This window comes from Scylla paramamosain, chromosome 9, assembly GCF_035594125.1.
Source record: "Scylla paramamosain isolate STU-SP2022 chromosome 9, ASM3559412v1, whole genome shotgun sequence".
Classification (NCBI taxonomy): domain Eukaryota; kingdom Metazoa; phylum Arthropoda; class Malacostraca; order Decapoda; family Portunidae; genus Scylla; species Scylla paramamosain.
Window position 1 is genome coordinate 17,604,053 of NC_087159.1, and position 72,089 is coordinate 17,676,141.

The window sequence follows — 72,089 nt, forward strand, 5'->3', positions numbered from 1 at the left end:
CACATTAAAAGTATCTCTCCTGAATATAATGAGCTTCTAAAGATATTACTGGCGATTCACTAATAACATGATTTGCATTTTCTTAATACTGTGGCCCTGGTGATTTAAACTTTTTTTACATTTATTCATGTCTTGTTCCACTGTCTCTTTGGTTGTGAAAATATCTTTGAGCTTGTCATCATTTCTAAATATCTGTTCACTCTCCGGCATTTTCTGCATGTGTTCCTGAATAAGAACCCTAAGAAAAAATAATGGTTTTAGATTTTATTCCTTCCTTCCAAAGAGCTACCTAGCTTTCCATCTCGGGTCCGCTATAGACCTACTGATTTATTGAGTATCTATTCTTCGCTCCGTACACCAAAAGATAAGTAAATAAATAAATAAATAAATAAATAAATAAGTAATACAAAATAAAACAAAATTTAAGTCTGTCTGCCTGCTTAGCTATCTGGTGGTCTAACTTTCCTTACTGATTTCGGTCATCCTCTCAAAGAAGTTGTGGAAATTTCCGCTGTATCTCACACAATATCATTGTTATTGGTTTATGTTGTGACTTGTATATAAATTGTAAAATCATATTAAAGGATAATTTAGGTAAATCTAGTACAAACTAAGTATTACTTATTAAAATAAAGTGAAAAGTATAAGTGAACGGAATGTGTATTTTTAAAATGACGTGGCGAGCCCCAGCGAGGGTTGTTGCTTGGCCTCAGTCAAGGAAGCTTAAGAGAAAAGGAACTATTACCCCAATGGAGGAGGGGGGGCAATCACTAGTTACTTCTAGGAAACGAACGGGAGAGGGCAGCACCGTCAACACTCAGCTCGAAGCACACACACACACACACACACACACACACACACACACACACACACACACAAAAAAAAAAAAAAAAAAAAAAAAAAAAAAAAACAGGCCACCACAACGCTGCCCACGCTTGTACTGCCATGCCGTGTGACCGCCACAGAAAATTAAATGCTGTGTGTGCAGTAAAAAAAAAAAAAAAAAAAAAAAATCCTGCCATAGACTTAGCTACACTTGGTCCTGAAAGATATCAGAAGGTATGTACAAGTCTTTTTCCAAGATATTTTTATTACTGACCGAAAACACACTGTGTTTAGAAACAGGCTATTGTTAAGCTGATGCAGCCAGATGGCTTTTATTTATTATATAAGAAAATGAGGCCATGTGCGGTAATGCATATATACCATTACAGGGAATATGTGATAAACAATATATTACACATTTATATTATTTTGCTGTTTTAATGTTGAGTGAGTGACATGGTCTATTGTAAGTGCAACCTTGCTGCAACTGATTGCATTGTGTCCAGCCAGTTAGGCGAGTCCATCAGCCATTCAGTCAAAAGCTTAAGCCTAATAATGTTCGTAAGTAATTGACACACTGTGTCACGGAGCTCAGTACACGTGTGTGACTGCTTGTATATATGAAACAGATCTCGATCTACTGCCTGATTTCTCTCAACATACGGACTCTCAAACTAGCCGCAGCACAGCAACGGATACATGAAAACCTTAAGAACATACTGATTGAAGTTTGGGGTAGTGGAGAGTGGTGGACTTTGTCAATATTAGCCAGTGAAAATTCTGACCACTCGGAAACCCGCTCTCTCGACTCGTCAACCAGATTCTGCGCATGCGTACTAGAGGCGTAACGTCACAGTTGCCAAGGAAACGGAGACGCCATGCATAGAGTCAGAGATGGCAAGAGTACGAGAATGCTGACACAGTCATGAATTTTGGCAGCAAGTCAGATTACTAAAATGACGAACCCCCAAATAAAACCTGATCTTAACACACTTTTGAATGCCAAAAGACAAGAAGACCCTCCAAACTCAACCCTCCTTGAAAAAAAAAAATAATAAAATAAAGCACGAGAAGAGATACGGGAAATGAAGCAAATCAAGAAAAAAAGTGGAGCTGTTATCTAGATGGTTGAACGGTGCTTATGCAATAATATATGGACAACAACTCTTCTTGGAATTGATGGATAGCAAAAAGCGACGACAGAACGTCGTAGTCCTGGATGTCAAGGAAGAAGCGGATGAGATGGGGGCGTCGGATGATAAGAAAGTGAAGACAAGCCTGGACACTGCTGGATACACCGATGATCTTGACATGACTGAATAGGAGATGAAACGATTTGGTAAGGAGAACGAGATGAAGAAACGGCCACTACTGCTGAAAGTCAGCAACCAGAGACAGCGTGACAAGATCTTGAGAGCAGCGAAGAACTTGAAAAAAGCTGGAGGGACAATGGCTAGAATTTACTTGAAGAAGGATACGGCCATACGAAAGGAACAAGCTTGACTAAGGATGAGAGAGAAGGAAGAGAAAGAGAAACCATGCAACGCTTCTTCGAACATCAGTTACAACTGGAAGAACAGAGTCGTGCTGCGGGATGGGGTCATCATCGATCGAAGTTTTTCCAGTGAGACGACAAAATAAAGAAGTGAAAATCTGTTCGTGGAACATTGTTGGTTTAAAAGATAAGTTACACGATAATTTAATTCTGCATTTTGTTATAAGTTATGATACTGTATATCTTTTAGAGGCGAAACAGTACTTCAGTTTGACAATACCAGGGTTTGATGTTTATACTAATGTATCTCGAGTAGGTCAACACCGAGGAGTGGTAATGTTGGTCAAATGTAAACTGACGGACATCATAAACGTGGATACAGACAGCGAGGGACAAACGTACCAGCCCCAGCCACCAGCCTCAGTCTATAAACCAAGTGAATCTGCCAGTTATAAGAAACTTGATACGGAAGAATTCATGAGAAGATTAAACAGAGTAGAGCCCCCTATCTTGAGGCAGAACAGTGACATCGATAAGGCTTTATCTATCGGATGTGACATTATTATGGAGACGGCTACGAGTTGTATGAAGGAAACAGAAAACGAGTCAGGTGACTGGAACGAGGCATATCCATCATGATCAAGGATACTGCAGTCACAGGATAATAAATTGTGGAAATCGATTAATTGAAAGGGATCTTTGGAGATAGAAAAAAGAAAGATCGAGTGACAATAACTTTAAAGAACATGTAGAAAAGCTATTAAACCCAGAGTGGGGAGGTGGCACTAGAAAATAAGTGTGCCCTACATCCCTGTGCGAGACGATCCATTTTCTATGGAAGAGATGAAGGAGTCGGTCAATGGGATAAACCAAGAAGCTTTACTATACAGGAGACGGCCTCCCACTCCTCTCTCAAGAAAAGTGAAGCCAGTGGGCAGAGCTTATTGAATCTGTGGGCGAAGCTTACGATTAGCAGATACACCCCAAAACATTGCGATCTCGTGTCGAGCTATAGGAATTTACCATTTTCTTTTTGCATACGACGAAAAATAAGAAAGTATTGATGGTTTGAGCTACGAAAAGTACATTATAGTTTCCTAAATATGTTTTGTAAACCTATTATCAATGGTATTTATGCCAAACAACCACAATATCGAAAAAAAAGTACATCTGGCGTTTCCAGGAGAAATGATAGTACATTGTTTTTTTGTTGTATATTGCATGACAAGGCACAAACAGAAAAGCAAAAATGCAATAATTAGATGCCTTTTAAGTGTACAGTGACATGGTATCACACATAATTATAAATAAGTGCTGTAAAGCCAAATATCACATGACAAAGAAATTTTATGTCAATAAAATCTTACCAATATGCAAACAAATTAATTATTCTATTTGAAATTAACATCTTTCACATGATATATATATATATATATATATATATATATATATATATATATATATATATATATATATATATATATATATATATATATTACTGGTTTATTGATTGACTGATTGATATGTAAGTAAGAAAAAGTAGTAACAGTTCCATTAGTAATTACAACTTACAGTATATATTATTCATATAAATTACAAATGTGAATTATTGCATAATATCACATATGAGAGAGAGAGAAAGAGAGAGAGAGAGAGAGAGAGAGAGAGAGAGAGAGAGAGAGAGAGAGAGAGAGAGAGAGAGAGAGAGAGAGAGAGAGAGAATTAAATTTCATATATTTTTATATAAGGTCAATAAGCAATATGCAAATATGTATTGTAAGAGATCAATCTGCGTTAAGGGATAGCATCCCAAGAAAAATCAGCTTTCAGGCCATGCTTCACTGATACACAGTTTATTTGAAGCTTCTCCTTCACCTATATGCACATGTATATATGTATGTACATGTATATGTATGTATGTGTGGACATAATCTTGTCAATCCATATGTCCGCCCCAAAGACAGCTTCCCACCTCTCACCCAAGTTGAAAAACACTGTATGATCTGATTTGTATGTATGATTTGCCGTTTAAATCCTGGTGGCACGGCACAACACTACTATTGCAGTCTGATGTGGTCACAGATATGGTAAGCAGCCTGGAAGCAACAGCAAAAAACAGGAAATGAGTAGTAGTACACCGGCGTTTCCCTATACTTTCACTGCCCAGCTGATAATGTTTTGAGTGTAAGGGGCTTCATATTCGTGACATCATGCCGACTCCTCCCAGTATACCTCCATGGGATAAACAAAAAACAAATGTTGAAGTGGTATATGCCTGGGTATTGTACAAATTCTTCTGGAGTTATGGGTGTCATTTTTTCTGTTTCTTTTTAATGTTGTTTTCATCAATATAAATTATTCAGTCACGTGGTGCTATATGAAACTAGTCCTGATTTTCAAATCTGGAAATGGAATGATATGCGGCAACTATCGAGGGATCTCTATAATGGACACGCTATATATATATATATATATATATATATATATATATATATATATATATATATATATATATATATATATATATATATATATATATATATATATATATATATATATAACGAACTACTCCGATGATGTAACATCAATAAGTGCCAGGCTAGCGCTCAAAAGAAAAAGAGCTGCATAGAACAACTATTATCGTTACTACTACTGTGTGACTGCAATATTTAGAAATGTTAAATTATATGTGCTATTTACTGATTTTAGTAAGGCGTACAACAGGGTCCCGAGAAATAAGATGATAGAAGTATTAAGGGATCTTGGATGTGGGAAACGAATGTTATTAACTATCCAAGCAATGTATATGTATACAAAACAACTTTTGAAAACTGTTGTCGCTACCACTACGTCAAGGAGCTCCAACTAGCTGCTTACTGTTCATTATTTTTTGTTACGTAAGTTGTCTGATGGCCAATATTACTGTAAGCAATGTATGTGCATTATTATGTATTTATTTTGTAAATAAGGCATGTAGTATTATAGTGAGTGTGTATATGCTTGTATGTGTGTGTGCTTTAGTGGGTTTTCCTGTGTATATTTTGAGTGAACCCCGTGAGTGTGAAATTGGCGGGAGAGTGGCGTGGATCGTGGCGTCATGCAGGACCGGGGACAGGAGTATTAAGTTGCCGCCAGGATATCACCAAGAGAAAACGCGTGCACTTCCCCTCACATCACCCGCACCTCGCTGTGTCTACCCCAAATTGTTGTGTGGTGTTTGTACACCTGACTGAGTGACTGTGTTCCCAAACTGAACTAGCAGAGTATGCTCGTGGCCTTATATATAATCAGGATTAGTGCTGTGTGTCTAAGCTGAATAAAAGTGTGACTTCCGTCTTCCAGCCCTTTTGCTTCCTTACTGCTAACCGAGTGCAAGCTGTAGAACCCACAGGGCTGAAGGGGTAAGTTGTAAACAGAGCTAATAGACCATGCATCCTGACAGACAGTGACTGGCAATAAGTTAGCAGCTAAGGTCTGACCCTACCGGCATATGCGGAACATTATATAGACTGTTTTGTTAACACGTTAAGAAATTTATTTGCAGCAGATGGATTCTTGGGAGAACTGCATGCCTTGCTACTAATGGATGACGCCGTTATCTTGGCCACCAGTAGAGACACATGCTTAAGAAAACTTCGTGTTTTATGTCAATACTGCGATGAATATGGAATGATAATTAATGAGAAAAAAAAATGTTATTAACGGAGACACGGGATAGAGAAGACCTATTGGTAGGTAACAGAGTAGAATATACCGACCAATACGTGTATCTAGGATCCTGGTTTACAGACTCAGTTAAGGTGAAGGATGTGTTTCCTAAGCATGAAGTACAGAGTGAAGCTATTGTCAACAAGTTTGCTATATTCTGTGCAGCCAACTTTTATGTGATAACCAGACGTCAGATCCTTTTGGTAAGATCACAGACTATATACAAAGGAAAGCACCAACAGCAACGAAGTTAAATACTTATGTTACAGAGCTAAACCCTTGAATGTTCATGATATTTATATGACAACAAAATATATCGCAGATTATTATCGAGAATCTCCCACACGAATCAGACTTACGTGTTATGACTTTAGAGTGAAGATAGGTAGATGGAACCGTACACCGGGTCCCCTCAGGACTTGCTCTTGTGACAATATCTCCACACAGACAGGCAACCATGTATTGATTTCATGTGCGATTTCAGAAGATTGCCAATAGAGATACCCAATGTTAAAATTCAGTAGCATGAGTGCACTCTTAAGTGAAAATATATACTTGGTTGAACTGTGCAAATATGCACATGAAGTACTAGAGAATATTATATGGACAAAATATTTGGTAATTAAGTTACAACCTTTATTATGTATGTGTTTTATACTGTTTTGTATAATGTAAGCAATTTAAATGTTTATTTTGTCAATAAACTTAACAAACTAACTATTAGGTAGGCCAGAGTCTGGTCCAAAGTAGAGTTTCTTCATGTGTTTTGGATGTAGATGTTTAATACACCCCTTTGACACCCTCTCTCCCTCCTTGACCAAAGTGTACAGAATTTATTGAAGTGGAAGTAGGTAAGTACATGGCACATTCAAATTCCGGTCAGAAATTAGTGAAGATATTCTCAACATTAAATGTAACTTAATGTTATGTCCACCTAGTTTTTAAAGATTAACTGACTGCTCCACTGACATTCAAAAATACATTTGAAACGTTAGTAGTATAAATTTTTATCATTGGTTATTATTAATTATATGTTTTCGGTGTTATTCTCCTATTCTGTTTTCATTTGTTGCTCCCTTATGTTTCTGTGATGATGCATGTAAATTCATTTCCTTCTATAATATGAAGTAAAGAATAAGTTCAGTGTTTTAATCAAATGAACATAAACCTAATGTTCAGTAAGGCCTTATTAGGATAACCTGTAAACCATATCTTGATAATGTTTCATCTAGAGATAAGAACACATTCATATTACAACCAATGTTAATTTTTTTTCTAGTTTCTTAAACAGTGACATATATTTTTCTTCCAATTTCTAAACTAGAATATGAAATTAACTGAAAACTATTTCAGGCAAATGCACTGGCTCAAAGCACTAAATATTGCTTAAGTGAAACACACCATGCCCATCTTCAGGGATCGTTTTGAAGACAAATATAAGGAACATTCAGGATGTATTGTGAAGAATGCAGTTCCAATTCCTGCAGGTAAAGGAACTAAAGGTATATACAGTGGAACCTCGACTTACAAGTGCCCCTGCTTACGAAAAATCCGAGATGTAAGCCGTCATTCAGTCTTTTTTTTTTTTTTTTTTTTTTTGACTTGCGAGCCAAAATCTGTGTTGCGAGCTAGCTCCAGGTACGCTGCCGGTAATGGTGCATCGAACGCCACCCAGCATCCCGCATCCGACGCGTTGAGTTCACATTTTTTTTTTTTTTCACCGCGGAAGCATTTCTCGTGCTGTGCTAGCGTTTTGTGTTTTTTGTGCAGTTATTTAGCCAAATTTCTTTTATCTGACCATGGGTCCTAAGCAAGCAAGTGCAGAGGACAGTGCTGAGAAGCGGATACCATACCTAAGTAATTTCTGAAACATTCTGAAGAGGAGGATGAAAGAAACATCCTTGGACAGCTATTTTGTAAAATGCCCTGCATATGGAAAAGAAGAAAGCGTGGCGAAAAAGGCAAAAATCAGTGAAGAAAATTAAGTTAAGCGAAAGTGGAGTGAAGAAAATTATAGCAATTAAGTTCAGCACTAAAATGTAGCATTAAGAGTAACATGTAAGTTAAGTTAAGCGATTAAGTGATAGACTTTACGGCGAATGAAAGTGACTGAAAAGTACGAAACGAAACGAACTCCTCCCGTCTCCTCCGTCTACCTTCTCCACCTTCCACCTCCACCAACATCTTCCGCTAGCCCAAGTCGTCTGATCTCCAAGGTAAATACACTTTATAAAACCAGTTTATTTCTTTACATTCTCTTTTTGTTATGTTTTATTATGTTTGTATATAATATCTGTTATTTATAAATACATTTTTTCTTATCTAAAAACACGTAACAAAAAAAATGTTTTCCGGAGTCCTTCCTACATAATAAAAAAAAAATAAATAAATAAATAAAAATGAAATAAAAAAAATGGCATTTCAATGAATTTCATTGGAGAAAATTTATTTGACATGAGCAAATCGAGGTACGAGCTCTGTCATGGAACGAATTAAACTCTTAAGTCGAAGTTCCACTGTATTCTCTGCACAGCATAAAGTGTACAGCGCTGCTGCACTTGCATTCAAAATAACTTTGGAATGTGTTATGACTTGCAGTGTTTTATTTCATCATTTTTGGAATGTTCTAGAAGGATTGAAAACATTCTGTAACACATTCTAGAAAAACTAAAAATATTTTAGAGTACTGCTTGACAATATGAAAGTAGGGGCTTACAGACTATCAATCAGCTCTGCTTTTGCTGCCGGAGAAGACATCACAAGAGGTGAAATGGTACGAAGAGGCTACAATCATTCTCCAGATGCATTCTGCTACATATGTGGTAAATTCATCAAGACAAGAGCAAAAAAGTTCTCTGTGACATCATCTGAAAAAATGTGTGAAGCTTATAAACTATATTTTGCTGTGCCAGTTGGAGACCAAGACAAGACTTGGGAACCTCATTTTGCTTGTGAGCATTATAAGAGAACACAAGAAGGTAAAAAAATAGCTGTCAGTTTTTCAAGAGTAAAATCCAATTAAGAATTGAGAATAAAAATAAAATAAGTTTAACAGAAACTCATACTGCTGTTCTTTTACAGGATGGTATAGAGATGAAAACAGAGCCATGAAATTTGCTATTCCCAGAATATGGCGTGAACCTACTGATCACTCAACTGACTGCTTTTTCTGCATAATGGATCCTTCCAACTGCCAATCTGGGAAAAATGCACCTGCTGTTTACTATCCAGACACTCCATCTTCCATTGCAGCAGTACCACACAGTGGTGATCTTCCTGTATCAGCTCCTCCAGAAAGAAGTCAACGATCAGAATAAAGCAGCAAGTCAGAAGATGAGCTAAACAGAGAGGAAGACTGACATCACAGATACAGTTGTAGTTGGGAGGAATCCTTACTACCCAAACCAAAGAGACCTCAGTGACCTCATCAGAGATCTTGGTTTGAGCAAGTCAAATGGTGAGCTTTTGATTTAAAGACTGAAGGAATGGGATTTACTTGATGACAGTGTGCAAGTGACCAGCCAAAGAAAACGTCACAAACACTTCTCCAGCTTCTTTGTAAAGGACAAGCTATGCTACTGCAACGATGTATCAGGCTTGTTTGATGCTATTGGAATTGCTGCCAGTGCAAATGAATGGAGACCCTTTATTGACAGCTCCTCCAAAAGCCTGAAAGCTGTACTTCTGCACAACGGAAACAAGTATCCATCTCTGTTTCTTGCTCATTCTGTGCATCTTAAGGACTACAGCAATGTAATGCTTCTACTGGAAACTTTGAACTAGAAAAAGTATGGCTGGGAAGTTATTGGAGACTTCAAGATGGTGGCTTTCTTAATGGGACTGCAAGGAGGTTTTACCAAAAACCCTGTCTTCTTTGCCTTTGGGGCAACAGAGACAGAGCAGCATATTACCAGAGAAAGCACTGGCCTCCAAGGACTGACATTACAGTGGGAGCACATAATATCAAACATGACCCATTGGTGAATCGTTAGAAGGTTTTGTTTCCTTTACTACACATCAAACTGGGTCTCATGAAACAGTTTGTTATAGATCTTGACAAGGAGTCTGCTGCCTTCAAACATCTTCTAGACTTCTTTCCTAAGCGTTCAGAGACAAAGGTGAAAGCTTGTATCTTCAATGGACCGCGAGAAAGGAAAATTACGGAGTGCTCAGAATTTCTACAGAAGCTCACAGAAAAGGAGAAAAAAACTTGGGATTGTTTCATTGCTGTAGTACAGGGTTTCCTTGGCAACAAGGCTGATAACTATATAGAACTGGTTGAAGCTTTAGTGAAAAGCAATGGTGAGATGGGCTGCAGAATGTCCTTGAAGGTCGATATCCTAGATGCTCACCTCGAGAACTTCAAGGAGAATATGGGAGAATATTCACAGTTAACAAGGGGAGCACTTCCACCAAGAGATAATGAACTTTGAACAGAGATATCAGGGATCCTACAATAAAAAAAAACAAAAACATGATGGGAGACTACATTTTTTTTGGCTAATACGTGAAAGTGATGTGTTGTATTCACGCAAATCAAGAAAAAAATCTAAATTTTTGATCCTAGAAATTAGTTTCAGAAGTTTTGAAATAAATTTTTGTGCCATTTGAATGTGTTTGTGTTTTATGTCCAAAAATGGTGAAAATGGTGAAATTTAGCTATTTTGGGGCAAAAAACATTCTAAAAGCCACAAAAGCAATGTTTGACAGAAATAATGGATATTTTCTATTGTTTTGGAATGTAAATAGTTGGAAAATAACACTTGCTTGTCAAAGACAAAAATCGTGTTACATAGTGTTATTAAACTAAACCCCAACCTGAATGGAAATTTAATTAACACCCTTTGAGTTCAGTTGAACTGCGTGTGCATGGCGAAACAAACAAAACAACAGGTAGGGCAGCAAGTGACTATTCAAATAACCAGCAAATAAGAACAACCCAGAATTAAATCCATAAATGTCTATCAAAATCTTAAGAAAATCCTTGGCAACAACGCAAGGCTGGTTAAAGAAGGTAATGAGCAAATAGGCAGTGACCAATTAACCCTTGGTAAATTACAGAGGGTAGCAGAATTTTTTAAAAGGAAAAATGGAATAGCTATCAGACTACTTTCAATCAATTAGAAGCCGTTAACTGATGAAGATTCTAAAGGCTATGAACAAGTTATTTCGGACTATGAACAAGAAATAATTTATAGTGAACAGTTAACTAAATTAGAAGATCAAGTAGAACTCCTGAGAAGTAACTTACTCAATAACACCCCTCCTGCTTCCACAATCAGAGATCAACCAAATATACCCTTGCCAGTTATAACCTTATCAGAGTTTTTAGAAAACATAACAGAGTGACCGTCATTTGGGGATAAGTATAAAAGATTAATCCATCAAAGAAAAGATATTGCTAAGGTAAATAAATTCTCCTATCAGTTAAGGGAACTAAAGGGTATTGCCTATTTTATCATCTCTGAATTAGGTGTTATTGAAGAAAATTACGACATTGCTATCAAGCTGCTCAGAGAGACATGATGAGGAACAAATAACTACCAAACTGGTCTATAAACTCTCAGATTTAACCTCCTCTAAACATAATTACAAGGATTTACAACTTTTCAGGATCAGTATCAATAGCATAATAGAATGCCTAAAATCAAATCATAACATTTAGGAAGCAGTCTAGCTCATAAACATCATTATATAAAGGAAAAAAAACAAAAAAACACTGAACATGCTATATTTAAAATACCGAAAGAACCACTTCGTTTGTGTTGTTGATTAATTTATTGCACATGGAACACCAGTCTACAGAAATACACCATACAAGAATACTCTTGACAGTATAAATTGATAATTCAATTAATCACATCATGAAGGCAAGCAGGTTATGGTGAGGCAACGTTACAGAAGATAAGTATCAAAGGCAGTGACAGCAAACATAAATGAATTAACAATAGAGTGAACCTGGGCTTTTATAAATTGAAAGTAGATAATACAAGATAGAACTTGTGATATTTGAACTTCAAAAGGCAAGGTGGACGAGCATAAATACATAAGGGGACGGTTAGCGGGCAAAAAATTATGAAGAACTAACAGCTGCCAAACTGTGGGTGGCGGGTCATGACGAGGTCCAGGTGGTCGTCCTGCAGCAGGTATTGGCATACGCCGAGAAGCTGTCCACGTGGGAGCAGGCCTCCTACAGCAGGCCAATGCAGACAGTAGTGATGCAGGTTATTGGAGTTAGAAGAGTGGCACAAGGGACAGGACGTATAATGAGGGTCGTCTACCAAGCCCGCAACCTGCCACAGAGGTCGGTAGCCGAGTCTCAGTCGCGTCGACACCACATTGTTTTCGGACCCACAGGCCCCGACGGCTGTACTTAAAGCGATCATAACGAAATGCATCATAGTACGAGTACGTAGTACTATGATGCATTTCGTAGTACGTACCATTGCTTCATGGAGCTGTACACCCGCCACACTCCAACCAGTGTTGTTGCTTTCATCGACCTGAAAAGCGCTTTCGATATTGCCAACAAGGATGTGATTCTTGACCAGCTCGTAGACTTCGGTGTTAAGGGCAATCTCCTTGGGTGGGTGCGGGAGTACCTCCGTAACAGGATCTTGTTCAAGGGTGCGCGCAGTTCCGTTGAAGGGTTTGAGCTTGGCACCCCACAAGGTGGTGTGCTTAGTCCTTTCCTCTTTAACGTCTTGATGCACCGCCTGCTTTCTTTACTCCCTGAAGTACCTGGCCTCACCATCACATGTTATGCTGATGACATCTGTATCCACACACACACACACACACACACACACACACACACACATACACACACACACACACACACACCGGAAGTCTTGCAACAATTCCTCCACTCGTTGTCTCGTCTTCCTCATGTGGCCCCCTTATATCACCCGAAAAGAGTCGTATTTTCAGTCTTTGCAACCGAGAACCCTTCCAGTCTTCACAGTGGGGAACAATACCATTCCTGTGTACAAACAGTATGTTTACCTGGGTGCACCAGTGAGAATTCCTCCAGCCTCGCCTGCTCGTCAGCGAGTTCATCCCATAGTACACGACTTGCTTACTCGGCTGCACCAGCGCCTGACATCTCTTACGTGGCTTCTAAATAACACGACTGGCATCTTCATATTTGTGGCCAGGGCAATATACACGGCCTTCCTTCGATCAATCGTTGATTACCTCTCCCCTGCACTTGTCCAACTGCCTAAAACTACACTGGAACCTCTTGAAAAGTTCCAGAACACAATAATGAGATTCATCTTAGGCTGTCCGATGTTCACCAGGATAGTTAACATGCTGAGTGAGCTCGACCTGCTCAGAACCGCATTTCCCAGTACTTTGTGACAATTAGCAAAGGTTAGAAAGGAGAGTAAACAAACTAGTGGAGTTAGGAAGGTACACTCTATGCCTAAGTGAGTCACAATTGAAAGACTGCAAAATTAAACGGCATATATGCCCTATATGTAAGAGAAAAGTGCATCATGTAACTTTAAGTGAGATGATAGGGTACGATACTAAATTAACCCCCTCACATAATGAAACCAATAATAATCATCCTATTTCTCCTGGAGCAGTTCCTCCAGCAAAAGTGAAAATTAATACTTAATGACTGGTGAAGGCCAACGTTCTGTTTGACACAGGAATCACAGAAAAGTTTCATAAGTAAGGAAACCGTAGCAGCTTTAAATCTCCAAATAACAGGGCAAGGTCAATTAAAGATCTCGGATTTCCAAACTAATAATAATACCTAAAATTATGACATAGTGAGTAAGATCCATCATACAATTAGGTAAATTTAAAACAAAGATACCAGCGTTGGTGATTCCAGACATGAACACCAATCTAATCATCATAGGTTATGAAGAAACCGCTGTCTTCCTAAGAACGAAGGCTGTAAAATTAGTGGATCAAAACCTAACATCAGACAAGCTGGGTCGATTCAATTGATAATAGGTTCAGATTCCTATGGGAAGTTTGTAGGGAAAACCTTAAGAAAACATGGCGTTCAGATGCTGAGAATAGCTGGCGGAATCTCATGGTAGGACCACTGTTACCTGCTAAGTGTGTACTACCAAAGACTCTGTATAGTAGGAGGACGGTCCACTCAACTGGGTGAACGCAGCGCCGCCAAACGCCAGAGGGTAAAAAACACTCTGTTGCCACACTGAAGAACTTGTGGAGAGAAGTGATTTATCGACTCTAGCAAATTTTTGTTCGCATGTATGTTGCCAAGATGGGTATTTGATCATGCTCAGCAATGTACTGTTCAAACAATTGCAAGTGGAATACTTTTTTTTGTTTGTTTTCCTTTTCGGCTTTCCTAAGGAAACAATTTTTTTTTTTTTTTATAGACTCGGTTCCTACTTATTTTGTGTGATAAACTCATGATATACCTGAGGTCTGTGTCATTATTATTGTACTAGGCTTTCCAGGTATTAAGTGATATCAGCCTAATGGTTACACGGCATTATGACTGAGCTACTCATGACCATTCCTTGAATCCAGCTCATAAGTTTTCATGTACTAAAGTGTGATGTGAAAGTGGCTACAATGTGGAATTACCTGCCACAATCTGTTAGTTCGCCTATCATGCCAACATTCATATCCACTCTGCACTAATATCTCAGCAGTATATTTTAGTATAGGTAAGAGATTTAAGTCAAGGTACGACCATCCAAATCGCTTTTGGTGGTCAATCAGGTGAGCCTGTGAATGTTGACTCCCTTATGCCTTTTGTTCAAAGCCCCAATGCCATTACTTGTAACCCATCCTTGGTAATGATTAAGCAAGAAAGCAATTATTGGGTTTTCTCTGTGATTTATATAACACTGAGTACCGTGTCAAGAATGAATTAGGTTGCACGAGGCAAATACAATATTCCCAGTGCTGCTTTTAATTTAGGTATGACATCATGGCTTGTGTTAAGGAAGTTCACAGATGAGCTTCAGGAGATTATTAATATAGAAATACAATAGGGTTTAAGATAAATATGAAGACAACAAAAAGTGTTCAACAGCTTTATACCAGACAAATAAATTAAAATCAACAATGCAGTCATAGTATGTGTTAGGAATATACCGTATTTATGAAGGAAGAAAAATAGTTTGAGCCCAGAACATGAAAATAAATCGGTAGAAGGATAGGAATAGGATGGACTGCCTTTGAGAAAATAAGCAATGTAATGAAGGGTAATCTCCCTCTTTCAATAAGAAGGAAAGTATGCAGGTAGGAGGAGGCAGTAGACACCTGCCGAAACGATAATTACTCCCAGTGAGGTCTAAAGCACTGTTCAGGGGGTGCTGTGAACTTATCATTAAACCCAGCTGTGACCTCACTGAACGTTTCCATTTGTGTCTCACAACACAAGGGGGCAGTCACAGCCTGCCCTCTAAAGACAACTCTCTTCCTCCACACAAAACTACACACACTTCACTCAAAAAGTTTAAAATCATCATGGCGACTCCAACACCAGCCTCGGAGTCCCCATCTGGGGAGGGGACCATAAATGTCCCCAGGTCGGACTGCCTTTCTGTCGACGACCCTAAGTGTCTTGACACCCCCCTCAACTTTTTCTTCATTAACCTCTGCAACATTCGCGGTCTAAGATCTAATTTTCAATCTGTAGAACACCACCTCTCCTTTTCTAAACCTCATCTACTTTTCCTCACTGAAACTCAGGTGTCTGAGGCAACTGACAGTAGCCCCTTTTCTGTTCCCTCCTACTTTCTCTATCCTCATTTTCTATCCAAGGCTGGATGCTGCGTTTATGTGCGCAATGACTTAACCTGCTCTCGTGCCCACGCTCTTGAATCTTCCGAGTTTTCCACCATCTGGCTACGACTACAGAGTCACTCTCATACTAAATTTATCTGTGCTGTATACCTCTCTCCTAACTCCTCTGATTATAAGAAATTCTTTGACTACTTAACTTCCAAAGTGGAGCACATTCTGACCCTCTTCCCTTTTGCAGAGATCTCCATTCTTGGAGATTTCAATGTTCACCACCAGCTTTGGCTTTCCTCTCCCTTCACTGACCATCCTGGTGAACTAGCCTACAACTTTGCTATCCTCCATGACCTAGAGCAATTGGTGCAACACCCTACTTGTATTCCTGACCGTCTTGGAGATACGCCCAACATTCTTGACCTTTTCCTGATCTCTAATCCTTCTGCTTATGCTGTCACCCTTTCTTCTCCATTGGGCTCCTCCGATCACAATCTCATATCTTTATCTTGTCCTATCACTCCAATCCCTCCTCAGGATCCCCCTAAGCGAAGGTGCCTCTGGCGTTTTGCCTCTGCTAGTTGGGGGGACCTGAGGAGGTATTTTGCTGATTTTCCTTGGAATGACTACTGCTTCCGTGTCAGAGACCCGTCTTTGTGTGCTGAGCGCATAACAGAGGTGATAGTGTCTGGTATGGAGGCATACATTCCTCCCTCTTTTTCTCGTCCTAAACCTTCTAAACCTTGGTTTAACACAGCTTGTTCTCGTGCTATACATGATAGAGAGGTGGCCCACAAAAGGCACTTAAGCCTTCCATCACCAGAATCACATGCACTTTATATTTCTGCCCGGAACCATGCCAAGTCTGTTCTCCAACTAGCCAAAAACTCCTTCATTAACAGAAAATGTTAAAACCTTTCAAGATCTAACTCCCCTCGTGATTTCTGGCATCTAGCCAAAAATATCTCCAATAACATTGCTTCTTCTTCTATTCCTCCTCTACTTCAACCAGATGGCACCACTGCTATCACATCTATTTCTAAAGCTGAACTCTTTGCTCAAACCTTTGCTAAAAACTCTACCTTGGACGATTCTGGGCTTATTCCTCCCTCTCCTCCACCCTCTGACTACTTCATGCCACCTATTAACATTCTTCGCAATGATGTTTTCCATGCCCTTGCTGGCCTAAACCCTCGGAAGGCTTATGGACCTGATGGGGTCCCTCCTGTTGTTCTCCGAAACTGTGCCTCCGTGCTTGCACCTTGCCTAGTCAAATCCTTTCAGCTCTGTCTGTCAACATCTACCTTCCCTTCTTGCTGGAAGTTTGCCTACATTCAACCTGTTTCTAAAAAGGGTGACCGTTCTAATCCCTCAAACTACCGTCCTATTGCTTTAATTTCCTGCCTATCTAAAGTTTTTGAATCTATCCTCAACAGGAAGATTCTTAAACATCTATCACTTCACAACCTTCTATCTGATCGCCAGTATGGGTTCTGTCTAGGCCGCTCTACTGGTGATCTTCTGGCTTTCCTTACTGAGTCTTGGTCATCCTCTTTTAGAGATTTTGGTGAAACTTTTGCTGTTGCCTTGGACATATCAAAAGCTTTTGAGAGAGTCTGGCACAAAGCTTTGATTTCCAAACTACCCTCCTACGGTTTCTATCCTTCTCTCTGTAACTTCATCTCAAGTTTCCTTTCTGACCGTTCTATTGCTGCTGTGGTAGACGGTCACTGTTCTTCTCCTAAATCTATTAACAGTGGTGTTCCTCAGGGTTCTGTCCTGTCACCCACTCTCTTCTTATTATTTATTAATGATCTTCTTAACCAAACTTCTTGTCCTATCCACTCCTACGTTGATGATAACACCCTGCACTTTTCCACGTCTTTTCATAAACGTCCAACCCTTCAGGAGGTAAACATATCACGCAGGGAAGCCACAGAACGCCTGACTTCTGATCTTTCTAAAATTTCTGATTGGGGCAGAGCAAACTTGGTATTGTTCAATGCCTCAAAAACTCAATTCCTCCATCTATCAACTCGAGACAACCTTCCAGACAACTATCCCCTCTTCTTCAATGACACTCAACTGTCCCCCTCTTCTACACTGAACATCCTCGGTCTGTCCTTTACTTATAATCTGAACTGGAAACTTCACATCTCATCTCTAGCTAAAACAGCTTCTATGAGGTTAGGTGTTCTGAGACGTCTCCGCCAGTTTTTCTCACCCCCCCAGCTGCTAACTCTGTACAAGGGCCTTATCCGTCCATGTATGGAGTATGCTTCACATGTCTGGGGGGGTTCCACTCATACTGCTCTTCTAGACAGGGTGGAATCAAAAGCTTTTCATCTCATCAACTCCTCTCCTCTAACTGACTGTCTTCAGCCTCTCTCTCACCGCCGCAATGTTGCATATCTAGCTGTCTTCTATCGCTATTTTCATGCTAACTGCTCTTCTGATCTTGCTAACTGCATGCCTCCTCTCCTTCCGCGGCCTCGCTGCACAAGACTTACTTCTTTCTCTCACCCCTATTCTGTCCACCTCTCTAACGCAAGAGTTAACCAGTATTCTCAGTCATTCATCCCTTTCTCTGGTAAACTCTGGAACTCCCTGCCTGCTTCTGTATTTCCACCTTCCTATGACTTGAATTCCTTCAAGAGTGAGGTTTCAAGACACTTATCCACCAATTTTTGACCACTGCTTTGACCCTTTTATGGGACTGGCATTTTAGTGGGCATTTTTTTTTTACTAGATTTTTGTTGCCCTTGGCCAGTGTCCTTCCTACATAAAAAAAAATAAAAAAAATTAACCAGCCCTAACGTACGGCTCGGAGAGTTTGGAGCCTCATTGAAGCCTACTACTGTACAAAAAATATATTATTTGTTAAACAGTTATGGTATGCCATAAAAAGAAATGTAAGGTAGGCATATTGAAAATTATTTACATGAGAAAACAAAGGGAGTAGTTAGTATCCATGAAGGAATAAAGAATTGTACTAACTTAATAATATCAAGGGGACTGTATATCCAAGTATAGAGTCATTGCTAACATTATCATCAGTGGCTTTGACACAAAATGTGGCACAACAGACTAAAGTGGGTGTTGTGGAATTTTTCATATGAAAAAGACTTGTAGAGATATTAGATGGGGTGATATAGTACCTACAGCTTTGGTTACTAGAGGGACTACCGGTAAGTATTACACTCATTTGTATCAAACTTTAACATAATGCATAAATATATTATTTCTGCAGCCAAATCTTGAACAGGGAAGCTAGTGGGCATGATAATTCAAGAAAAAATAGCTCTCAAATGGTATGGGTAATGGTAAACTTATGCCAGGGAGAGTAATGTTACCCTCTGGCCGCTGGAGGCGCTACCGTCGCGGGAAGGACAAAAATTTAACATTGAGTGGACCATCCTCCTAGTATACAGAATCCTTAGTACTACCAACTCAGAGTAAAACTCGTTTTTGTGATACCAATCCACTGCCTAATAGTGGGCCGTATTGGAGCTCAAAATTAATTATCCCCAGTGAACTACCCGACGTCATAGAGGAAAGGACACAAACCTGTCCATACGTTATGGGACTTATATACAATAGGAATAAATCTTAAGGCTCGAAATGTCGAAGAGCAAATGACCCAAGATTATTTCAACAAAACAGTAGAATATAAAGACAACTCATGCTGAGTCAGATTACCTTGGAAAATGAATTTATCATCCCTACCAACCAATTATACTAATATGAAAGGTCGACTAAGCAACTTGTGGACTAAATTAAGGAAAAATAAACCTATGTTAGAACAATATGACAATATCATAATAAATCAAACCGCATTAGGCACCTGCCGAAAGGATAATTACTCCCAGTGAGATCTAAAGCACTGGATCAGGGGATGCTGTGAACTTATCATTAAACCCAGGTGTGACCTCACTGAACGTTTCCCTTTGTCTCACAACACAAGGGGGCAGTCACAGCCTGCCCTCTAAAGACAACTCTCTTCCTCCACACAAAACTACAAACACCAAATAACACACACACACACACCCTTCACTGAAAATTCAAAATTATTATGGCGAGTCCTACACCAGCCTCGGAGTCCCCATCTGGGGAGGGGACCAAAAATGTCCCCAGGTCGGACTGCTCTTCTGATAATTACCCTAAGTGTCTTGACACCCCCTCAATTTTTTCTTCATTAACTTCTGCAACATTCGCGGTATAAGATCCACTTTTTAATCTGTAGAACCTCATCTTCCTGTAAACCTGTAAACCTCATCTTCCATTCCTCACCGAAACTCAGGTGTCTGAGGCAACTTACAGTAGCCTCTTTTCTGTTCCCTCCTACTTTCTCTATCCTCAATTTCAATCCAAAGCTGGATGTTGCGTTTATGTGCGCAACGGCTTAACCTTCTCTCTTGCCCACGCTCTTGAATCTTCCGAGTTTTCCACCATCTGGCTACGACTACAGAGTACTCTCAAACTAAATTTATCTGTTCTGTATACCTCTCACTCAACTCCTCTGACTATAAGAAATTCTTTGACTACTTAACTTCCAAGGTGGAGCACATTCTGACTCTCTTCCCTTTTGCAGAAATCTTCATTCTTGGAGACTTCAATGTTCACCACCAACTTTGGCTTTTCTCTCCCTTCACTGATCATCCTGGTGAACTAGCTTTCAACTTTGCTGTCCTCCATGACCTAGAACAATTGGTGCAACACCCTACTCGTATTCCTGACCGTTTAGGAGATACGCTCAACATTATTGACCTTTTTCTAACCTCTAATCCTTCTGCTTATGCTGTTACCCTCTCTTCTCCATTGGCCTCCTCCGATCACAATCTCATATCTGTATCTTGTCCTATCGCTCCAATCCCTCTTCAGGATCCCCCTAAGCGGAGGTGCCTCCAGCGTTTTGCGTCTGCTATTTGGGGGCACCTGAGGAGGTATTTTGCTGATTTTCCTTGGAATGACTACTGCTTCCGTGTTAAATACCTGTCTTTGTGTGCCGAGCGCATAACAGAGGTGATAGTGTCTGGCATGGAGGCGTACATTCCTCACTCTTTTTCTCGACCTAAACCTTCCAAACCTTGGTTTAACACAGTTTGTTCTCGTGTTATATATGATAGAGAGGTGCCCCACAAAGGGTACTTAAGCCTTCCATCACCAGATTCTCATGCACTTTATATTTCTGCCCGGAACCATGCGAAGTCTATTCTCCAACTAGCAAAAAACTCCTTCATTAATAGAAAGTGTCAAAATCTTTCAATATCTAACTCTCCTCGTGACTTCTGGCATCTAGACAAAAAGATCTCCAATAACATTGCTTCTTCTTTCCCTCCTTTATTTGAACCAGATGGCACCACTGCTATCACATCTATCTCTAAAGCTGAACTCTTCGCTAAAACCTTTGCTAAAAACTCTATCTTGGACGATTCAGGGCTTGTTCCTCCCTCTCCTCCATCCTCTGACTACTCCATGCTACTTATTAAAATTCTTCGCAATGATGTTTTCCATGCCCTCTCTGGCCTAAACCCTCGGAAGGCTTATGGACCTCATGGGGGTCCCTACTATTGTTCTCCGAAACTGTGTCACCGTGCTTGCACCTTGTCTAGTTAAACTCTTTCAGCTCTGTCTGTTAACATGTACCTTTCCTTCTTGTTGGAAGTCTGCTTACATTCAACCTGTTTCTAAAAAGGGTGACCGTTCTAATCACTCAAACTACCGTCCTATTGCTTTAATTTCTTGCCTATCTAAAGTTTTTGAATCTATCCTCAACAGGAAGATTCTTAAACATCTATCACTTCACAACCTTCTATCTGATCGTCAGTATGGGTTCCGTCAAGGCCGCTCTACTGGTGATCCTCTGGCTTTCTTTTGCAGATTTTGGTGAAACTTTTGCTGTTGCCTCAGACATATCAAAAACTTTTGATAGAGTCTGACACAAAGCTTTGATTTCCAAAGTACCCTCCTACGGCTTCTATCCTTCTCTCTGTAACTTCATCTCAAGTTTCCTTTCTGACCGTTCTATTGCTGCTGTGATAGACGGTCATTCTTCTTCTCCTAAATCTATTAACAGTGATGTTCCTCAGGGTTCCGTCCTGTCACCCACTCTCTTCTAATTATTCATTAGTCTAAATGACTTTGTATATAGGACCCAACCTAAGTGAGAATTTACTTAACGTTTTGGTGAAATTCCGTCTGAGATCAGATATATCTAAAGCATTCATAAGGATAGGTTTGAAGGAAGAAGAGAGAGACTTACAAAGTTCTTATGACCAAGAGAAAATACAACAGAGGGGTGTTTAACTGCTAACATTCCTCTGCAGGGGAATAGCAACTCGAAAATCCTACAAAATCTTTTAAAGGGCTGACTTGAATCAGAGTTATCCGTGCGGCAAAAACTTACTGGGTATGATGTGAGAGATGTGAATGGTGATAGAATAAGTCTACACCAGCCTCAATATCCTAAAGAAAATCTGACTAAAACATCCTTAATAAGCTAAATCTCTCTCCTTTTTTATGCCTTGGGTATAATAAGCCCAGCCCTATAAAAATAAGAGGAAAAATGTTAATACAAGAAGCTTGGGAGGAGAAAACTAGTTGAGATACCGTCCTCCCAGAATATTATTCATCCGAATGTTATAAAATAAAGGAGGAATGTATTGCAGAACTGAGGTCTCCATCCCTAGACAAATCAATCTAAGTCATAATTGCAGTGTACAACTTACGATCTGTGACATGTCCTCAGAAGCATTTGGCTTAGCAGCCTACTCATTCACAGATAATCATAGTGAGTTAGTTATGTCGAAATCACGAGTAGCACCGATGAAAACCCGAATTTTGCCTTAATTAGAATTAATGGCAATAGAAATGATACTGAGTATTTAGTGAAAATAACCACAAAAGATCAGCCTTGGAGTAAAGGGATAAACCCTCTCTTTAAACAAGTAGTGATATGGACTGACAGTGAAATCTGCTTACACTGGATAAATAAAAATGAAAATAAGAATCCATGTGAAAAACAGAGTAGAGAAAATAGTGTCGACATAAAGGGACTTCGAGTACCACCATACTGCTACCCAGCAGATCTCTTGGTAAGAGGTATAACATTCTCCAAACTATTGAAGGATCTAGCATCCATGGTTAGCTACGGCCAAATCATAAGCAGTCTTGAAAAAAGAATATAAGACACTGCTAAGGTATAGAAAAAGTACCTTGAAGAAAATAATAAATACAGGGCTAGCCATCACTTTTAATGAAATATGCTTGAGAGAAAATCTCCTGCCCATTTATACCCTTAATATATATATATATATATATATATATATATATATATATATATATATATATATATATATATATATATATATATATATATATATATATATATATATATATATATATATATATATATATATATATATATATATATATATATATATATATATATATATATATATTCACCAAAACAAGAGCAAAACAGCCAAAAAAGAGTCAAAACAAGAACAATCCATCTAGAAGTGGCCAAAGACCTTAGTTCAAAGACTCTCTTGCAATTGTTTAGAATCTTTGTAGCAAGGCGTTCCTGTGCCTGTATCATCATAAGTGATAATGCCATTAACTTCCTACAAACAGCTCCCTTTATTGAATATTTTATAAATGAACCAAAGGTACAACAAACACTAACAAATAGGCAATATCGCTGGAAATTCATCACTCCAAGGGCGTCTTGGCACAACGGTTTCACAGAAAGAATGATAGGACTAGTCAAAAGATGCCTAAAGAAAACGCTACATCGATCCAAATTAAATCTTAAAGAATTAAGAACGGTAGTAGCGGATATTGAGACCAGAGTCAACAACTGACCCCTAACTTACTCCTAAACCCCACCATAGATAATGGGTCCCAGTATCTGAGAGAAAGTTATCACCAACAAAACAAATTGTTATAGAGATGGGAGAAATACTGGCCCAAAGAACATTTTGTCTCCGTGAAAAATTTAATGGCACTCAACCGAGAATGTAGTTTCCCTTAAGGAAGATGACACTGCTTTATTAAAGATGGAGCTGAATCGTTCCACTTGGCCTTTAGCTAGGATATTAAAATTGTACCTTGATGAGAATGGTATCATTTGAACGTCCGAAATCATGGTAAAGAGACAAAGGACTCTCAGAACTATAAACTAGTTCTGCTCTGCTAATGCACTCCCGAGCCTACCCCAATCAATTGAGCCTGTTGAGGTCAGTAGACTCGGGGGTTACCCCAAGTTCGGGAGAGAAAAGATACCAAAGGGTGAACTAGGCCACCCCGTCGCCTTTCAAAGGTCATACGAGAGCTGGAGGAATTTAAACTCAGGTGGTCATATTATCTGAATATAGATTCAGGTAACGCCCGCCCCCAGGATGTTGAAATTTCTGCACAGACAATATCATTGTGTTATTGGTTTGCGTTGTGACTTGTATGTAAATTGAAGAGTCATATTAAGGAGTAATTAATGTTAATCTAGTACAGACTAAGCACTGGTTACAAAAAAAAAAAAAAAAAAAAAAAAGTGGGAAGTAGAAGTGAGCGGAATGCGCATTTCTTTTGTTGTTTTGACGCGGCGAGTCCCAGCAAGACTCGCTGCTTGGCCTCAGTAGTTGTCCACCAGCTGTCACGAACACAACAAAGCTATTAAGATGCAATCTCGCTATTCTATCACTTCTCAGCCGTCAGTTTTCGCATCTGCTGTAAATTGTTTCTACTGACCGTGTTTGTTCCTGACACGTTATTTACACTCGTCGTTCACGACGTCTCTTGTCTCCTGTCCATGTAGTCTTCCTGCTCGTGGTTTCCAGTACACCTACCACAGCCAACCACACTTGATGAAGATTATATCGCCACCATGTGCGTTGTTAGTACATAATTATAATGTTTGCAGTGCAGTTATTTTTGTCATTCATTTGGCATAGAAACGCCATATCTTCCTTGTATGCGGCACCAGTGATGTTTCCTGGCTTGTGATTTTGCTGTTCTACGTCACAGTCTTTCTGTGCCTTGTAAGTGGCCAATTGTTACGTCATATATTTCAGCCTCAGTGATTGGCTCCGGCACAGTACTGTTTCGCGCCAAAGTGCGAGCATCCCACATTCAGCTTTCCAAGTGACTGACCACTACTATGATGTCATTATGTTATTGTCGTGTGATTTACAGAAATAAGCACACTTTACACATTTATACACATTTAATTTTCTTTTCTTTTTATTTTCTGTACATACAAGCACATGCATTTATTTATTTTGTGACCTGTTTGTCACATGTCACTCATAGGTCCCCTTTATGTTTTGCAAGACATGAGGGCATGCCTCAACGTGTGGCCGAGCAATGTCCAAATATCATTGCGTTTGGACACAGCCCCACACTGTGTCCGCCATCCTCCTACGCTTCTCGCCTCTCAGTCATTTTGCCAGGATTTCTGTGTGGCTTTTTCCGCGCGGCTCGCCTTGCTTCCTCACTCAGTTACAGCCTAGCCTCGGGGGTCGGACCTGGTGGCTTGCGCTCCTCTGTATAGCATAGTTTATATTAATATGCGGCAGCTGTGTACAACTTTGATTTCCTGGCACCCTATGCAGCACTCCAGAGAACACCTCATCCTCTACATCCAACAAACAAGAATACTAGAAGTAAAAATTAGTACATCTAACCTGTCTTCTATTTATAATTTCTGAATAGGGCAGGACAAACTTTTGTACTGTTTAACAACACATTTACTGCATCTATTTATTCAATAGAACCTTTCAGATAACTGTCTAATCTTCTTCAGTGAAGCTCATTCATTTTTTACCTTACAGTTAACACACTTGGACACTCATTTACAATATCAACTGGGAATTTTATACCTGATCTTTTACTGTTGACAACTTCCACGAAGTGTTCTGTTTCGTCTCTGCCAATTATTTTCGTCTTCAAAGATAGTAACTCTATCAAAATACATTGTGACCTTGTTTGGAGTACGGTTTTCATAATCATATGAACTATATGAATTATATCATTCATGTAACCTTACTAAGTAGGATGGAGTTAAAAGGTTTTCAGCTCAACTCCTCTCCTTTCACTAACAGTCATCAATCTCACCCCTTGTAATTTCTGGCACCGAGCTAAAAACATCTCCAATAACTGTTTCTTCATCTTTTCCTCCTTTATTTGAACCTGATGGCACCACCACATTTTCATTTATTTCTGAAGCTGAACTCTTCGCTAAAACCTTTGCTGAAAACTCAACCTTGGATGATTCAGGGCTTTGTCCCTCCCTCTCCTTTACTCTCCGACTACTAAACGCTACCCATTAACATCCTTTGCAGTGATGTTTTCCATGCCCTTGCTGGCCTTAACCTTCGGAAGGCTTATGGACTTGATGGTGTCCCTCTTGTTGTCCGAAACTGTGTCTCCGTGCTTGCATCTTGTCTAGTTAAACTCTTCCAGCTCTGCCTATCAACATCTACCTTTCCTTCCTGCTGAAAGTTTGCCTACATTCATCCTATTCTTAAGAAGAATGACCGCTCTAATCCCTCAAACTATCGTCCTATTCCTTTAAATTCCTGTCTTTCTAAAGTTTTTGAATCCATCCTCAACAGGAAGATTCTTAAACATCTATCACTTGACGACCTTATATCTAATCGCCAGTATGGGTTCTGTCGAGGCCGCTCTACTGGAGATCTCCTAACTTTCCTTACTGAGTCTTAGTCATTGTCTTTTGGGGGTTTTGGTGAAACATTTGGTGTTAGACTTTGCCTTAGACATATCAAAAGCTTTTTGATAGAGTTTGGCACAAAGCTTTGACTTCCAAACTATCCTTCTCCGGCTTTTATCCTTCCCTCTGTAACTTCATCTCAAGTTTCCATTCTGACCGTTCTATTGCTGCTGTGGTAGACGGTCATTGTTCTTATAATTCTGTCAACAGTGGTGTTCCTCAGGGTTCTCTCCTGTCACTCATTCTCTTCCTATTATTCATCAGTGATTTAGAGTAAACTACTTGTCCTGTTCACTCCTACGTTGATGATACCACCTTGCACTTTTCCTTGTCTTTTACTTGATGTCCCACCTCTCAGAAACTAAACGGTTTACGCATAGAAGCCACTGAACGCCTGATTTCTGATCTTTTTTTTCTTTTATTATTGGACAGAGCAAACAGTATTGTTCAATCCCTCAAAATCTCAATTACTCCATCTATCAACTCGACACAAACTTCCAGATAACTATCCACTTTTCTTCAATGACATTCAACTGTTCCCTTCTTCTAAACTGAACATCCTCGGTCTTTCCTTTACGTATAATCTCAACTGGAAACCACACACCTCATCTCTAGTTAAAACAGCTTCTATGCAGTTAGGTGTTCTGAGTTTTCTCATCCTTTCTCTCCCCAACCAGCTGCTAAATCTGTACAGGGGCTTTATTCGTTCTTGTATGGAATATGCTTCACATGTTTAAGGGGTTCCACTCATACCGCTATTTTATTTAGACAGTGGAATCAAAAGCTTTTCGCCATATCAATTCCTCTCCTATAACTTACTGTTTTCAGCCTCTCTCTCTCTCTCTCTCTCTCTCTCTCTCTCTCATCGCGGTAATGTTGCATTTCTTGCTATCTTCTACCTTTATTTTTACACTAATTGCTCTTCTGATCTTGCTAACGTTATGCCTTCTCTCCTACCGCGGCCTCGCTGCACAAGTCTTTTTTTTCTTTCTCTCACCACTATTATGTACATACAAGAGTTAACTAATATTCTGAATCATTCATCCCTTTCTCTGCTAAACTCTGGAACTCCCTGCCTGTTTCTGTTTTTCCTTCTCCCTATGACCTGAACTCTAAGAGGGAGGTTTCAAGACATTTATCCTTTAAATTTTGATGACCGTTTTTGACTTTCTCTTGTGACTGGCACCTTAGTGAGTTTTTTTTTTTCTTTTAGTTTTGTTGTCCTTGGCCGGTGCCCCTTCTACATTAAACACTGCCGGAATGTTGCACCTCTTGCGGTCTTGTACTGCTATTTACATGATAACTGTCCTTTTGAACTTGCAAACTGCATTCTTCACACCTGTATCGCCTGGCTACTCAAGACTTTTCACTTTCATCACACTGCTATTCAGTTGATTAAAGCGAGAGTTAGCCAGTATCTTCATTCTTTCATCCTCTCTACCGTAAAACTCTGGAATTCACTGCCTATTTTTGTATCATCACATCTTTGAAAATAAACTTGCCTATGATTCGGAGATCATCTTCCTATTCATTTTTTTTTTTCCGGAATCAGCAAGTAAGCGGGTAATATATCACTTATGTTGTGCCCTTGGTTGGCCTTCTATACAAATAACTCTCTCTCTCTCTCTGTGTGTGTGTATATATATATATATATATATATATATATATATATATATATATATATATATATATATATATATATATATATATATATATATATATATATATATATATATATATATATATATATATATATATATATATATATATATATATATATATATATATATATATAGATAGATAGATAGATAGATAGATATATAGATGAATATATATATATATATATATATATATATATATATATATATATATATATATATATATATATATATATATATATATATATATATATATATATATATATATATATATATATATATATATATATATATATATATATATATATATATATATATATATATATATATATATATATATATATATATATATATATATATATATATATATATATAGATAGATAGATAGATAGATAGATAGATAGATAGATAGATATATAGATGAATAGACAAATATTTAAGCCATTAAAACAGAAAATCAAATGAGCTCAGAGCTCATAGTGACCGATCTTTGGGTAGGACTAAGACCACTTACACACCACACACCGGGATAGCGAGGTCACAACCCCTCGGATTACAACCCGTATCTATTTGCTGCTAGGTGAACAGGGGCTACACAATAAGAAGCTCGCTCATTTGTCTCGCCGTTCACGGGATTCGAACCCAGGCCTTCTTGGTTGTGAGCCGAGGGTGCTAACTACTACACTACGCGAAGTGTGTGTGTGTGTGTGTGTGTGTGTGTGTGTGATGGAAGAATACATGTCATGTCCTCATTTATTCTTTTATATTTTCAAAAATTCCATCAACCTTTACTGACGTGCAGTAATTTGTTTATCTCCATTGAATACTTGTATATCCGAGAGAGAGAGAGAGAGAGAGAGAGAGAGAGAGAGAGAGAGAGAGAGAGAGAGAGAGAGAGAGAGAGAGAGAGAGAGAGAGAGAGAAGAAGAAGAAGAAGAAGAAGAAGAAGAAGAAGAAGAGGAAAGGAAAAAAAAGATGCTACCCTGTCCCTTGCAGACAAACAAAGACATCCTCAACTCCCACCTTCCCCTCCTCCGCTCACTCGCCGTATTGGGCTTGACTGTCATTGCGCCCGGGGGAACCCTCTTCTCCCCTCCACTAAACCTTCCAGTGAGGGGACTGAGGGAATGGAAGGGAACCGACTGGAGGGTACAAGAGAGGAGTCGGGGAAAGAAAGGGCAAATGGGTGAAGGGTGGCATGGGGTGGATTGTCATGTATCAGAGCTATACTTTGGTGCAAGTCCAGCGTAAACAAATGTACAAGTATGTATGCATAGTGGCAATACGGAACAGCTGCTCTATGGATTCTCCTTTAAAGTGCTTCTACAGCAATGTGCCTGGATTCACACAAAACCGAAAGTATTTATGGAAACTGGTGGAAATATTTAGTAGTACAAATTCATGATTGATCCACGTTATGGTAAATTATGTTAAATCACAGAGAGAGAGAAAAGAAATAAAAGAATACATATTAGTTGTGGAAAGCGAAGAAAAGTATATATATATATATATATATATATATATATATATATATATATATATATATATATATATATATATATATATATATATATATATATATATATATATATATATATATATATATATATATATATATATATATATATATATATATATATATATATATATATATATATATATATATATATATATATATATATATATATGAAAATGGAGATGAAAGTAAAAAAAAAGGAAAGGAAGACCCAAGACAAGATGGGAAGATTGCGTAGTAATGGATTATGAAAAAAACAAAGGAATGAATAGCAACATGGCAAGCAACAGAAACCGGTGGGTCAAACACTGTGCCCCTTTACAAAGACAGGCCAGTAAAGCTGCTGGAGAATATATATATATATATATATATATATATATATATATATATATATATATATATATATATATATATATATATATATATATATATATATATATATATATATATATATATATATAATTGTTATGTGCTGCTTAAATAACCAAGAAATAAGTAGGGAAGAGAAAAAAAGAAGTGAGAAGAGGGAAAAAAGGAAATGGGAGGAGAGTGGGAAGGTTAGTGCGAATGAAGGATGGTAGTGCCAGATGTGCAAAGAATGTCTGGACGCAAACCCCTGATTTTTACTATAGAATCCCCCCCAGCGCGTAGTCACCCCTCTTCCACATTTAAATTCCCTTGCTTCCTGTTGTTCCTTCATTTTGAGTTCCACTCATCATTTAGTTAAAGAGTTCATCCTGCTTGTAAAGTATTAAAAATACATCCAGCCTCCATAGTTCAATCACAATTATTTTTTATATGCAATCGTTTTATTGTGCCCGAAGCAGTGCAATGTGAGGCGAGTGGGTCTAGGTGGGTTGCATCCCCGTTCTTCCCCCTCTCCCCCTTGCATGAGTCATTGCCTGAGATGTGCACTCAGGCTACATTCCCACGTTTTAGTCGCTGTTCAGTTGGCTAGAGGAGTGGACATGCGTCTTCAGGCAGTGCGAGGCTTGGAAAATGCATGTGGATTTAATCTTAGAGGGCGTTTAGTTTCATATTATATTATTCGTCTAGTAAAGCAGTAAGCCCGTTCTGATAATAGGTGGGAGATAAGTATCTCCAAAAGCCTGCCAGTGATTGGTGTGCCTTATAAGTGACTAAATAGTCCATATCGACTGCTCAACAGTAAATTGAGTATTAGTGTATCAGAGTGGTCAGTACAGTCTCTCCTTTTGTCTCTGGGCTGTTTCTTCAGTGTCTGAGATTTCGTTGTATTGTGAAATGTTACTGGGCCCCAGTGTTCTTTTACAGATTCTAGGCTTTGAGGATCACCATCATGTTACTGTGCATAGTATACTTCCATAGCTAAAGGAGATAATATTCTATGGATGTGGGTGGAATTTTGACTTATTATTTGTGAGGGCGGTAGTCAATAGAATATTATAATCCTTATATGTATTTGTCGCTTATTGTTGCTGTGCCTCCTAGAACGTAGCTATCGATTCTTTCCCAGCTACTGGAGTAATTTGCAGTTGTGGTGTTCCCTTGCCTGTAGGAGGTGAGACCTTAGTTGTGTCATTCACCACAGGAGGCCAGAAGGACCCTGTGGAGGTGAATGTAAGGTCTGCACTACACTCCATAGGAAGCAGTGTAGGGAGGCTGACCCTAGCAGTGGCAGCCGAGAAGAGGAGCGGAACCTGGTGTTATTACCATTTCCTGAAAGTGTGTGAGAGACCAGAAGGATCATGTAACCCATAACTAGGCCCTGCACAAGATTACGTAGATGATAACTTAGGGAGGCTCGCCGAAATAAAGACAGCTGTGAGAGGGTGGGATTTGCGGTGATAACAACATATATATATATATATATATATATATATATATATATATATATATATATATATATATATATATATATATATATATATATATATATATATGTGTGTGTGTTCCCCACACGAGTTCTGTGTGAGGTGCAGCTAAGGCTGTCCGTTGCCGTCCCAGGGCCCGCAGATCGCCGCCGCTTTATCACGCACCACGGCAAGGCTGACATGTTGTCGCAGCCAGGCTGTCTCACGGGGCTCTCCACTGCGCTGGCTGACGCGCCTGCCAATGTCCTGCAGCAGGTCGTTGAAAGGTGGGCCCAACACCCCGCTTGTCTCCACGGCGAGAGGCGTGAATTCGTATCGTAGTGCGAGGGCCGTTTAACGCTGACGTTTGCGCTCCTCAGCCGCTCGGGCGGAAGCGCCGGCGACAGAGGCACAGTCCAGGCGGTGCTTGGAGGCTGCCTCGTTCAGAGTCCGTTGTGTGAGAGCAAGGTCGCCATTGGGGCGACCGTTTATGGTACAGACAAAACCACGCAATACTTCCACAGAGGCAATGTAAGAAGGTAGCGCCACGTCCGTCAAGGCGTCTTCCTCCTAGACCCCCAACATGCAGTGGCAGAGAAGCCTGTGTTCAGGAGACGTCAGTGAGATTAACGTTGCAGCTTCGTGATGTCGCCTCTCGCACTTGTTCGTCAATGGTCCACAGAGGTTTTTGGGCGGCATAGATGGGTGCTGCTCTCAACAGGTATATGGCTCTGGGAACTGTTGCATACCTGGATAGGAAGAAGAGGGCCGCGTTGCTACCTATGTTGGCTGTCCTTTTGATGAGTGCCCTGGTGATACCCTTAATGTTAGCTAGAGCCTCTTTGTAGCCATGGGGGGTGTAAGGGGGCGCCCAGGATAGAGGGGTGTGTGAGAGGTGTAGGTTTGCCGAATCTGAGGAAATTCTTTAAGTGGGAGCCGGTGTTTGCGTCGATCCTGGTGTGGGCGTCTCCGTCAAAGGGGGAAGCTGCACTATCATCTGTGTTTGTGTCGTTGCCCTCTATTGGAACTGCCCGGTCTCCGTTGTTCACTGACATTGAGATGGGTGATCTCACACTTACGTGGGTTGACTTCAAGACCGAGTTCTCGAAGTAATGAGAATAAATTGTTGATGTCGGCCGCGACGGTCTCTGAGGGACCACCTAAGGTGCCATCGTCCAAATACCATAGACTGAGAGGAGAGTGGAAAGCCAGTATAACAGGCACTACCGCGAGGGCGAATAAAATCGGGCCCAAAGGGTCGCCCTACTGCACACCATGACATGACCAAAGATGGTTGGATCCAAAGTGGAGTGGCGAAGGCTGTGAGTATGCTTGTGACACCAGCGGCGCGGCGACTTCGCGGAGTATTGCTGATATGCGGACAGTGTTGAAGGCGTTGGAGAGGTCAAGCTTTATGATGGCCATGTCTGGGGTTCCAACCTACGAGTCAGTGTAATCACGCACAGCATGGACCGCCGCCTCGCAGCCCATCCGCGCGCCAACACCCAGTTGAATGGGTTAAGTTCGGCCGCCAAGGTGGAGGACATACGTTTGGCCAGGAGCTTGGACGCTAGTCGTCGGTAGATAGAACCGACTACTATGGGCCGCATACCGCCGTCCTTTTTCTTGATGGCGGTGAGACTAGCGCCGAAAAATGCCTCTCTCGTGTGCTCGGGGATGTTCCCAGCTATAGTAAAATAGCAGAGCTCAGTCAGCGCACTAAGTAGCCTGTGGCCCACCTCCACGGTGTACTCAGCAATTAGTTGACTCAGGTGAAGGGGTCGTATACCATCCAGACCGGTGGCCGAGCCGGGTGGCGTGGCCGTGATAGCTGCCAGCACATCGTCTTCCATAACAGAGAGGTGATGTTCTGGGTTAGGGAGCTCTTAGGGGATCTCGTCCGGGAAGGCGATGTGTGTGTATTTGTGTGTGTGCGCGAGTGTGTGTGTGTGTGTGTGTGTGTGTGTGTGTGTGTGTGTGTGTGTGTGTACTTATATATGGCTTGCCTTGTTTCGTTTGATAGATTTCAGAACTATGTGATGAGACAAATAATTGGTATGATCACATAGTTGTAGTACACTTTATTTAAAATAATTATTCAGAGTAAGGTAGACTACCCATATCATATATATATATATATATATATATATATATATATATATATATATATATATATATATATATATATATATATATATATATATATATATATATATATACATATTATGTATATATATATATATATATATATATATATATATATATATATATATATATATATATATATATATATATATATATATATATATATATATATATATATATATATATATATATATAATATATATATATTTTATATTTTTTTTTTTCTGAGCTGATGAAATGCAAATGAAAAACGGGAACGCTGTATTGAACGCTTCACTTTAACTGCAAGTACCGAACTTACCGGATTTTAAAGTGTCTTTTTTTTTTTTTTTTTTTTTTTTGCGTGTTTTAACAATACCTATTATTTGTCAAGCTTATCAGATGCAAAAATCGCGCCCACTTCAGCTCTGCGGCTGAAAATGTTTATCATCTTGATGGCGAGGAACAGTAGTTCCAGTAGGATGGCACTGTTCCTCACAAGGTTAATGTTACCATAGCCTCCTGGCTTCGTGAAAAGTTTAGGAACCTTCACTCACCTGGTCTGAATCCATTCTCTGGGGCTTCCTCACGGACATCATCTACCAGAGTAATCCTTACACCATTGTTGCATTGAAGGCAACCATCACTGAGAGGATTCAGGCTATCAGGAAGGAGGAATATGCGCTCGTCAATGGACTCGTCAACATCTTTGCAGGCCGCATTCAACAATGTCTTTGACTTAATGACGGACATCTGGACATTTTGGACTCCTTTTATTATTTTTATTTTATATTTCATATATTTAGTTTTATTTTTTATTTTCATTTATCTATTTATTTATTTATTTATTTATTATTATTTTATTATTATTATTTTTATTATTATTATTATTATTATTATTATTATTATTATTATTATTATTATTATTATTATTATTTTTGTTGTTGTTCTGGTAGCGTTACGTATTCTTTCACAAGGGCAAGAAAAGGACAAGTGGCCTGCATCGCGGCCTATGTTATACGTGTACACATTATATTGTTGCGTTAACAGTAGCATAAAAGAATATAGCAACATAAAGCTGATATCGGTCAAGAGCTGATATTATTGTCAACAAAGGAATATAAATCATATTAATGGCATTATTGTATAGACCCACGAACACCGCAAAGGAAACTTTCCTATGCCAGTAAATGAATGTTGCAGGCGGGCATAAGCAGATGTGTTAGAAAATTTTGATCTTAGGAGCACTGCTTGGAACAGGAAATAGTGAAGCAGAGGAGTTTATAAATGTAACTGAAAACAGTTCCTAAAACAGATAATCTTATAAGAATGGATTAATACTGTAAATTTAGTTTTAACAAACATATATTAAACGGTCATAGAGGTAGAATTTGGCAAACAGTTAATTAATAGAGATCACTGTGAAATCAGGTTGAGTTTAGAATGGAAAGAAGCTCTCAAAAGCAGAAACAAAAACAGGATACCTGACTTCAGGAGGGCAGGTTTTGAAGGATTAGTAAAGTACCTTTACTGGCAGTGGACAGAAGGGGAAGGCTAGGTGAGATCTGGTTAGGTAGGAGGTGAGGAGGGGTGAGTGAGGGGATGGTGATGGACCCACCAAACGTTTCCCTTGGTGTCTAAACATTAACGGCCAGTCATAGCCTGCCCTCTGAAGGCAACTCTCTTCCTTCACGCAACTCTTCATGCTCTTAACACAGGAACACACTTCACTCAAAATTCAAAATTAAATATGGTGACTCTTACACCAGCCTCGGAGTCCCCGTCTGGGAAGAGGACCATAAATATCCCTAGGTCGGATTGCTCTTCTTCTGGTATCGACCCTATGTCTTAACATCAACCTCAACTTTTCTTCATTAACTTCTGCAACGTTTGCGGCCTCACCTTCTCCTGCAGCCCCTCTGCACAAGATTTCTCTGGTCTCTATCATGTCTACCTCTCTAATGCAATCAGTAATTAATACCCTTTTCTGATAAACTTTGAAATTTCCTGCCTGCTTTCGTATTTCTTTCTTTTTATGACTTGAACTCTTTCAAGAGGGAGGTTTCAAGATCCTCCATTATATAATTTTTGACGAACGTTTCTGACTCTGAGGATTGGCACCTCAGTCGCTTTTTTTTTTTTTAATGTTGAAAAAAATCAACGTTGGCTAGCCTAACTACTTGTGTGTAATAATAATAATAATAATAATAAACGGTTTATTATTTAGGCAGTTGACAAACTGAAAATGTACATAGGGGATGGGGAAAAACTTAACATTAATCCTAAAGGTAAGTCTAATCTAGTAGGGAAATACTATTGATTGATGGCTCGCACCATGGTGGGAATCGCACTGAGTCTGTACCGGTCCGTGCGATGCGCCTTCAGGGGCGTTATTTTGTTGTGGTGTCTGGTGGCACGGACCGGGCGAGGCGCGTCGGGCGGCAGCATGTTTCTGAGACGTGGATGATGCAGTAGTCCCCTCCCAAACTTCTCCAGAGCCTCTCGGTGCCTGGTGGATATTCTGGACAGACTCAGGGTGGTCAGGGCTTCTTCATAGGTGGTGTATGCAGGGCCAAGGATGACCCTGCACGCCCTTTTCTGCACACTCTCTAGCTGTAGCTGTTGAGTGTGTGTGAGGGAGGAGGACCACGCTGGGGAGGCGTACATGAGTTTGGGGAGGATGAAGGTAAGGTACACCCCCCCTTAACTCATCTGTCGGCGTCCCCAGCGACCTGAGTCTGCGCAGCATGTACAACCTGTAGGTAGCTGATCTCACGGTGCTGGCGACATGCTGCTTCCAGGTCAGCTGGTCGTCCACCGTGACTCCGAGAAGTTTGGCACATTGGTCCACCTGGAGGGGGTGAGGGCCCACTGTGAGCCGGGGAGGGGGCACTGGTACAGAGGAGGTACAGAAATGCATCACCACAGTTTTGCTGTGGTTGATGGTCATCCTGCTCTCCTCCGTCCACGTCTGCAGTCGCTCCAGAATTGCTTGCAGTGGCGAGTAGTCCGGGTTCTTGGTGGAAACTGGGACGCCCACGGTGCAGTCGTCCACATACTTCCAGCGATGGGGGGTGTCAGTGAGGGCGTCGTTGATGAAGAGGAGGAAGCATAGAGGACCCATCTTGGTCCCCTGGGGGACTCCACATGTCAGCTGTTGGAAATTAGAGACAGAGCCCTGATAGCGAACGGCCTGACTTCTCCCTGTGAGGAAGTCGGCTAGCCACGCTACCAGATTAGGAGGGAGACCCAGACTTACTGCCTTGCTGATGACAACAGTGTGATCAACAAGATCAAAGGCTTTTTTGAAGTCCACAAAAGCAACTGCTAGAGAGGTGTTTCGCTTGTCCAGGTGGCTGTGGATGAATTCAAGGAAGCTGGTCAGGTAATGTGAGGTGGAGGTGGCTTTAATATTTCCGAATTGTCTGATATCCACGGTGTTACAAATTTTGGTGTATGCCCAGTCATATACAAAATCTTCACAAATAAGGCTAGGGATGGGAGTGATAGAGACTGGCCTGAGGTCATTGAGTGACTGTGGACTGGAAGTTTTGGGGATGGGGGTGACATAAGATGTCTTCCAGTCCGCGGGGCAAGAATGTTGGGAGAGAGGCGTTTATTATGGAGCATAGCGGTGTTGCTAGCTCTACAGCAAATTCCTTGTAAATTTTTATAGGAAGGTCAGTGGGTGTGGTGGATCTTGGTTTAAATTTAAGTATTCTCTTAAAAACATCCATCGCCTGGACAGTGTGTGGAGGGGAGGGAGCGGGAAGATAGGCAGGAAGCAGAGTGGTGTGGAGGGGAGGAAAGGTTTGACAGATAGCAGCAAAGTGATCGTTCATCTCCTGAGCCGCGAGATTAGCAGGAAGGTGTGAGGTGCAAGGAGGAGATGAAGTGTGCTTTTGTAAGCCACACAAGGCTTTGATCTTAGCGTACCACTGTCTGTTGTTGGTCAGCTTGAGGTGGTGTATCTTGTCTGGGTAATAGCTTGCCTTTGCATTCTTAATCTCCCTGATTACTCTGTTTCTTAGTTTCCTGTATAGGACCGGGCAGGAGTGGAACGCCCAGGTCCGCTGACGCATGAGTCCTTTAATGCGGGGCGTCATCCAGGGAGCATCAGACGGGTGCGTTGTGACGCTCTTGGCTGGGAAGTCGTGGTGGAAGGCTTCTGTGGTGGTGGCGACGTAATTTTGCCATTTTAAGTGGACGTCCTCCTCATCCAGAACCTCGGTCCACGGGTGTTGTGTCACCCACTGCCCAAACTCCCTCATGGCTGAGTCAGGCATGGGGCGGTGGGTCCTGGTGACAGCTGACCGGGGGGTCGAGGTGGTGGGTGTGGGTGTCTACAGTATGGAGAGGTGGGTGTCCGTCCCATGGGAGGCAGCGGCTTGGGTGGCGAGTACTGCTGGCCCAGGTCTGTGAGTATAAGGTTGAGGATGGCTTGCTGGTGGGTGGGGAAGTCCACGACCTGGGTGAGGTGTAGCTGGTGTAGGATATCGTTGATATCCAATCTGTTAAAGTCCCCACAGATGACCAGCTTGGCAGCAGGATACCTCACCCTCAGGGCATCAGCAGTGTTGATGATGTGAGCGGTGAGTAACTGTGCTGTGGCGGCTCGTGGGGGGTGGTACGCGACGCAAACTATGATGGAGGCCGTGTTGCTGGGATGGGAGGGGGGCGTGACTCTCACCCACAGGGCCTCCACACCGACAGGAATATCGACAGGGAGGTGTGAGGGGCTGAGGGCAGAGCGGCAGAAAACAGCCACCCGGATCCTCGTCTACGACGCAGGAGGTAGTTGCGTTCGTACGTTTGCACTGAAGCACTCATTTTTCTTTATGTATCACACGCATTCGCTACAAGTGTTCACAAAAACAACAATCCCACCAGGTCGAGCCTCAAACTAAAAGCTAAAAGTTGAAAACAGAAAAAGAAAAAAACAAAAAAACTGAGGTCACTATCACTAGGGGGCGGGGAAGGCCAACAAGCTGGCCGTGGCTGCTCGAGAGCGCCTAAGGTCACACGTCCTGCCCGTGTGAGGTCAAGACGGTGTGTGTGTGTGTGTGTGTGTGTATTATATATATATATATATATATATATATATATATATATATATATATATATATATATATATATATATATTTATTTATTTATTTATTTATTTATTTATATATTTATTTATTTATATCTATATATAATAAAACTGACACATGAGGTACTTCACTAAGTATTCGTCAAAATTCAGATTTAGCGCCATTAATTGTAACTCTGTCGTCTGTCGCATAACCATAACCTTATCCATTCTAAAACTTTTTCATCTATCCCATGCACCCTAACCTTGTTCGAGAGACTTTGGTGGGTTAACTTGTTAAACGCCTTACTAAAGTCCAGGTATGTTATGTCATGATTATTTCCATTACCTACTACTTAAACTAGGGAGGCTAGATGAACACCGATCACTTCACTGTCAAGGGCAATTCTTCTATTAAATTCTGTGTGAGTCTCAAATTAAATTGAAAAGGGGAAGTAAGGAAATTTAAGTGGTGAATACGAGTAATTACGCGGATAAATCTCTTAGGAGTTTCAGGCTGAATACTCTCTCTCTCTCTCTCTCTCTCTCTCTCTCTCTCTCTCTCTCTCTCTCTCTCTCTCTCTCTCTCTCTCTCTCATTATTCTTTTCTCATGCGTTCCTACTACTTTCTTCATTTTATATCGTTATATCTCGCTGTACATTACAATATAATAAAATAAAATTGCACAAATATAATAATAAATGAAGTCGCCAGGAGCCGTGCATCATTGCTTGAGGCTGGCAGGACGGCGACTACTGATGCTAGGGTGATTACTGAGCCGGCTCAGGTCAAGCTGGGGCTGGCGTCCGGAGACAAAGGGAGGCTGACCTCACTCACACGTAGTGGTGGTTGGGAAGGCCAGTGGGTGGCGTCAAATCCCTGGGGACCGGAGAATAGAATGTAAGGGCGGATGAAGCGTCCCATCAAAAGTACCTGGTCGGAATAGGCGATGTCTGAGGCCGTCCACTGCCTCCCACGCGCTGTGTCGTGGCTTGATTGGTTGTAATGCAGCGCTGCTGTTCTCATGCTGGGTTAGGCTTTCAAGGCTTCTTTCTGACTGAATATTTTGGCTCGTCTCGTCTTCAAGAATATGTTGGACCAACATTGCAACTCCATTATCAGAGCAAACCAGAAGAAGTTGGTTAACCTCAACGGAGGCCGCATGGAACACCAGCGCCTCCGTAAGGGTTACATAAACCTAGCAGAGAAAACCCTCACCCCCGACCAAGAAACTTTTACATTTCGGCCTTAAGTGCCATATCATCTCCAAACCGAAGAACTATGTGCCATCACTTCCAGCCAGACATGTTTAAAAAAATATCTCCTGCACATATATACCCTTAATATATATATATATATATATATATATATATATATATATATATATATATATATATATATATATATATATATATATATATATTACATACTTTATACTTATGTGTATATATATTGCTACGCGCTGCGAGATAGATAGTAGAGATAACGAGAAGAGTAAAGAACAGAGAGAGAGAGAGAGAGAGAGAGAGAGAGAGAGAGAGAGAGAGAGAGAGAGAGAGAGAGAGAGAGAGAGAGAGAAGGCCTATTTCACAGTCGCTTCCTATTGTGATCGTTACCAACAAATCCGATTTCACAGACGTTTTTTTGCGGCATTGTTTGTTTTGATCCTTACCAGAAATTGGAACCTTTAGTAACTCTGGCTTAGGAGCTGCTAGACCTCCCCACTGGAGCTTACCAATCCATTTATTAGTTGTATATATCACAAGTTCTTATCCTTTTGTACTTGTCTTATTTCCTAAATAGTATGTTAAGATTATTTAACAATGCAACAACATTTTGTAGGCTATAATAGTAATATGATAAAATTTAAGAAAAATTTGGATGTTGAAATTATTACAAGTTTTTAACCAAGGCGGCGTAGATGAAACAAGGGTGACAGGTTGTGATGTTTTCATCAGCTGGCGAAGCGAGTTCACGACGCTATCCAAATTCTTAAATTCCATCATATTACTATTATAGCCTACGTAGTGTTGCTGTACTGTTAAATAATTTTGATATATAATTAAGTAAATAATGCAACTACAAAAAGATAAGTACTTGTGCTATTTGCAAATGTTGTAATCCAACTTTCCACTATTTATGAGCTACACTAGAGCTGCCAAGTCTTTTTGGTCACCAAGTACTCCTACTTTACTATCAAAGATGTTGTCCTGAAAAGGGCCTAGACACCGGCGATGGCATCGCTGCAGGAGGCGGCGCCACCTACGTTGTTATCACTCTTAACAAAAGAGTAGGTGTTGTCCTGTGGGGCCGAGACGGCGGGGATGACATCGCTGCAGGAGGCGGCACCACCTGCCCTGTAATAACTCTTAACAACAGAATGAGTGTTGTCCTGGGTGGCCGAGACACCGGGAATATCATCGTTGAGGGAGTCGGTGCCAAGGGTGACGTCGCTAGCATCAGTACTACGACACAAAAAAATGTATTGGTAAGCTCCATTGGGGAGGTCTAGCAGCTCACATGCCAGCGTTATCAAAGGTTCCAGTTTTTATTAAGTATGAAAACATAGCTAAATAAGCTTCTGTGAAGTTAGGCGTTCTGCGTCGTCTCCGCCAATTTTTCTCATCCCTTCCTCCACGCTGCTAACTCTGAACAGGGGACTTATCCGTCCATGTATGGAGTATGCTTCACATGTAAAGGGGGCGAGGGGGATTCCACTCGTACTGCACTTTTAAACTGTCTTCTTTCTCTCTCTCATCACCGTAATGTTGCTTTTTTTGTTAATTTCTACTGCTATTTTTACGCTAACTGCTCTTCTGATCTTACTAACTGCATGACTCCCCCTCTCCTGCGCTCTCGCTGCAGAAGTCTTTTTACTCTCACACTCCTGTTCTGTCCACCTCTCTAATGAAAGAGCCAACCAGTATTCTCAATCATTTATCCCTTTCTCAGGTAAACTGTGGAAGTGCCTGCCTGGTTGTGTATTTCCTCTTTTCTATGGGATAAACGCCTTCAAAAGGAGGAGTAGGAGGGAGAGATAGGTTAAGGAGTAATTGAAACTGGCCAAGCTGAGATTGGTGAGGTGAAATCAAGGCAGGAGTGGGGGGGGGGGGGGAGGAAATAGACTGGCAGTTATGGAGAAGGTCGATATATCGAGATAATGGAAATTTAATGCTGATGAATTGAGTGTCATTGAAGAAAAGGGGATAGTTGTCTGGAAGGTTGTGTTGAGTTAATAGATGGAGGAATTGAGTTTTTGAGGCATTGAACAATACCAGGTTTGCTCTGCCCCAATCAGAAATTTTAGAAAGATCAGAAGTCAAGCGTTCTGTGGCTTCCCTGCGTGAAATGTTTACATCCTGAAGGATTGGACGTCTATGAAAAGACGTGGAAAAGTGCAGGGTGGTGTCATCAGCGTAGGAGTGGATAGGACATGAAGTTTGGTTTAGAAGGTCATTAATGAATAATAATAAGAGAGTGGGTGACAGGACAGAACCCTGAGGAACACCACTGTTAATAGATTTAGGAGAAGAACAGTGACCGTCTACCACAGCAGCAATAGAACGGTCAGAAAGGAAACTTGAGATGAAGTTACAGAGAGAAGGATAGAAGCCGTAGGAGGGTAGTTTGGAAATCAAAGCTTTGTGCTTTGTGCCAGACTCTATCAAAAGCTTTTGATATGTCCAAGGCAGCAGCAAATGTTTCACCAAAATCTCTAAAAGAGGATGACCAAGACTCAGTAAGGAAAGCCAGAAGATCACCAGTAGAGCGGCCTTGACGGAACCCATACTGGCGATCAAATAGAAGGTTGTGAAGTGATAGATGTTAAGAATCTTCCTGTTGAGGATAGATTCAAAAACTTTAGATAGGCAGGAAATTAAAGCAATAGGACGGTAGTTTGAAGGATTAGAACGGTCACCCTTTTTAGGAACAGGCTAAATATAGGCAAATTTCCAGTAAGAAGGAAAGGTAGATGTTGACAGACAGAGCTGAAAGAGTTTGACTAGGCAAGGTGCAAGCACGGAGGCATAGTTTCGGAGAACAATAGGAGGGACCCCATCAGGTCCATAAGCCTTCCGAGGGTTTAGGCCAGCAAGGCCATGGAAAACATCATTGCGAAGAATTTTTATAGGTAGCATGAAGTAGTCAGAGGGTGGAGGAAAGGGAGGAACAAGCCCAGAATCGTCCAAGGTAGAGTTTATAGCCAAGGTTTGAGCGAAGAATTCAGCTTTAGAAATAAATGTGATAGCAGTGGTGCCATCTGGTTGAAATAAAGGAGGGAAAAAAGAAGAAGCAAAGCTATTGAAGATATTTTTGACTAGATGCCAGAAGTCACGAAGGGAGTTAAATCTTGAAAGGCTCTGACACTTTTTGTTAATGAAGGAGTTTTTGATATGATGATGATGAGTGATGATGTCACATAGCATTTTACAGGAGTACTTTTAATCACCGCAATAATGTTGTCGTGTAATGTTTATCGGTAAATTACATGTTTTTAATGTCATTTACCTTGTTATAAGATACTGTAATATTCCACACCTTGCAAAAAATAAAATTAAGCAATTCATAATTTGACCAAGTGGCACCTCCGAGGCTGCGACAATGCAACCGTCTGTCCATCACCTCAGAGCTACACGCATAGCACATAGCACACCCGTGAGTCCCATACATTTTCAACTCCTCTGACGGGTAAATGTTTAAAATCTTCAAATGCATTTTACCTAGAATTACACGTTCTTTCACCTTTTTCAGTATTTGTAAAAACTCGTGTTACATACTATATAAAATAGTAGTCTCCATAGTAGTCTGCCAGTAAGGGTAGTTGTGTATTACACACACTATACCCAGGGAAGTGACTCCTCGACAGTGTACGAGTCCAGGCCGAGCTTACACAGTGAGCGGTGAATGTGGTTGTGGGCATTCGTCTGTAGTAGTTTCTCGTGTCTTTTGTTTGTAAACTTGTGTGTCTTAAATGCTACTGCTGCCTGATTCAATTCAGCCGCAGAGGACCTGAGTAATTAGCTGCATAGTGAACTTTACTCCCTCCTCAGGTCCTGACAAGGCCTGCTGTCCAGGAAGCAGTAAACGACACTACTTGGCTGGAGGCTATAACACTGTTGGACAATGGGCGGACTGTCATGGTGGGCGAATGTCCATCAGGATATTATACCTCGATCGTATACGTATTACTGTGTGTTAACTGTTTTTCCTAGGCGTGGTGGTCGATTCTTCCGCAGCTGTAGTTGTTAAGTGTTGTTTGAGTATTTCCCTTGTATGTGGGTAGGTAAAACAGACTGGTGATCTCCAGTTAGTTAGTTGTTTATTGACAAAAGAATCCTTTTACAAAATAAACGAAGAACAAATAATTGTACAAGTACTTTTGTCCATGAAAAGTAACAAACATGCATTTGATGTAGAGGTGATTCTTACATATTATACGTATGTACTCAGTACTTCAAAAATATAGCTACACACTTCCTGTATATAGATATTCTCTTCCATTATGTCATTTATCTCGCCAAATCTGAGCATTTGATAACTATTACGTAGATCAGCAGTCATTGTGCACTCTAACAACACATGTTTTTCGGTTTGAACATGAACACCGTCGCATAAACATACTCTCTGCTCAGTTGGCGTTCGACTCCACCTGCCTGTTTCAATTCTTAGATTGTGTGACATTAATCTCAGTCTTGTGAATGCCTCTCGCTGGTAATCGGGCACATACTTATCAGTCTTATAAATATTGTGAACTGTCAGTGTCGGATTAAAGTCATTCACATATGTCCGGATCTTAGTGGCACTTTTCGGTGTGTTCCTCAAAATATTTCTCAATTTTTCCATGGGGTCATTATCTGATATCAGGGATATTTCTCTATTAAGGAATCTATATCCAGGTGTGTTTTCTCTCCTGCAAAGGTCATACACAATATAAAAAGGTTGTTCCATATCTATGACCTCCAACTTAGATTTTAAGAAGTTTTTCCTCCTTCGCTTTACTAATTCTATTACAGGTAAAATGCCGCTTTCAACCATACATAAATTTATGCTGGTATTTTTTCTCACACCTAATAAACACTTTACTAAACTGTTGTATTGTCTTTCTAAGTTCTTAGTCTTGTTTGTCAGCCACGACTCACAACTGTACAGTAAGGCTGACGTCACGGCAGCATCAAAAACCTTTTTCTTCAATATAAATGGCATTAATGTATTTGCTGCACAAAAAATAGAAAATTTGTTTAGTGTCGCTTCACTCATTGTTTGGTGCATGTTAAGTACATCGTCCATTCCGGCAGTGTCTGTGAACCAGGCACCGAGGTACAAGTACCTGGCAGCATAGTTCACTACCACCTCACCCACCTTTAAGTCATGTTTGTCTCTATCATCACCGTTTACCACAAAAAATTTTGTTTTCTTCTCATTGATAATCATTCCGTATTCACTACAATAACGTAACACGATGTTCATTTTCTTTTCACACATTTCTCTACTTGTTGCAACGATCACTGCGTCATCCATTAACAGCATTGTATGTAAACTTCCTAAGAAATCGTCTGCTGCTATTTCGTTTTTCAGCATCTTTACCATATGGTCAATATACAAAGTAAAAAGCAGACAACTGGTCGGGGCCCCTTGACGAACACCAACAGATGATTCAATGATTGCAGATTTCATAATATTTCTAGTACAGGTATACATAGCTTTAATGGCTCTAATCATTACCTTACCACATCCACGCTCCTTTAAAGCATCTATAAGTTTTCCTCTGGGGACCCGATCGTATGCCTTACTAAAATCTATAAACAGGACATACAGTTTTCTCTTCTTGTACATAACATAGTCACAGAGTAACCTCAAAGCAGTAATCTGTTCAACACAGCCTCTCTGTTTTTGTGCTCCCGCTTGACACTTGTCGATGTTCCACCATAATTTCAATCTATTCAATATCATAGTGTCATAAACTTTAGCTAGAGTATCCATTATAGTGATTCCTCTATAATTACCACAAATCATACGATTACCTGACTTAAATAATACAATTAGCTTGTTGTAACACCATAACAGGGGGTAACATATTTGAGTGAACACTACATTAAACACATTCAAGATAAATAACTTCCATGTTACATCAAACACCTTAATCATGGCCGGGCATAATCCTATATAACTTTTGTTCTTCGTAACATTCAGTGCATCGTCAAGTTCAGTCATAGAAAAAGGATCGTCTAAAATTGGTATATATGGCATATTTTCCAAATCATCAACATGTAACACACTATCGGCAATCGGTTGCTCACTAGATGGATTCAATAACTTTTCAAAATGTTCTTGAAAATTAAGTTCTGAAGGCTTTTCCATATCCTCATATTGTAGTTTTCCTTTCCAATTAATTGACTTCCAAATCGTCTTACAGTCATTTTCATCAAGCAATCTTTTCCACCTCTGTTGAGTTTCATCCCACGCCTGAGTGCGACCCAAACCCCGCACCGTATGTCTCCGTGCGCACTCCATAATGGTGGAGTATCCTGTTTCTAACACTGCTTCTATATCCTCAGTTGTGTTCACTTGTGGCGCAGCAAGGCTATGTAATTCATTTACCATGCTCTCTAAATTCACTCTCTTGTGACATACACTCTGACGTAGTTTATGCTGTGACTGATGGTAGCATGAATTACCCAAGTCTACTGACCTAGCTAACAGTTCTCTGGCTGGCGCACACACTCCACTGTCTAGGTTCAAAGTAACACTCAGAGGTGCATGGTCTGATCTTCCTATCTCTTGATTCACTACAAGTCCTTCAATCAAATCTACAGCATTTTCCTTTACTAAACACAAATCAATCTCGGAAATCCACCCATCTTTTCGTCTAAATGACAAACCACCTCCTACAACCTTATTACCTGTTTTTAAGTGGTTAACAATCACCATTTTATTATTGTTGCACACATTCACAAGTATTTTGCCATGGTCATTCTTAGTTATGTCTTTCACCTCTCGGTATTCATATAGGTTTCCCATTTCGTCTCTAATTATAGGTTCTCCTACTCTGGCGTTAAAGTCACCCATCACCACCGTTTTCTCTGAACCCCTCGTGCGAGCAGCCATCTCACCGAACTGCGATGCGTGGTAGTATGGGGAGTCTTCCGGGGGGATGTACACACCTCCTAGATTCACGTTAGGCCACCAGGACAGTTGCAGCCAAATTTGACCTTCAACATCTGTGTCTACTCGGGAAACATAATCAGTTAACCAGCGGGAGACAAGCATTACCACTCCTCCTCTGTGTGGACCACTCCTCGACACATTAGTGTACACACTAAACCCTGGAACATTCAGCTGAAAGTATTTCTTTGTTTCCAACAACCAAACAATGTCATAGCCTAAAACAAACTTTAATATGTTGGGTTCCTGCAGCTTATCTTTCAACCCACCAATGTTCCAAGACACTAGTCGAAGCTTTCGGTTCTTTTGTCGATCGTTTAAAAAAACTGAGTTATGTGTTTCACCACTGTGCTCTCTTTTCTGACGTCTTTGCTATGTGAGTTTTGTGATGCGCCAGTGCGTACTCACTTTTCTGTTGTCTATGTTCTGTGAGCCTTGCGTTTGGCTATATTGCATACATTACGTGTCTTACACATATAGACGCGTCTTTATTATGTAAATCGCGTACTTCAATGTGCCTGCATCACCCCGTATACTTTCTTTCCTGCTAGGACGCAGCGTAGGAGGTGGCTCAAGAAAGCTAGTCCAGGTGTGGCAGCTTGGTGAAGGGGCTAGGATTTGTGGTCGTAACAATATCAATATACTGCAGCTGATTTTACAACGAGTTAATCTGTATCCTGGGCACCTCTACATAGTACTAGTATAAGAAGCTTATGTATGTTCTAGAAGATACTGGCATTCTCGCCTTAGCTTTCGCCGAGACAGGACCTCTACTGCGCTCCCAGCCATCAGTCAGCTACAACCCAACACCGAGAGAAGAAGCCCTGCCCCAGCGCCGGTCTTTCTGCTGGTCTGGCTTCGCTCCGCCCACCGTCACTAGGCGCTCGCGCAGCATCAATGCTGCTTCCAGCGCTCATTGATCACCTGCGCCACAGACTACGCTTAGTCGTCAGTCTTCCTCCACCTCTCGCCGAAAAAAGAAGACTAAAGTTTCAAGCTCATCAGAGCTTGCAGTCCCTTGGGGCACTTCCGCGGATTTCCGCACAAACCTCCGTTCCCCTAGGGTCCATATAGACTAAACGGCAGTAGTGCAGAGGGACTACAGTCTTACCTACGGCCTGGTGTGGAGAAGGCCTCACCTGCCAAGCTGCTGGAAGACTGCTGTCTCGTAGAAAGAGAACCCAACACTACTTTGCTGCCCTCTCTTTGGTAGGTAAACCTCTCATTTCATGAAGGACAGCTGCCAGAATACCGAAACCAAAAGATCCTTCCAAGCCTTGCCCCATTTCCTTACTCAGCTGCCTGGGGAAAATAGCAGAAAAGATGATGCTAAAAAGACTGCAGTGGACTATTGGAGAAACTCACCCACACATCTTCGCTTACACCGACACCGAGGGCACCAGGGATTGCATCACAGAGATGCTCACTATTGTACTAGTTAAATCTGTTTCTGGTACTAAGTATAGGTCACCAAAGAAATACGGTGGTAATGCTGCTGTATATTGATATAATAAAACTGTACAAAAGTAAATAATGAAGTGAAAAGCCCGCGTGCCGCATGTCCGACCCCTAGGACTGGGTGGATGCGACTACGGATGTCCAAAAGCAAGGCTTGGCAGACACGGACTGGGCTGATGTGGGGGTGGTTGCTGGTCGGGTCAGGTCACGGCCAGGGCTGGCGTCCGGAAGAGAAAGGATGTGAGGGTCGACCTTACACCACGTGGTTAACGGAGGCTGGCGTCAGGTCCCAGGGGGATCAGAGAATGAAATGCAGAGGCGGGCGGAAGCGTCCTTCCACATTGCTTGGCCACCGATTTCGCTGCGTCCTAGCAGGAAAGAAAGTATACGGGGTGATGCAGGCACATTGAAGTACGCGATTTACATAATAAAGACGCGTCTATATGTGTAAGACACGTAATGTATGCAATATAGCCAAACGCAAGGCTCACAGAACATAGACAACAGAAAAGTGAGTACGCACTGGCGCATCACAAAACTCACATAGCAAAGACGTCAGAAAAGAGAGCACAGTGGTGAAACACATAACTCATACTAGCTGTGACAGCGAATCACAAACCAAGAAAAACTAGGATAACAGTAGAGGCCATAAAACAAGAGAACAAGGCGTTTCTATGCCAGATAAATTGCAAAATAAAAATGCAGTCCAAAAATCATAACACTGCACAAATAACTCACATGATGGCGATAATCTTCCTCGAGTGTCGTAGGTGAGTGGCCCACATTGGGTGCAGAGGCGGCCACAAGAAGACACCACATTTTGCAGCAGAAGACTGACGGCTGAGAAATGACGGGATCAGTAGCAAAACAGTCGAGTTGCGTCGTTTATGGCTTGAAAAGTCCAGACTTGATACAGGGACGGCGTCTCTGACGGCTTGAAATCATACGGGCACAAGCTGGCGGGACAGGCTTGGCATAAAAAGCTTGAAAGAAGCCCTAACAGCAGCTTGAAGAAAGCACTGTAGACGTGTAGTAGCGTAATAGCTTGCGTCGGTGACGGCTTAGCAGAAATGCCGTCGGTGACGGCTTAGCAGGTTACCCAGAGGCGATGAAAGTGAGTGGACGCGACTACGCATGTCCACCACCGAGGAAAAGCAGATTGGGGATGATGTAGGAGTGGTTGCTGGCCGGGTCAGGTCACGGCCAGGGCTGGCGTCCGGAAGACAAAGAATGTGAGTGTTGACCTCACACCATGTAATTGGCCGAGGCTGGCGTCAGGTCCCAGGGGACCGGAGAATGGAATGCAGAGGCGAGCGAAGCGTCCCGCCACACTACCATCCACGACCAATGAGCAATCGTCACCTTCATGGATCTCGAGAAGGCCTTTGAGATGGCAAATGCAGAAGCTGTTCTCGAATCCCTAGCAAATAAAGGTACCAAAGGGAAAATCATGAAATGGGTGAAGGACTTCTAATCAAAATGAAGGGCAAAGATTAGATCCCAAGGGAATCCCTCCAACTCCAAGAGCTTTGAAAATGGCACACCATAGGGCAGCATACTCAGTCCTTACCTGTTTAACGTCCTCGTAAAAAATCTTGTCTCCATACCACTTAGAAGTGGCTGCAAGGTCCTCTGCTATGCAGACGATATTACAGTCATCACAGTTGGTCCACGATAAACAACAAAAGCATAAAATATCCTCCAAGTCATAGTCCAGACATGCCATCGCCTAGGCCTAAAAATCAACCCAGACAAAACAAAGCCAGTCCATTTTGGATAACAACGACCTCCACCTCTGCTGAACATCAACAACATCAACGTTAACTTGGAAGATAGCCATCTATATTTAGGCATATAGCTGGATAGACAATTAAAGTTTAAGAAACACATCGCAACAATCAAGGAAAGGACCACAGCGCGACTTTGACTTATGAGAGCAATATCAGGATTGCATTGTGGGGTCTATTACCACGTCCCCAGGTGCTGCTACATGCAAGCGATACGATCCATCATAGAATATGGAGCCCCCTGCCTCTTAACCACCATCACAAATGAGACCACAAACACTAGAGAGGATAATACATAATGAGTCATCCTTGGTAACCCTCGCTGGGCCAATGTATGCACGCTTTGAGCTGAAGCAAACTGCCCACCATCAAAGCGAGAGTCCAGGTAATTAACATCTCACACTTGACCAAATTCATAAGGAAAGGACTATCAAATGTCAAAGAACGAATCACACAAGCTTAGCCCAGGGCAGCAACCATCTTCCACAAGAAAACCCCGAGGCAATAAAAGGTTACAAGGCCCGTGAACACTTCTAAAGCAACAGAAATGACTAAAGCAACAGAAATGACAAGTACACTCCTCGCCCACCTTAGAAAGAACACTCAACGACCTTCACTGATCACACCCTCCCAACAACAAATAATCAACTAACCCACGAAGCACTACAATCTCAAGCCCAAACAGCACTTAACCGAACCCCCAACACAAACAAAACAGAGAAACATACTACACTGATGGCTCTGTCAACTCCATAACAAAAAAAACAGCAACTGCTGCCTTTGTCAGCAAGCATACCACGGCCATCTTCCAACTACTAGATGGTTCATCCACTCTACAAACAGAACTTATGGCAATCCTCCAAGCACTAATAGATGTCAAAAACCGTGACACCTACGCCACCATATACACTGACTTCTTAGGAGCAATCCAGGCACTACAAACCCAAAGATAACATCAAACTAATAATAACCATGCTCACCACAGCAGACTACATACAAGCCAGGGGTGATCAGATACACCTCAACTGGATATCTAGCCATACGGGACTTGAAGGAAATGAGGCTGCAGATCTCTCTGCCAAGCAAGCTCTGAAGCTAACCGAAATAACAGTTCACGTACCACCAAACCTCTCTCAGATCAAGAGCTTTCTCAAAATCGAATCCTGGAAGCAAACACTACAAGAGAGAAAACGCCTTGCTAACAACGGATCTCGCAGTGCATCATGGTACAACTCAGCTGCTCGAGAAGTACTCATCCTATAGAACACAAGAAAAACCCAAGTAGACCTACATCGGCTATGCCTTGGACACAAGACCTTCAACAAGATTAAAGGCACACTTCTTGAAACTTGCACACACTACCAAACAGACATACGATTTACTACACCACTACATAATGGAGTGCTTCGACACTGAAACCTTTTTAAACAGACAATACAAGAAGTAATCGCCAACATCTCCCTGCAGTTTCGCTTTCAACCAAGTATACCATATATATATATATATATATATATATATATATATATATATATATATATATATATATATATATATATATATATATATATATATATATATATATATATATATATATATATATATATATATATATATATATATATATATATATATATATATATATATATATATATATATATATATATATATATATATATATATATATATATATATATATATATATATATATATATATATATATATATATATATATATATATATATATATATATATATATATATATATATATATATATATATATATATATATATATATATATATATATATATATATATATATATATATATATATATATATATATATATATATATATATATATATATATATATATATATATATATATATATATATATATATATATATATATATATATATATATATATATATATATATATATATATATATATATATATATATATATATATATATATATATATATATATATATATATATATATATATATATATATATATATATATATATATATATATATATATATATATATATATATATATATATATATATATATATATATATATATATATATATATATATATATATATATATATATATATATATATATATATATATATATATATATATATATATATATATATACATATATATACATATATATATATATGAGAGAGAGAGAGAGAGAGAGAGAGAGAGAGAGAGAGAGAGAGAGAGAGAGAGAGAGAGAGAGAGCATTTCTGTGCATTACCATCTAAGATTGTTTCATCCCATAAAGCATCATGGTTTCATAGAACGTTACTTTCCTTGTGGCCAACTATCATAATTATTCCTCCATCCTTTGAACACATTTTCTTAAACCTCCACACTCGTTTCACCGGTTCATTTTATCACCCGAATGTAATTAGTCAAGAGCCACCAAGGATCATTTGTCACGCTGGTGCGGCACTCGAGATTAAGGCTCTGCCTTAGTCAAATATTTTACTTGTACATAATTATCAAGTTTGGTAAATAAAGTTTTCACTATTCCTTAAATACATAAAAATCATACGGTATATTGGGTTAATGGCAAAGAATGCTAAAACTCAACTGCCTGACCATACAAATGAGGTGAATTTAATGTTACATGTAGGCAGGCGAGATGTCAACATGAGGCAAGTACTCTTAACGTTCCTAACACTAAGAGCAGTATATATTTTTAATGGTGGCTGATACCACCAGAAAGGAGGAATAAGGCATTTTTTTTTTTTTTATCCACGGCTACGTATGTATGCTGTGACTAAAAATATATTATGGAAAAAAAAAAAACGGAAATAGGAAACTGAAAAAAGGGGTATTCTATTATCGACAACAAGTGACGTGAACGCATCACGAGAATATAATTATATACAATGTAAAATGTTGGTGTCTTACATACATTAAGGCCAACATAAGGTAGTCTTTATAGTACATATACATACACAGACATGAAATTAATACATTTATTTTTTTTACGATCACATATATAAATAATATAGCCAAGAACAAAAACAAAATAATATAGCCAAGAACAATCAGAATATCCAAAGGCATCAACTTTAATGGTTCACTTCATCTCCAATCTCACTGTTGCAGACTCCATATCGCACAGCTGAAAATCACCACTTTAAAACGGACAAAAAACCGATATAAAAAAACAAGAATAAATTGGATGAATACACATATAAAGGATGTAACTAGTAAGGTAGGACAAATGTCACAGAATAGATGGTATCTTTTATAAGCTGAAAGGTATCCATGCGAGGCTAGCAAATGTTCTAACTCTCAAATGTGACGTTGGAATCAAAGAAGGGCTGCAAAATCTATGGGTATTGCTGTTGTGGTGCGTGGGTCTAATAGAAAACCCTGGTATCACCACAACATAGTAGTCAGGAATTAGGTATGTATAGGCCATGACTAAAATATGTTTCCTTTTTCATGAAAAAAAACGGATATATTTTGAGGGAAGAAGAAAACATTAGATCCACATGGTGGATAGTGGACTCGTTCGTTGTTGTAATAGTGCAGTGATACTGGGCTGAAAAATTGGTCAGTTGCTCCATCTCACAAGGGATAGCTGATATTGGAATAAATTTACATGGAAATGCTGGACAGTTGTGAAATGTCCTTTGCGAATTATTCCAGGCGATCTTGAAGAGGTCTACTTCCTAGAATAAAAATCTGTTTATCATCTAAAACCGACGTGGTACTCCCCTCGACAGACTCCTGCACTAGAAACGAGATTAACTCAAAGGTATTCTATGCCTGTTCCGACACAAATGAATATGTATGAGCAGCACGGTATCGAATATAAATGCTAAAATCTTGAGATGTTTGCCAACGCGTAATTCCTACTGCTACACCTCACCTCTGACATTCGTTACACCATTTATTAATATATATATATATATATATATATATATATATATATATATATATATATATATATATATATATATATATATATATATATATATATATATATATATATATATATATATATATATATATATATATATATATATATATATATATATATATATATATATATATATATATATATATATATATATATATATATATATATATATATATATATATATATATATATATATATATATATATATATATATATATATATATATATATATATATATATATATATATATATATATATATATATATATATATATATATAATAAAGTGACATAACAGTCCCTAGCACACGTCCCCTGCCTCCTCCCTTCTGACTCCCTGTTCTGACGAGCTGACTGTTACACTCATATTTTTGTCACTTCCTGAAATTTTCATTTTTTTTTTTTCAATTATATTATTAATTAGCCTTTTTAGTATCCTAATTTTCGAAGCAATCAGGAGAAAAAAATTACAAACAAACATACAGTATTCACATAAACTTCATACGACCGTCGTTATGCCCCAGTAAAGACAGCGTGTATCGAGTCCTATAGACAAACTGATGCGAATAATACTTTTGTTTCCATAACTTTTCTGAAGATCAAATACTTTAATTTCATTGTTGTTTATTAATGTTTTCGAAAATCAACATAATGTAAGGCCATTTGATATAATGATTGAAAATGTTTGAAATATGAAAACTTAAGGAAGTGGCAAGAATATTATAAGTATAGCAGTCAGCTACTCCGCCGGAAGGGGGAGGAAGTAGAAAGGGAGGGAGGTATGACTTCTAGATTAGTTTCGCCTGCGGTAAGTAAAGCAATGCTCCATCAACAGCACGCTGTCAACTATGTTACGTGATTGACACCCAGTATTGCAAGATAAGTATATCTATCAAAATTTATCCATATAATTATCTCTTCTTCCCGACATTGCCAACGATACTGCTTTTTGGGGGACAGTTAATGGAGTACTGCAAATCTACTGTATGTTGCGCAATATACACGCCTATGCACGAAATACATGTTCAACCACCTAGTGCAAAATTGCAACCTGTAGTATCTTAAACAAGTGATGTTCAAAATATCGGTTTGAACCTGATGTTTCGACAGTGCGCTTCAAGCATTGCCTCACATTTTAAAGAAGCACAAGGGGTTCTTGATCTTGGTTGTATTTCTTTCAACAATATGGTTTATCTGTCCTAAGCATAACCTAAGATCTTCTTAACTTTGTATTAAAATGCACTGGCCTCTCCTTTTATCTTCATTCACCATGATTCCTGTACTCCGACCAGAAATAAAAGTAAATCGTTGAGTACAGTACGTCTCTTCCCCTTCTCTTCTACTTAGAAATCACTCACTGCTATATCTTCCAGGCAGTAAGAAAAAAGGACAACAGTGCCTGTGTTCCCTTCCCTCCTACACCAGCACCCCTTCCCTCAATATTCTACACTCTCACACCATTCTTCATCCTACACTATTGCCTCCTGTCTCTAATTTCGACCAACTTCTATATCGCCACTTACCCCTTTTCTTCAATACAGCACATTGTTACTTACCCTTCCTTGATCTACCTGCATCTGGTTTCATCACAAACAATCTCTTCTGCATTCTTAGCTTCCCTTCTCTCTGATCATCCCTTACCAATCCTAAAATCCTTTACCGCCGTGCTTCTATCATCATGTCTCAGTCTTTTAGCTCTAACCTTTCTTTTCACCTTCTTTGATAGTCCTTAATCCCCCAGTGCCTACACTCATAAAAACACGCCAATCAACCCAATAAACAAAATCTCTAGCATTTTATTCATTATCATTCAATTCAAGTCCATTATAAGATAACAATATAAATGAGAGGTCTCATCGTGCATGCTGTCTTCCAGGTTCTGTCTCACAAACCTCTCTTAATTTGCTGCTTACATAAGAACATAAGAACATAAGAAATAAGGGAAGCTGCAAGAAGCGACCAGGCTTACACGTGGCAGTCCCTGTATGAAACACTCCTACCTATTTCCACCTATCATCCCCATCCATAAACTTGTCTAATCTTCTCTTAAAGCTCTCTAGTGTCCTAGCACTAACTACATGATTACTGAGTCCGTTCCACTCATCTACCACTCTATTCGAGAACCAATTTTTTCCTAGCTCCTTCCTAAACCTAAATTTTTCAAGCTTGAACCCGTTATTTCTTGTTCTACCCTGGTTGCTGATCCTAAGAATTTTGCTTACATCTCCCTCGTTATAACCCTTATACCACTTAAAGACCTCTATCAGGTCCCCTCTTAACCTACGTCTCTCTAGAGAATGTAAATTTAACCGCTTCAGCCTCGCTTCGTAAGGAATACTCCTCATCCCCTGTATCCTTTTAGTCATTCTCCTCTGTACTGATTCTAATAGACCTATATCTTTCCTGTAATGTGGGGACCAGAACTGCACAGCGTAGTCTAGATGAGGTCTGACCAGCGCCAAGTATAACTTTAATATTACCTCCGGTCTTCTACTTTTAACACTCCTAAAAATGAATCCTAGTACCCTATTTGCCTTGTTTCTGGCTTCTATGCATTGTTTCCCTAGACGGAGTTCAGAGCTAACTATAACTCCTAAATCTTTCTCGTACCCTGTACCTACCAGAGTTTGGGTGTTTAATGTGTACCTATTGTGTGGGTTTCCTCTACCTACGCTAAGCACTTTGCATTTATTGATATTAAATTGCATTTGCCATCTATCCGTCCATTCATTCATTCTATCTAAGTCTGTCTGCAAGGCGATGGCATCCGCTTCTGACCTAATTAATCTACCTATCTTTGTGTCATCCGCAAATTTACTAACATCGCTATTAATTCCACTATCCAAGTCATTGATATATATTAGAAATAATAATGGCCCTAATACTGATCCCTGTGGCACCCCACTAATGACATGACCCCACTCGGATTTCGAGCCGTTTATTAGCACTCTCTGTCGCCTGTTACCAAGCCATGACCCTATCCAACCTAACACCTTCCCATCTATCCCGTGCGCCCTAACCTTTCTCAGGAGCCTTTGATGGGGCACCTTGTCGAATGCTTTACTAAAGTCCAGATATAAGATATCATAACTATCTCCATTATCTACTGCCTCGTACACCTTACTGTAAAAACTTAACAAGTTTGTCAGGCAAGACTTCCCCTTCGTGAAGCCATGCTGTGACTGATTTATCAAGTTATGTTTGTCTAAATGTTCCCTAATGTTCCTGGCTATTATTGACTCTAACATTTTACCTACAACTGAAGTTAAGCTGACCGGTCTATAATTAGACGCTAAAGTTTTATCCCCTTTCTTAAAGATGGGTACTACATTAGCCTGCCTCCACATTTCTGGTACCTCACCCGACTCCAGTGATTTCCTAAAGACAGAAACTAACGGCTCACTAATAATCTTTTTACATTCCTTCAGTACTCTGGGATATATTTCATCAGGTCCTGGTGACTTGAACTTTTTTAGCCTATCTATCTCCTGCTCCACTATCTCCCTAGTTATGGAAATATCCGTCAGCTTCTCATACTCATCTGCTCTAAACACCTGTTCACTATCTGGCATATCCTGCATGTTTTCCTGAGTGAAGACAGTTAAAAAATAATCATTCAGAAGTTTACTAATCTCCTCCCCAGAACTAACCAGCTCCCCATCTGCTGCCTTTAATGGACCTACAGTATCCTTATTTTTCGTCTTGTATACCTGATAAAATCCCTTGGGGTCCGTCTTCGCCTGGCTGGCTACCTTTAATTCATAATTTTCCTTAGCTTTCCTCGTTAACTTCCTGACTGTTCTAACTAATTCATTATACTGTGTCCTTAAAACTTCCTCACCTGCCCTTAATCTCTTATATATACTTCTCTTACGCCCTATATAATGCTTTAACCTAGCAGTCATCCATTTAGGGTCATTTTTTTGTGATCTTATTGTTTTATACGGGATATTTGCTAATTGACCTGTATGAACTTTATCTACGAAATATTTATACAATTCATCTACATTTACTTCACCTAAACCCCTCATCTCGTTCCCTACCATCCTCTCCCCTCCCTCATCAACTCGCCTCGACCTTACCTCTCTGCTTACAAAAGAGCCTGTCCTCTACATCGGAATTCACTAGTTCACTTTCTCCATTCCCTTTCTGAAACTGTCGTACTTATTATTTAATAGCAAACCTCTTTTTGAACTAATCTACCTTTCTTCAGGGCTGCGTCTCTCTCTCTCTCTCTCTCTCTCTCTCTCTCTCTCTCTCTCTCTCTCTCTCTCTCTCTCTCTCTCTGCACATTACACAAGCACTGGCGTGCCGTACTACCATGATCATCATGATCAGGAAAAAAATTGCAATACATGTAGTGGACTGGATGAGTGGTAGGGTTGCGTTCAATTAAAATATCTCATTTACAGTTTTTAAAATTAAAATGCATTATTTCTTAATTAATGCTATGAAAAATAAAAATAATTCAGTAACTTTTCATTTAGTATTTTTAAAGAAAAATCTTAAGAATGACAGTGGTGCAGGATAGTGGCTCTCAAACTTTATTACTTAGTGACACACGAAAAGAGCATCTTGGACTTTTGATGGCGCACCAGTCCTGTAAACCTAATAAAATGCACGAATTAAAGAACACATACCTAACTAGGAAAATAAGGTGGCGCTCATTTGTGATAGTCACCGCATATAGATGGACCGCGGCGCACAGTTTCCTAATCACTGGTGAAGAAGCAGCCATGGGGTGTCATGCATAATTCATATACACATAATGCATAATGTGTGTGTGTGTGTGTGTGTGTGTGTGGCGGTTCACACCACTGAAGCTTTGAACCATCGTTCACCCAGCCGAGCTCAAGGATACTCGTTAGCCTGGCGTGATCGGGATGACCAGCACAGTGGAGAGAGGAGACTTGTTGAGACGCGCCTGCTGACGACCAGTATTCGCCTCACAGCCAACACATCCGCACCACTCCTCTTGTAGTTCCTGGTGAGCTGTGTTACTTGACCAGTAAACTACATTGCCTTCGCACGTGTTTACATCTGAACCTCTACACTAGTGACCCCTGGAAAATCCGTAACGGCTTCTTGGATTTCATCATGTGTGGTTCGAACAAACCTAAGGAGCTCCCTTGGGACGATGCAATTACGGCCACGTTTGAAAACGTTGAGGTGCTTGGTCAAACAACGATGCTGGTACATCCACGGGCCAGTGTGCACCAACATTTCTCACGGTCGACGCATATGACAGATGTAGATGGAATTCTGGAGCAACTTATTGAGGGATCCTGGCGACCCCTTCCCTTTATGAGTCGTCACCTGAGATCCCCGGAGCGGAAGTACAACGCATTCGATCGAGAGCTTCTCGCTCTCTACCTGGTCATCCGACATTTCCGTTACTTCCTCAAAAACAGAGATTTCACAGCTTTTACTGACCACAAACCACTTACATTCGCCTTGCCAAAGTGTCCGATCTTTGGTCAGCCAGACAGCAGCGCCACCTGGCCTCCATCTCTGAATGTACTACTTGCGTCCTGAAGCTAAACCTTAACAAGACTAAGGCCATGTCCTTCAGAGAGCAGACCCCAGAAGCCCCCATCACAACAGCTGGTGCCGAGGTTCCTCGGGTCCACCAACAACAGTACCTTGTAGTTTGGTTGGTCAGTAAGCTCAAACTCACAATCCAAATCAATCACCTCTACCTCAGGCTAGTCACCAAAACCAACGTCCTAAAGGCCATCAGTAAAGGCGGGGCCTCACCAAGAGTCAATCATGCAATCAGATCCTTTGTAGACTATTGTGCACCATGTCTTTTCACCGCCTCCACCAAATCCATAAACGTCATGGAAACATCACAAATTCAGTCTCTCCGCTTCATCCCATCCGCCTCCAGATTGACCAAAACTTGCAACCTACCTGAAGAAGCATGTACACCCTCCATCCACCACAGAATAATGCAACTCACTACCGGACTCCTTGCCAAGATGTCCCGTTCACCAACAGCAATACCTTATCCCCAAAAGAGTACAAATAGCAATACTTACCCCCCCCCACACTGGAGACCACCCATAGCTTGGGGCAACGAAGACTAGGTCAAAAACCCAAAAAAATCACCCCCACAGAATTTTGAGTGAGGCTGTCACACTCGGTCACCTCACACCACCTGCACTAAAACATGAATTCACACTACACAGATGGATCAGTTGACCCCGACACTGGTACAGCAGGTGCAGCCTTCATTTCCAGGGGTGTAACGTGGCAATGGCGGGTTTCTGATGGAGCCTCCTCTATCCAAACAGAACTCACAGCCATCAAGGGTGACTCCAGTGCATCACAGTTGTCAAACCACACAGTGCGCTTATCGCCACGGAGTCCAAATCCGCTCTCCAGACCCTTAAGAAAGAAGACAACATACACCTGACAACACACATACACAAGACAGCACAGACACTCCAAGAAGCAGGTACATACTTGTAACTCAGCCTCACATGGATCCCAAATCACATTGTGATTCATGGAAACAAGGCAGACACCACGGCAAAGGAAGCAGCTTTCGCGGTGAGAACATCTCTGTGATCCTAGCTGAGGAGGAGATACCCACCATGAACGAGGCCTCTACATCCTGATGGCGCCTTAACCTCTCCTCGCCCGAGAATGAGGAAGGCTCGTGGCAGGTGACGGGAAAGAGGCGCCGCAAGGCGTCTCCTCCCCAACTCCCACCTTCTTTTCAGCAGTATAAGCTCCTGCCCCATCAAGAGCTTACACGCGGTGAGGCGACTGGAGGAGGTTGATATATATATATATATATATATATATATATATATATATATATATATATATATATATATATATATATATATATATATATATATAGATAGATAGATAGATAGATAGATAGATAGATAGATAGATAGATAGATAGATAGATAGATTAATTGATTGACATTAGATAAGGTTGTTTCGGATGATGCATTGCAGTGGACTATTTCTTAAATACTCTATTTCACCTTGAAAGTGAATATATTAGAGATTGGGCGTATGTCACACATTTACTTATACATTTATGCGCTTACTTATATTTTTTTTTTGCATGTTAGAAAATATACAAGTAAAGGATAAAGGAAAAAAAAATTACATATTTTGTTTTTTAGTTTTCTACTTATTTCAAACACACACACACACACACACACACACACACACACACACACACACACACACACACACACACACACACACACACACACACACACACACACAAACCACGCCGTCCCCTGCCTTATTTCAACCTTTGAAGGGACAGATGATCGGTCACGTAAATAATTGTCGAAAATACTAATACGTAGACGATAATAATACCTATCAATATTACTAAAAATAATATTTATTATTTACTTACGGTAACCCCTGTAAACAAATAATAACTATCAATTACATAAGCGTATCGACATGGCTGTCAACGAACCACGTGTCAATTGGCGAGGAGCTGAATGTAGGACACATGAAAGCTTTTCTCTCTTAAATACCCTGACCACACCCAACCTTAGCACACCTGGACCTTCTTCCTCTGATTACACAACCTTCTTCGACCTGACAGCACCTGACCTCATCACTCCTGTTCAAACACTATTTCTTCGACTTATCAACACCCGATCTCAGCACACCTGCACTTTCCTTCACGGATTATCACAAGGGTCCATGATAATCTACCTCTCTCTCTCTCTCTCTCTCTCTCTCTCTCTCTCTCTCTCTCTCTCTCTCTCTCTCTCTCTCTCTCTCTATATATATATATATATATCTCCATTCCCTCTCACCCATTTCATGTGACATAGGATTTACTGGTTTTTGTTTGATTGGTGCAGGTCTCTCTTGTGTATAAAAAGAGGATGACCTCCCAACGGAAGCAGTTGGAACAGTATTAGTTGTGACTCTGATAGTAAAAAAAATATAAATAAATAAATAAATGAATAAAAAAAAAATTGTACTGGATCGTCTTTTTACCGTTCTGGATGTTATTTATACCACCTGCTGCTACCACTGATTCAGATGTAGTCACTGTCGCTTGTTCACTGTACTGATAGACTTACTGGGTGGCTGGAGATGATGGTAACAGCATAGATGATGGTGGCTCGTTGATTCTCCTATGATGATATATTGGTAGCATGGAGTTTCGTTGGTATTTGATTGACCTTGTGGTTACTGTGCGAGTAAAGGTAACACAACAGATACAGTCACTTTTCTTCTTTTAATGATGAGATAACAGAATATAGTACTCTCGTAATATCGAGAGACACTGATTACGATGGACATGACGGATGCTTCGACTCTCTCTCTCTCTCTCTGATCTGAACTGGACTCTGACTTAACAGTTTAACATAAGAACATAAAAGAATCATGGAAGCTGCAAGAAGCGACCAGGCTTACACGTGGCAGTCCCTGAATGAAATATACCTACCTATTTCCACCTATCATCCCCATCCATAAACCCGTCAAATCTCTTAAAGCTCCCTAATGTCTTAACACTAACAACATGATTATTGAGTCCGTTCCACTCATCTACCACTCTATTTGATAACCAATTTCTTCCTATTTCTTTTTTAAACCTAAATTTGTCAAGCTTGAACCAGTTATTTCTTGTTCTATCCTGGTTGCTGATCATACGAATTTTGCTTGCATCCCCCTTGTTATAACCCTTATATCACTTACGGACTTCTATCAAGTCCCCTCTTAACCTACATCTCTCTAAAGAATGTAAATTTAACAGCTTCAGTCTCTCCTCGTAAAGAATACTCCTCATTCCCTGTATCCTTTTAGTCATTCTCATCTGTACTGATTCTAATAGACCTATATCTTTCCTATAACGTGGGGACCACAACTGCACAGCATAGTCTAGACGAGGTCTGACCAGTGCCAAGTATAACTTTAATATTACTTCGGGCCTTCTTCTTTTAACAATACTATAAATTAATCCTAATACCTTATTTACCCTGTTTCTGGCCTCTGTGCATTGTTTTCCAAGACGGAATTCAGAGCTAACTATAACACCTAAATCTTTCTCGTACCTTGTACCTACCGGAGTTTCGCTGTTTATTGTGTACCTACTGTGTGGGTTTCCTCTACCTACGCTAAGTACTTTGCATTTGTTGATATTAAACTGGATTTGCCATCTGTCCGTCTATTCATTCATCCTATCTAAAACTGCAAGGCGATGGCATCCGATTCTGACCTAATTAATCTACCTATATTTGTGTCCTCCCCAAATTTACTAACATCACTACTAAATCCACTATCTAAGTCACTGATACATATTAAAAACAACAATGGTCCTAATACTGATCCCTGTGGCACTCCACCAATTACATGACCCCACTTGGATTTAGAGCCGTTTATTACAACTCACTCGCCTGTCGCTTAGCTATGACTTTATCCAGCCTAACACCTTTCCATCTATCCCGTGTGCCCTAACCTTTCTCAGGAACCTCTGATGGGGTACCTTGTCAAATGCTTTACTAAAGTCCAGATATAAGATGTCATAACTATTACCATTACCTACTGCCTCGTACACTTTACTGTAAAAACTTAACAAGTTCGTCAGGCAAGACTTCCCCTTCGTGAATCCATGTTGTGACTGATTTATCAAGTTATGTTTGTCTAAATGCTCCCTAATGCTCCTCGCTATTATTGACTACAGTATTTTACCCACCACAGAAGTTAAGTTGACAGGTCTATAATTAGACTCTGAAGTTCTATCTCCTTTCTTAAAGATAGGTACTACATTAGTCTGCCTCCACATTACTGGTACCTCACCTGACTCGAGTGATTTCCTAAAGACAGAAACTAACGGCTCACTAATAACCTCTTTACATTCCTTAAGTACTCTGGGATATATTTAATCTGGTCCTGGTGTCTTTTTAGCCTATCTATCTCCTGTTCCACTATCTCCTTAGTTATGGAAATATCTGTCAGCTTCTCATTCTCATCTGATCTAAGCATCTGTTCACTATTTGGCATATGCTGCATGTTTTCCTGGGTGAAGACAGTTAAAAAATACTCATTCAGAATTTTACTAATCTCCTTCCCAGAATTAATCAGCTCCTCATCTACTGCTTTTAATGGACCTATAGCATCTTTATTCTTTGTCCTGTATACCTGATAAAATCCCTTGGGGTCCGTCTTCGCCTGGCTGGCTACCTTTAATTCATAATTGCCCTTAGCTTTCCTCCTTAACCTCCTGATTGTTCTAACTAATTCATTATATTGTGGCCTTAAAACTTTTTCTCCGCTTAATCTCTCTTCACCTGCCCTTAATCTCTTAATAGTTTATTTAAAAAGGGGGTTTTTACAATGTTGGGGATAGAAAGAGGTTGAACAGAGAGAAAGAATGGTGGGGGAGATAAAAAGGTTGTGAAAAACAAAGATAGTTGGAGGAGGACAGTTTCCGGGTGGTCAGGTTTGCTATTTTTTTTTTCTTAAGTGAATGAAAAATATACATATATTTTATTTTTTTACAGAAGAAAAATCTTAATTCTAAATACAGAGCCTTTCCAAAAACAACTGATGTACCATTGAATGTAAAAGATGTTAATTACAACCTGAATAAATTTACGCATGAGTTAATTATATATATATATATATATATATATATATATATATATATATATATATATATATATATATATATATATATATATATATATATATATACAAGAGTTAATTAAGCCTAGAATATATTTATACAAATATTTAAATCAATGGGTAGTTAAGAATAAAAAAAATGTAAATGTTTAGGTCACTGTTAACTGAGTTTTTCACTTTTTTCTTCCCGTAGTGGCACGTTTCTTTTCTTCACACGTATGTGAGAAGAAATAACGACCTCTACCATTTCTTGTCATCTCATTGGTCATTCTTTATCCCAGAAGTTCTATTTGTGATCCATTTCTCTGACATAAATAGAACCTGCATATATATATATATATATATATATATATATATATATATATATATATATATATATATATATATATATATATATATATATATATATATATATATCAGTCAGTACGAGCTCTGAGCTCATTCCGTAGAAGAATGTATGGGTGGGTGACCAGCAGACGACAGTAGGTGGATAGGTGGATGACACTCACACACACATACATACACGTCTCCTGACCTCCAAAGGGTCAAGACGTGTGTGTCGGTGCTCCACGGGGCAGCCACAGGTTGGAATGTAACCTAACCCTCTCCTCCTCCCTACCAACCCTCATCCTTCTCTGACAAGTGAAAGTGGAGCAATATTATACACATATTAAACAATATCTGGACAATGAATGAAGAAAAATGAAATCATGGTTGTCTTGGGGAACCGAAATGAAGCCGCAATTTCACGATCATTACACGATCGGGAAAACGGGGAGCGTTTTTAGCAATAGGGATATAAGGTGACTTCCTGTCTATAGTGTCTTAAGAGTTACCAGTTTTCCTAATTTTTGCCCTGAAGCAGCAAGTTAAATATCCCGAAATATGACGTAACTGTTACTTACGTTTAGGTTTTTCCTTTAAAGAAGCGATCTCCCACATATGGAAATACGTGAAATTCTACTGTTCTTGTTATTTTTGCATATCGGATCCGAATTACACGATGAATAAGTTTTTAAAATGCGGGTATTTCCACTGTGCGATCCATAATTCCTTGATATTTAAAAATACCCTTTGTTTTTGGAGACCGTGGTGCAATTTGAAAATTCTATAACTTAAGGAAACTTTTCTAGGCGGTTACTTCACGTTTTTTTTTTTTTTCCACGTGGTTTCTGGTATCGTAACATTGAATATTACTAAAAAGAAGTAAGATATTTTTCAGGGAAGACAATGTACATAAAAGAAATCCTCTATTTCTGGTATTGAGGTGCTGAGGTTACTTTGTTTCTTTATCCATTCATTTCTGTCATCATTTTTTGTACAGACAAACATTCTGAAAGAAGGAATTTGATGGCCATGTGTTCGATACACAAGGAATCCCGATGATTAAACTAAAGTGGCATATTATATGTACTGTGGTCAATCACATTCTACTCTGTCGTTTTTCGTGAATATTTTTCATCTGGTAGCTATTAGTTGATGCTTACAAAATGGTATAAAGCAAAAGAATGATCAAACAAAGAGTATATGGGATGATGATTGTTATCTGTTATATGTGATTCGTATGTAATTTCAATGACAAGTAAATACTAGACATCTAAACAAAGTATCGAAACATTATCGAACATTTACAACTGTTCATAGAGCATTAATACTGAACCCAAAATCTGGATCAGCGGACCGAAGACTACAGACCGTCAGTCGACTGTTTATGTACCATGATTTCATTGACACTAATAGTTCCCGTTCATCATTCAACTGCATTATTAACTATTTTGGCATAAGTGGATTTCGATGGGAGGGCGGGGAGGATGGACGGAGGGAAAATGTCGAGTGTGATGCACAGTGTGCTCTAGCTCAGGAACAACAGTAAAGCGATTGCAGTCATGTTATCTTTTTTTTTTTTTTTTTTTTTTTATGGAATACATTAAGTTTGTGTGTGTGTGTGTGTGTGTGTGTGTGTGTGTGTGTGTGTGTGTGTTTGTGTGTGTGTGTGTGTGTGTGTGTGTGTGTGTGTGTGTGTGTGTGTGTGTGTGTGTGTGTGTGTGTGTGTGTGTGTGCTCATCTACATGAAGTTCGATTACTTGTATCAGGTCATCAGCGATATTGGTGTAGCCTCCGTATAAGTCAAGAAACACACTATGTGTACGGGATGAGTGATGTACATATATTCAAGGAGGAAACGTAAATCACAGCGTACCGTACAAAAATACTCGATGCAACTTTCTACCTATATAGTCTTGATTTCTTTCGTTTTTCTGTATTTTTATATCAGAAAATATGCCTATTACTTTTAATATTTAATAGGTTCTTCGTTGACACACACACTCACACACTATATATTTATATATATATATATATATATATATATATATATATATATATATATATATATATATATATATATATATATATATATATATATATATATATATATATATATATATATATATATATATATATATATATATATATGACATAAGTAGGTGTTGTCACTTTGTCTTCGATCCAGTCTGACCCTGAACATCTCCCTTAGTGTATCATAACATAGCATGGCCTATAAAAACACAACGCCCTCCTTTCTCACACCACAATAAATACCCCATACACAGTTATCCCCTTAAAAAAAAAATTATATATATATATATATATATATATATATATATATATATATATATATATATATATATATATATATATATATATATATATATATATATATATATATATATATATATATATATATATATATATATATATATATATATATATATATATATATATATATATATATATATATATATACGAGTATATATAAGAAAAAATGGAAAAGAAAAAAAGAAAAAGCTTCGGGGTCACTATCATGAAGGGGGTCAGAAATATCTCCTGATCAAGCCACTCTTCAGATATCCCCCCAGAGATATAAAGAACTTGAATTATGAAGAGAACAATACTACATGATGTAAAATAAGTAAATAAGCATTACACTGCTTATAACCAATAATAAGGATAATGTCCGGGGGACACTAAGAAAACGTGTTCCCTTTCAAGGTAAACTCGGCCAATAACATGACAATAAATAAATAAATATATATATATATATATATATATATATATATATATATATATATATATATATATATATATATATATATATATATATATATATATATATATATATGAGCTATGTTTTTCTCTTTGTTTCTGAAAGATAAGACTTTGTTTTCGAACATCCTCAATCTAAGATCCCAAGACGAACCTACGTACGAGTATATATATAACTGAGTACTCAAGACATAATATTAAAAGATACACGGCTTTTGAACACAAATGCTTGGGGAAAGTATCTTTGTATCAAGAAAATTATGAAACTGTATTACAATTTGTGAAAAAAAAAAAAACAAGTTTAAAGGACATCAGTAAAAGCAGGACATCAAGAAAAGATGGCAAGATGACGTAAAGAAGAATTTCGAAGACGGGAATGTACAGTTAAAAGAAGTAAACAGAAATTATGTGAGGATCGCGACGGATGGAGAAGTCTGATTACGTGGCCGACGACTGACAGATGATCTCATCAATCTGGCATCTAATGAGAAAGGTTGTTTGTTACTTGTGGTTAGAGTAGGATTATAAAATAATAATAATAATCATAATAATATTTATTAATAATAATAATAATAATAATAATAATAATAATAATAATAAATCACAAATATCATTTCAACACTGATGTTTACCGAAAAAAAAAACTTCTTTAAAAAGAACTTTATCAAAACACTCACCTACAGAGCATATCATGTATTTCATGATGTTCGTATGGCAAGGAAATCAATAGGCGCAGGCATGATTGTTCACTAACGGTTATCGGTTTTCTTACAGATAAGTATGTAAAAAGATATTTATGTAATGTCTTCTCATATGATTATACTCCAACCGCAAGTGACAAGCAACTTACTCATATGTACATAACATTTCCCTTCCTTGGTATATATATATATATATATATATATATATATATATATATATATATATATATATATATATATATATATATATATATATATATATATATATATATATATATATATATATATATATATATATATATATATATATATATATATATATATATATATATATATATATATATATATATATATATATATATATATATATATATATATATTATGCAGGAGAGACACTGGCCAAGGGCAACAAAAATCCAATTAAAAAAAAAAAAAGACCCCTGAGATGCCAGTCCCATAAAAGGGTCCAAAGCGGTAGTAAAAAATTGAACGATAAGTGTCTTGAAACCTCCCTCTTGAAGGAATTTAAGTCACAGGAAGGTAGAAATACAGAAGCAGGCAGGGTGTTCCAAGTTTACCAGAGAAAGGGATGAATGATTGAGAATACTGGTTAACTCTTGCATTAGAGAGGTGGACAGAATAGGGGTGAGAGCGAGGCCGCGGGAGAAGGGAAGGCATGCAGTTAGCAAGATCAGAAGAGCAGTTAGCATGAAAATAGCGGTAGAAGAGAGTTATGGATGATACATTGTGGCGATGGGAGAGGGTGAAGACATTCATTTAGAGGAGACGAGTTAATGAGACGAAAAGCTTTTGATTCCACCCTGTCTAGAAGAGACATGCGAATCATACTCCATACATGGACGGATAAGACTCTTGTACAGAGTTAGCAGGTGGGAGGGGGGTTAGAAAAACTGGCGCAGACGTCTCAGAACACTTAAGTTCATAGAAGCTGTTTTAGCTAGAGATGAGATGTGAAGTTTCCAGTTCAAATTACAAGTAAAGGACAGATCAAGGATGTTCAGTGTAGAAGAGGGGGACAGTTGAGTGTCTTTGAAGAAGAGGGGATAATTGTCTGGAAGCTTGAGTCAAGTTGATAGATGGAGGAATTGAATTTTTGAGGCAATGAATAATACCAAGTTTGCTCTGCCCCAATCAGAAATTTTAGAAAGATCAGAAGTCAGGCGTTCTGTGGCTTCCCTGCGTGAAATGTTTACTTCCTGAAGGGTTGGACGTCTATGAAAAAACGTGGAAAAGTGCAGGGTGATATCATCAGCGTAGGAGTGGATAGGTAGATAGGAGTGGACAAGAAGTTTGGTTTAGAAGGCCATTGATGAATAATAAGAAGAGAGTGGGGGACAGGACAGGACCTTGAGGGACACCACTGTTAATAGATGTAGAAGAACCGTGACCGTCTACCACAACAGCAATAGAACGGTCAGAAAGGAAACTTGAGATGAAGTTACAGAGAGAAGGATAGAAGCCGTAGGTAGTAGGTAGTTTGGAAATCAAAGCTTTGTGCCAGATTCTATCAAAAGCTTTTGAAATGTCCAAGGCAATAGCAAAAGTTTCACCACAATCTCTAAAAGAGGATGACCGAGACTCGGTAAGGAACGCCAGAAGATCACCAGTAGAGCGGCCTTGACGGAACCCATACTGGCGATCAGATGGAAGGTTGTGAAGTGATAGACGTTTAACAATCTTCCTGTTGAGGATAGATTTAAATAATTAGATAGGCAGGAAATTAAAGCAATAGGACGGTGGTTTGAGGGATTACAACGGTCACACTTTTTAGGAACAGGCTGAATGTAGGCAAACTTCCTGCAAGAAGGCAAGGTAGATCTTGACAGACAGAGCTGAAAGAGTTTGACTAGGCAAGGTGCAAGCACGGAGGCACAGTTTCGGAGAACAATAGGAGGGACCCCATCAGGTCCACAAGCTTTCCGAGGGTTTACGCCAGCGAGGGCATGGAAAACATCATTGCGAAGAATTTTAATAGGTATCATGTAGTCAGAGGGTGGATGAGAGGGAGGAACAAGCGCAGAATCGTCCAAGTTAGAGTTTTTAGCAAAGGTTTGAGCGAAGAGTTCAGCTTTAGAAATAGATGTGATTCCAGTGGCGCCATCTGGTTGAAATAAAGGAGGGAAAGAAGAAGAAGCAAAATTATTGAAGATATTTTTGACTAGATGCCAGAATTCACCAGGGAAGTTAGATCTTGAAAGATTTTGTCACATTCTGTTAATGAAAGAGTTTTTGGCTAGTTGGAGAATAGACTTCCATGCAGAACTATAAAGTGCATGAGATTCTGGTGATGGAAGGCTTAAGTACCTTTTGTGAGCCACCTCTCTATCATGTATAGCACGAGAAGAAGCTGTGTTAAACCAAGGTTTGGAAGGTTTAGGTCGAGAAAAAGAGTGAAGAATGTATATATATATATATATATATATATATATATATATATATATATATATATATATATATATATATATATATATATATATATATATATATATACAGAGCGTGGGCACGAGAGCAAGTTAAGTCGTTGCGCACAAAAACGCAACATCCACCTTTGGACTGAAAATGAGGATAAAGAAAGTAGGAGGGAACAGTTGCCTCAGACACTTGAGTTTCAGTGAGGAAAAGAAAATGAGGTTTAGAGGAAGAGGGGTGGTGTTCTACAGATTGAAAATTAGATCTTAGACATCGAATGTTGCAGAAGTTAAAGAAGAAAAAGTTGAGTGGATTGTCAAGACACTTAGGGTCGTTATCAGAAGAGCAGTCCGACCTGGGGACATTTGTGGTCCCCTTTCCAGATCGGGACTCCGAGGCTGGTAGCCATGATAATTTTGAATTCTTCAGTGAAGGGTGTGTGTGTTATTATTCTTTGTAGTTTTGTCTGGAGAAAGAGAGTTAGTTGTCCTTAGATGCCAGGCTGTAACTGCCCCATTGTGTTGTGAGACACAAAGAGAAACGTTCAGTGAGGTCACTGCTGGTTTTAATGATAAGTTCACAGCACCCCGTAATCCAGTGCTTTAGACCGTTTCGGTCTAAAGCCTACTGCCTCCTGAAAATATATGCACGTGTCTTGCGTCATTCACCTATTTTTTCTTTTTTATGTAGGAGGGACACCGACCAATGGTAACAAAAAATCTAATGAAAAAAAAAGTCCCCGAATAGGGTCCGAATTGTTGGTCAAAAATTGAAGGAAAAGTGTCTTAAAACCTCCCTCTCGAATGGGTCCAAGTCATGGTGGAAATACAGAAGCAGGCAGGGAGTTACATAGTTTACCAGAGGAAGTACAGAGTTAGCAATACAGAGTTAGCAATTGGGTGTGGGAGAGGGTGAGAAAACTGGCTCAGACGTCTCAGATTGAGAATACTGGTTAACTCTTGCATTAGAGACGTGGACAGATTTAGGATGAGAGAAAGAAGAAAGTCTTGTGCAGCGAGGTCGCGGGAGGAGGGGAGGAATGCAAGATCAGAAGAACAGTTAGCATGGAAATAGCGGTAGAAGTTAGCAAGAGATGCAACATTACGGCGATGAGTAAGAGGTACAAGACAGTCGGTTAGAGGAGAGGAGTTGAAGAGACGAAAGGCTTT